General features: G+C 31.6%; 2 protein-coding genes across 2 annotated transcripts; one reads left to right on the forward strand and one right to left on the reverse strand.

Moving 5' to 3' along the window:
- Positions 1-4,305: 4,305 nt before the first annotated feature.
- LOC129234616 (uncharacterized) lies at positions 4,306-11,826 on the reverse strand. Its single transcript, XM_054868649.1, has 4 exons — positions 11,678-11,826; positions 11,489-11,589; positions 5,167-5,249; positions 4,306-4,463 (listed from the first exon to the last, which is right to left on the reverse strand). Exons 1-4 carry the CDS (start codon positions 11,732-11,734, stop codon positions 4,348-4,350), a joined length of 357 nt encoding a protein of 118 aa, XP_054724624.1. The 5' UTR covers positions 11,735-11,826; the 3' UTR covers positions 4,306-4,347.
- A 281-nt stretch (positions 11,827-12,107) lies between these two features.
- On the forward strand, positions 12,108-51,934 carry LOC129234617 (coilin-like). The gene is made up of 7 exons (XM_054868650.1): positions 12,108-12,383; positions 16,721-17,609; positions 19,203-19,376; positions 27,624-27,671; positions 39,914-39,989; positions 46,313-46,377; positions 51,797-51,934. The coding sequence occupies exons 1-7, from the start codon at positions 12,151-12,153 to the stop codon at positions 51,842-51,844; spliced, it is 1,533 nt and encodes a 510-aa protein (XP_054724625.1). The 5' UTR covers positions 12,108-12,150; the 3' UTR covers positions 51,845-51,934.
- Positions 51,935-72,089: the final 20,155 nt, after the last annotated feature.

The raw sequence follows: 72,089 nt of genomic DNA on the forward strand, positions 1-72,089 counted from the left end.
TTGCTCTTCCAAGCAAACAGAGATATAAAAATGAAAGATGTCTTAAAATATGAATTTTCTTCTGTGCCTCCATCTATGTTTAAAGACGATGGAAACATGAGAGAGGTTGTTGGTATGTCTACTTTAATGAACATTATGAGTGTGTTGCAATCTAATAGAAGAAGTAAGCCACCGACACTAATAATCGTTGACGGTTGTGCATTGGCCTGTAGGAGGGTCTCTGTATGATTAACTGAAAAATTTCCTTGAAAAACTCACTGACATGTTGAAAGATGCTCATGTCCACCTGGTTTATGACAGATACTATGACTACAGCATCAAGAGTGCAACAAGAGCCAATCGTGGGAAGAAAGTATCAAGGAAGTTTGTGCTAACTGAAACGATACCACTTCCCCCACAAAATATAACGCTGTCCAATTACGACTCCAAGCGCCACTTGATATACAGCTTTTATGTATCTTCATTTCTCCAAATGTTTGTAATTTGAGAACTGTTTAGTTGTTACTGGACAAAATACTAAGCCATTTCAAGTACATAGGGGCAACCTCAGTCAGAGAACTGATTTAAAAACAAAACACGAAGAAGCAGACATTATAATGATCCAGCACAGCTAGCATCTGAAACCAAAATGAAAGAAAATTAAACTGTTCATGTTATATGTGACGACACTGATGTATTCGTGTTACTGTTATACTTCTACCATCGACTAGGTATGAAAAATGAAGTGTGTATGATATCGTTAAAACCAGGAAGGGCATCAGTAGACATCAAAGAAACAGTTTCAAAATACAAAAGGATATAATTTTAAGTTTACCGGCTGCTCATGCCCTGTCTGGCTGTGATTCTATTGCTCCATTCTATGAGATAGGAAAGAAAATAGTTCTGAAGTGTCTTCAGGCTGGTAAACAGTTAGGAAAATTGGGCCATAAAGAGAGTTGTATGACAGAGGTAATTAAAGAATGCACAGCATTGTTTGCTTCTGTTATGGTATTGAAGGTGCTACTGATATAACAGAAGTAGGAATTTCTCTTTGGGCAAAAAAAAAATTGGTCAAGCACAGCTACGAGCTCCTTCAATTGCTTCATTACCACCCAATAGGGACTGCTTTGCCGAAAATGTAAAACGGGCTCACTTTCAAACTATTTTGTGGTTATCTGCAAACAGTCCATTATTTCTTCACCCAGATCCAACATCATTTGGTTGGCAAGAAGATGAAATCGACAAAGTTTTTCCCATTGCCATTCCACAAAATACTCCAATTGCTCCAGACTACATTATAACAATGACGAAGCATTCATGCCGATCTAAACATTTCTTCATAACTATGAGATGTAGCTGTAGGGTAAATAATATTTCATGTAGTATGATGTGTCAATGCTTACATGAAGGGGAAAGGTGCTGCAATCCAAATACCAATATAGCTCGCATTGTAAATGAAAGTGACTCTGAAGAAGAATTTTAGCTTGATTTGTACTTTACAACTATGCAACCTTGAGCTCCAAGTAACAATATCATATATATCTTTTTTATATCAACTTCAGTACTATCCTTTAAACTGCAACTTTAGAAACTAATCATCTAATGTTAACATTTTAAACATAGTTTCTTGATTTCTTATTCAACGCATTACAATATATTTTTGTCAACTTGACTCAATAAAGCTTTAAGTCAACACGCTTACATGCATTTTTCACGAAAAATGACGTTGTATTCTGATTCCTTGACCTAAAAAACATATAAAAAGATGTATCACATGATAAAATCGCTCCAAAACTAAATTTTCACCTTTTTGAGCGCCATTTTGGACGCCATCTTGAATTACTCAAATTGCTCAAATCTGACAGAGTAGCATCAACCGGATATAAAATCTATACAACATAAGCATTCAAAAACAATGAAAAAATTTTATTCATACCTCAAAACAAGGTTACCCTATTTTTGAGCATTTGGCGCCCAGACTATCTATGAGGGAAGTAAACACATCCAACAAGACAAGCTTATTATGCTAAACCCAATGATCCCAAATATTTGGTATACACTTGATATTTTTGAAATTTTCGTGGGTTGGCCATGCCTTTACCCTCTCGCATTGTTTCCATTTTTGTTAGACTTCACATGAATTACAATCAAGTTTTTTTTTTTTTTTTTTTTCAATTTAAGCAAGAAAAGAGGGTTTTAAAAACTATACTTGAAACTTCCTTAGTGTGGTGTTATGGCTCCCCGGCGTTGTTTTTATATTATTGTTAGGACTTCAAGGAATAAAAAGATTTTTTTATATTTAGCTCTAAAAAAGGTTTCTTACTACTTTTAAAATTTTCTCAGGGGCCCCCCTTCTCATTGTTTTCCTTATTGTTAGACTTTGTATATATTGTAAGTGAATTTTTTTTTTTTGCATTTTTTTTCTAAAAAAAGAGGATTTTAACTATTTTTGTAATTTTCTCGGAGGAGTCCATGGCCCCCCTCCCTGGATCCGTCCATGCTTCTGAGACATAATTCTTCACTTTCGATAAAGTATCAGCGCACATAGCTCAAAACTATCTGCAGAAATGAAAATCAACATGCAGTGGGTAGGTAAAATTTTTAGTAAGAAATAAGAAAATGCCTTTTGCTTTCAGTCATGTATTCCTGAAAGCAATAATGAACATTTTTCATTAATTTATCTTCAAATTTTGAAGATAATAATTGTTTAAGATGAATACTATTAACAATTTTCAGCCAAAATGCACATATCTACAGCATATGTATCCGCGCACGGCGTGCGTCTATATTATCTAGCTGTGATTGTAGAGGTGCCACAACGTTCATAATTGTGTAGAAGCGTTATTTGGCTATTTCAACATTTCCAACAGTTTTAAAGTTGAAAAAAGTGCGAAAGAAAATATGTACAGCGGGGGGGGGGGGAGGAAATTGTCTCGCATTGATGTACTTAGTAACTAAAATGCATTTTTTTTTTTGCTGCTACTATATTTTTGTCTTCTGAAGAACATTCCGACAACTAAACAATAATCTGTATTTTACATTCCAAAGTTTCCTTAAATGAAATTTTAAGAAAATTTGGTCCGATAAAATGTTTATGGAAGCAAATCACTAAAAGAAGGCATCCATTTGCAAAAATTTAACCAGTTGGCCAATAATGATGATGAAAACTTTCACTAGAGCTTGAAGTCGGGGGTACAGATAATTTTACCGAGCTAAAATTTCCCCAAACTGCATTTGCGTTATATTTAAGACGATACTGTGTGGTAACACTTTGAAATCTCGCATATTATTGAGCATATGTGTTCGGTTCGCCTAATCAATGTCAATTTTCTTACGTAAAACGATCTGTAAAAATTCAAAGGCTTAACAAGTTTTAAAAAATCACTTTTCAAAGTTTATAATTTCTATAAACTGAGTAAAATGTATCTGCATGCGGGGGCGGACTGAGTCCCCCCCCCCTCCGCAAAAAAGGGATAAATAAATAAAAAATGAAAAAAAAGGTGCAGAGGTTTGGTTTGAAGGCATAAAAAAGGGGGGGGGGAGAAAGAAACGAAAGTTCACACGTTCGGGGGCGCAAATAAAATAAATGGGAGAGAAAAAAAGTTTGAAGGCGCAAAATAAATAAATAAATAAATTTAAAAAAATAATAAAAGTAACGGAAGGCGCACAAGTTGGGGGGTGCAAAAGAAAAAAAAAGAAAAACCTCTAGGGCACTCAGTTTTGATGCACCCCCCCCACCCAAAAAAAAACCCGGAGGAATAATTGAGGTTTAAGAGCACAAAAAAAAAAAATAATAATAAAGAAACAAAGTCGTACAACTTTTTACTTAAAAAAAGGCGCGCACGTTCGAAGGCATGAATAAAATAAAATGAAAAAAAAAAAAAAAAGTTTGAAGTCGCAAAAGAAAACAAAACCCCGAAGGCGTACCGAAAGATTGGCCGACAGGCCAATCCGCCCCTACCCTGCATGACATCGAAATGTTAAATTTAAGAATTGCTCTTCTTAATGTTGCACCCCTGCTTTAAGTTAATCATTGGTTTACAAAAAAAAATGTATATATATTTTTACTTTAATAATAAACTCATTAGTACAGTTATTTCTTCAGACTTATGGGCCTTATAGCACTTTGCTCAATATGTCTCGGGTTTCTTCAGAGTACAAATGAATCATTCATTTTATGCTGAAAAGAAACCAGAAACATTTCTGATGGACCTGAACCTCCAAATCTAGAAAATAGTTAGATATGAGTATAAAATTTTTATTTTGAAACTGAACAAAACCACAAGTAAATGATGTTTCACAACACAAATTGGAAAGGCAGAAAAGTTTTATTATACAAAATATTACAGAATATTTATGTCATTTCACCTATCTACCCAGTCGTTTAACTTTGTCAAAAAACAGTTCATAATCAGGTTTACTGAGAAATCGCTTTGGTGTACCACAAAGTTTGCAAGTCACTAATATATGTTTAGTATGTTTACCTGAAAACAAAAGAATAAAAATAAATAACAATTTCTTACTTAACTTTTTTATATGTACTTAAATAAATATAATAGTGCAGCGCGGTGCAATTGCAACAAGAGTTGCATGCCCCGTGGAAAACTTGTTAACTATTTCTGATGTAAATGCTATTGTTTATGTAGTTCTTCTATTTCTGATTATGCCTAGGCAGTTTGTCTTGGATCACTTGTTGAAGGGACAGGGAGGGACACCCCCTGGAAACATTGGTGCTGTAAATCCAAGTAGCTGGTCATTATCACAAATATTTATTCTTTACCTCAAATACTTTGCGAAATATAAGTCAAAACATCCATCCTTTCCTGAACAGACAGTCCCATGTACATGAAATTCAATTACATTGAACCTTTACATCTATTTTTAACCATAACTATCCCAAGGTACCCCCAGATGGGATACTTTATCACAAGGTACAAATTTACTAAATACATTTTGAAATTTTTTCTATAGCAGGTATAAGACTAAAACCTATTTAATAATAATGCTCAAAAGAATACCAAGTAACATTTTGACAGTAATAATATTTAATTGCTATGGATAAATCAGAAAAAAAGGGGGGGGGGGGGTGTCTAAGGTGAGACACTTTCCCCTGCTACAAAGATAAAATTAATTCATAAACATTGATTTCAAAAACAAATAAATTAGGGAAAAAATTTTATACTATACTTTTGAGCCTAACATCTGATGTAACTCCAGGTCTTAAAACTAGATGGCACTTTTTGCAAATTAGTCTTTTAATGTAAGGTCCCCTATAAAGAAATATTTAAGTTTATTAAGTTTAATTCAACTATTTGTTTATTTTTGAAAGGCATTTTATCAGTAACAATTTTATGAGACAAATAAGTAAAACAATTTTGTTTAACAATTTAAAAACATTAAATTTTTTAAAATACTTGGAGCAATTTACTTATTTATATATTTATTTTTTGAAGTATTGAAAGAAGTATTTGAATTGGAGTTCTAAATCTAAGCTTTTGAAATTACAAGTTTTTTTTTTTTTTTAATTTTTGACACAGTATTTGAAAAAGCTTTTAAAATGTGAAAAAAATAAATAAAGAAAGAAACTTGTTTAACATGGGATTGCTTCAATTCAGAATAATCTTAAGCTATAAGAAATGTTTTAACCTTACAGGATGTGTCACAGTTCCCTCTGAGGTTTGGAACACTTATTAAAACCAACAAATTACCAATACAGCAACAAACGTTGACTGGAATAGGGAAAGAAACATCTCAAGTTTTACGTGAAATACATCGCCAGCTCAGTCATTTCCAGCCGTGGACTGCAGTTTTGTGCTTATTAGCACTCATCAGCCCGGCATAGGAAAGTGACTGAGCTGGATATGGAAAACCTCTTAAAGAAGCCAAGAGTGCGAAACAAACTGGTAGCTAATATAGAATTAATCTTTGAGTTGAACCAAACCATTGCTTCGGTCACTCGTCTGGTCTGCTAATTCTATATTAGCTACCAGTTTGTTTCGCACTCTTGGCTTCCTTAAGAGGTTTTCCATATCCAGCTCAGTCACTTTCCTATGCCGTGCTGATGAGTGCTAATAAGCACGAATCTGCAGTCCACAGCTGGAAATGACTGAGCTGGCGGTGTATTTCACGTATTTCTGCTTTAGCCCTGGCTAATGGGCGGTAATTTACTGAATATCTCAAGTTTTGTTTCTAATGTTTTATATATTGATCTTTTGTATTGCAACAGTTATGAAGGCTAAAGTCTAATTCTTGGTTCATTCGCTGTAACATGTCATGATCAATGGTTGTTTATTTTGTAATAAAATTACTTCCTCCCTCCTCTCATTATCTGTCATCTGTTCCTAATTTCCCCATTAGACGAGATTCTTTGTCGTTGGATTGGACAAGGTCGCCTTCTTCCGTGGTTACTGCGCTCACCTTCATGTGGTTTTCTTTTAATGGGGCTACAGATTGCCTGTTTGTTCTCCCTTTGCCACCTGGTTTAAAGTCTGTGTCAGAAGATGGCACTAGACCCTGACTCATTTCAGACATGTCCATTCTCATGAAGTTGCAATACGATATGCAGATAAAAATTGAAGAATGGAATTTGCATATATGGTATTTGGTTCTAGAGCTTGATTATTTCACCTTGAAATTTAAGAAATTAGCCAAAGAGGTAAACCATTTCAATTAGAGATACGCTGAATATTTGGTTGTTTTGTCTACTGTATATTCAGCACACAAATCAAATATTCAGTTCGGCTGAGTACTTCAATATTCAGTCACTGAATAGTTAACAAATTTAAATGTTCAATAATTGGCAAACAAATTTTTTTTTTATACATTGAATGAAAGTTACAATATAGTACCACAGTACAAAATTAATTCAAATTGTTACTTATCAATTTCATTACATTGAAAGTAATTTTAATGTAAGTAAAAACACTCAAATGTTAAGTTTGAATTTTGTTGCTTTTCAGTACTTAAATCTTATGACTTGTTACATTAGCCTTCATTCAAATAATGACAGTAGCCAAAAATAAATCTCACGGGTGTTAAGTGAAATAAAAACATGAAGGCATTCAATCTATTACTACTTAAGATTAACTGCAATTTTTTTTATATAAAATATAGTTAAAAAATGAGGGAGGGGGACCTGGATATTTAACTTTGCAGTACTTTATAATCTCTTAAGTTTTAACATCGTATGAAATAATAATATTGTTTTGAAAACATCTATTTAAAATTAATCAATGTAACCAACATTTAACATTCCATCCTTTACACTTAAAGAGAAAAAAAATAAAAATATTTGGCAAAATGTTTAAATTTCATTCCTCAATTTTAATGATGATTTAATTATCTACTAATAACCAGCGAGCTTAACATAGCAGAAAATCACTTGAATAATTTCTAACATTTTAAGCATCTTTGATTTGTATTTGTATGTAAGGTAAATGCAAAATTTTTATGACATAGCATATTACCATGATTATTAGTTATCAAATCAGAAATCAGGAAAGAAATTAATTATCTATTCATGCAGAATTGCAGATAAACAAAAACCAAATTAACCATTCATTACATTAATTTGTCCCTGCTTTTGAAATAATTTCTTTTAAATTAAGAATCATACTTAATGTAGATAAAATTAAGATGCAATATAGAAATGCATTTACATTTCCCAAAACAGATTGATATTTTCTATTTTAAAATGGCATAAAATGTATTATAGTTCAAAAAATTGGGAACTGATGTGATATCAGGGGCGTAGCTAAGGGGGGGGTTTTGGGGACAAAACTCCCCCCGAAAAGTTAGTCTCAAAAAAAAAAGAGAAAAAGAAGAGAGAAGAGAAAGAAAAAAAAAAGAAAAGGGAAAAATTCCAAGCGATTATATATATATATATATATATACATATATTATATATATATATATATATATATATATATATATATATGTTTTATATATATATATATATAAGAAGTAACCCCCCCCCCCCCCGAAAGTCGGGTCTAGCTACGCCACTGTGTGATATACCCCACCCTTGGCGACTTTTTCCTGTTGGCGCCAAGAAAGCGTCGCCAAGAAAACGATGTATGACGACATATGTCATACATCGTTCTTAGCGATGCTTTTTTAGCGCCAACAGGAAAAAATCAGATAAAAAAACATGATCAAAGCACTTCAGAACACAATATATATAAAAACAACATAAAAGCACAACAAAAAACATCATGAATATATGCTTCAAAAATGTACAGGGCCGAGGTTTTTTGTAAACATATTAAAATACAATGAAATAAATTATTGTATTAATTACAAGTTGAAATTAATGCATTAATTGTTTTTTCATCATTTCTCCGGGATACGAGCCCTCGGTCTCATAGTACTTTCGTAATGAGACCTCGGCTCGCCGGCCCTGCCTCGGTCTCATTACGAAAGTACTATGAGACCTCTGGCTCGCCAGGACCTTGCTCCGCTCGGTCCGTTATCCCTCCGATTGTTAATATACATTACAGTCGGAGTATGGTCACAATTATGTATATTTATGTATATTATGCATATTCATGTGTATGTACACCCAAGGGTGGTTCCTTCCGTTCAGTGTACAATAATGACACAGTTTTAATTGTGAAATATGCACCATTATTGTGCAGATTTATTAATAAAATTCAACATTTTTAAGAGTACAACCGAAAGAACTTTCAATTGTTAACATAAAATTCAGTACCTAAAGGAGGCACGTTAATGTCTAAATAATTCGTGGCATCGATAAGAATTAACTTTTAGAACAAAATAACCGAACTATTTTTGTAAAATTAATTAACATACAGTAAAAATAAAGTTAAAAGCTACAAGAACCCCTCAAGGATTTGTAAAAAACAAAGAATTTCCGAAGTGAGAATTTTTATGTGAATTCTAAAATAAAGAACTTACCTTTTTATGGTATAAATCCTCACACTCAGTCCAAAACAAAACATCATCTGACAATGGCGCGTTACAGATACACACCACGTTGGAGTTAACTTTTAATTAACCTTCAAGTTTGAAGAAACTGGCATTTTTTAATGTTTTTACTTCAAAACACAACTACTGAATCTAAACTAACACAAAATAAGCATTCCTGTAAGGTATATTGCACAAAACAACACGTATCTCTCCTGCGTACCCAAGTAAACAAGTTCGAACAAGTTTGCCTTCGCGTTGCCAACCGCAGGTTAGTTTCACCAGGGATGCCATGCTTAAAAATTTATCGCCTCATTGGCGAGAAAAGTATTTCAATTTTGTGCAAAAAATCGGATGTCGCCAAATGGGGGGGGGGGGGTATATCACATCTGTACCAAAAATTGAAACAATTATTCGGTTCGGATTTTAACAGAATATTCGATATTTGGCATAATATGGTATTTGGTGCATCTCTCATTTCAATTTTGTGCGGTCATGGCAGATGCCTCATAGAACAGGTCATATTCAAAGTAAGTGGATAGGTCTCGGTTTTACCTTTCAGTCATTGATCACAGACAGCAATGCCTCTTATAGTTAACATGAAGCCCTTGCAAATAAGCTTTTGAGTCATTTAACTAATTGGGAACAAGGGATACACTTAACTTTTTACTGAGAAATTTTATTTTATAACTTCTACAAAAGCAAGATTTTTTATTTAAATAGATTTCGATGTTTTGACAACTAATGCAACTTTTTTGGTTGCAGTTGATTTACTCCTTGAGAACAAATGTTTAGAAATTGAAGAATTTAAAATTAGAAAATTCTACTTGTGGTTTATAAAGCTTTTTTTTTTTGAAAGACTGGAGCATTAATAAATAAAAAGTTTGCAGACAAATTTCACCAATTCATTTCAGTAAGTGGCATGTGTATCTGCAGGGGCGCACTCAGGATTGTTTCCTGGGAGGGGCTAGGAATTTTACAAGAAACCACGATAAGAAAAGTTAAAGCAAAATTAATTAAGTTTCCCTTCCCCGAAACAAAAGTTATCAGTCTACAATACATTACAAGAAGGGTTTGAAAATATCATATGATATTTTTGAAAATATCACGATATTTTGATATATATCAGATATTTCGATAGATATCTGATATATTCAATTAGCACAAACTAAAGTCTTCACAATAGTAAATGCATCCTCAAATCACTCTTTATTTTCTTATATTATAATTACAATATCTAGACTTTTCTTTCATTATTTATATCTAATATTTTATTTTACATTTCTATCAATTTTAATGGAGTTAATTTAACATTAGCTGTTTCACTCATTTTTCTCCTGTTAGCTACTTTTACTGTTATATGATTAAGAAATAAAAAATATACATTGGTTGGTGAACAGTCATAAGACATTTTCTTTTTCTCTGACAAATGTTTAATAAAAGGAATATTATATTAGTTTGTTTTTTAATGATGTAATAATACATCACAAAAATATAGTACATAACTTTTTGGTTATTTTTAACTATAAATGAACAATATTACTATAATTAATGTAATTTTTACATTGGAAATACCATAATTCAAAAATAAATATTGAAAATATCAAAATATCATAATATTTTCAAAATAAATATTGGATATATATTGACAGATATGTATTGGCGAACACTGATTACAAGTCCAAAAAAACGAATTTTAAAGAGCTCTATTGACATCAGAGAATAGACGGAGGTGAGCATTTCGGGAGCACTGTCTTGAAAATGATTTTCAAGCCTTAAAAACCAAATTTTAGGGATATTAATGGAAGATGGGGGGGGGGAGGGGGAGGCTTTCCCCTAGAGAAATTTCTCATTTGCTTTCAAAATCATAGACAATTTTTCATTAACTTCTAACACCAAAAACGGTTGGGATCTCCCCTGAAAATTCCTGAAGTTGAGGTTTTAACATACAGTTTTAGGCTATCTTTAGTAATGCTAGGTGAATGGAGAGATTTGGAACCCTCTCCGGAAATGTTTTAGAAATAAATTCGGAAAAACGCAATTGTAGGCTGTCATTAGTAATATTAGTAAAGAGAAAAAGTTCAGATTACCGTTGAAAAATATTCAAAATCTTTAATAACGCACGATTTAAAACAATTTTTCATGACGTTAGTAACTCAACAGTTCTTACTTGTTAATAAGTCCCCAAAACTCATTTTGGGCAATTTTTGGGCCAGTTAGAGGAGAAGAAGAGGGTAGGTGGAAATTTTTTGATTTTAAAGAAATTGAAAAAAATTAAAGTTATCTTTGATGAAATTAGGATGGCGGTTGGGGGATCAAATGTTTGCTCCTGGTAAATTTCCAAAATTCAAGGCCAAAAAACGTAATTACAGGCTTTCTTTGGTCAAGGGGGTATAAATATCTTTCATTTATTTTGTTTTTAATATCTAACCCAAAGCCAACACATTCGTGTTTCAGACTTCAATATAAATGCAATTTAAAGTTATCTATTGAAATACTTTAAACTTACTTTTTACACCCGGAAAGTCGCTACGGTGACTACTTTTTTAAAAGAATTTTTTCTCTTGCATTAAATTATACTTACAGTTTGGATTGAGTACGCTGGGACAACATTTTTATCATATGACCATATGAACAAATCAAACCAACATTGGATGGGCAGGCAATCAGCAAAGTATAAGCTGCCTAAAATACAGAAATTGAGCGAAATTACAGCTAACAATAGAGCTCACTAAGTAAGACAAGAAATAGACAGCATAACAAAAACCAATACCTCAAACATAAAACATATTCGTTCGTAATTATCTTGTCCTTTCACCTTCTTCCCCATGTCAGAAGTATTTATGAAACACAAAGGCTTGAAACAAATTTCATTTAAGTTTCAGAAACCTCTGAACGACTTCGCCGGCTAATGTTGTGTACACAAAAAGTTATAGTAGAAGTCTCTATTTTATTAATTTGCGAAGAGGAGGGCAAAATAATTTGGCGTACTAAAGTTTTAGCCATCGTTTACTTGAAATGAAGAAGAATATCTTTAAAAAAGCTCAACTTGTAACATCTTTGAAAATATTTATTTCAGTTTAATGAATAGGTTTTTTTACACAATTCCTAACACGAACTTCTGTTTGCTCATGTCGCTCGATCAAAAGAGAGGAGAGGCTTTCTTCGTGAGCTTCAGCACTTCAGCATGGCGGAGAAAGAGATAGAGCATTGAATTGAAATGCAACAATTTTTTTCCTGAGAAAGATGATGGATAAGCCTTTTAGAATTTTGTTGGATCTAACAGACTTACATGTCGAAGGGTTTAAATATGTTTGGATTAATGTGTCGCCTCGTGAACTGAAAACAATATCTGACTTGAAATCTGATTTATTAAAAAAATTGAATTTCGAAAGACATGATATTAAGCTGTTCGTCCGGGATGGTTTACTTCTGGATGAAGAAACAATTATTGTTCTTCGAGAGGATGACACTGTGAAGTTAGTCTAAACTGTTGTTATTACGAATTTTAATTTTTGTGTTATTCTATTCTGGTTGCATTTAGTAGGTATTCTTCATTTCTGCACTGAATTGAACCGTTTTTGCTCACAGTTGATTTTGAAACGGCCGAAAAAGGCGGTCTCTTTAATAAATCTTCAAATAGTTAACTTTTATTCTGGGGGACTTATTGTAACGTGGTACACTTGATGTATTTTCAAAATTTTTGGCCAAAAACAATCGGAACAAAATTTCATCTGCTTATCAGTCGTTGCCAAATACAATGTTGCTGAAATTTAAAATTAAATATTTAATTTAAAAGAGAAAAAGCTATCAAATCACTAAAATTTTCATGAAAGTGAAAAATAATCTGAAATAACTAAATAAATGAAGTTGTATGAAAACCGAATAAACTGTTACTACATTCACATAATTTCTAAATTTTCGATGGGGGGAGGAGGGCAAAGGAATCAAAATGCATAGTTGCATTATGTTTCCTTTCTTTTTTAAAGATCATTGTACAACATATTAAGATTTTTAAACCCAACAGACCAACTTCTACTTTTGCACTATTTATGACAGAACCAACATTTGATTCTTCAGAGTCAGTATAACTTGGGTCATCATCTTCTTAACTGTTGCTAATTTTAACATTTCGCATTCTAATGGAGCTACCGGATGATGAAAACTATTCATCTTCTTGTCTGAAGAAATACTGTCATAGTTTATTTTCTTTATGATGAAAAATAAACTGCAAATAATTATGAACTAAAAGAACTCCCTTTAGGAGAGGAATTCAATTTATTACGTCATTCACTAAAACAATAAAATTTGTTTCTGCATTAAAATGTACTTCAATATAACTGTACCAAGGTTTCTGCTATGGTGGTATTTTTCGCAAACTGCGAAAACGCTATCTCAATTGTGAAAATAAAGCAGTGCATTTTTGAATTTTTGTTCAAATAAAAAAATTAATTAAAAAAAAAGAAAAAAATGCATGATCCTAGAGAGGAAGCATTCATGGCAATAATCAACTTAATCTTTTCCAAATTTTAGCTACTAATTTTAGCTTTACTATTAAGTTTAGTAACACTTAGTCTTATCTAGCATTATGTCCCCCCAACAACTGCTTTATTAGGAGGAGGGGACTGTAATGTTCTAAAAGCCAATCATCTGTTTCCTTTTTTATTCTATGTTTAAGAAAAATAGCTGCTGTAAAAATAGTTGCTTTCTTCAAAGATGTCACAGATGAAATATGAATTTTATTTTCAACTGGAGATGAAACCCACTGAGGCATTTATAAATATATGAGAATGTAACATTTTAACATTTTGCTAAAATTTTTCCTACAATTTTAGCTTTTATGCTAAAGAACTTTTGAACACAGATTGAACCCTGAGCTGCACCATGTGATTTTCTTATAGGATTCATAGGACCTTTCCATTATTCATAGGATTTTTCCTCAATGTCAAAGTATTGAATTTTACTTATTAACCACAGGATGAACTTCCTAAGATTGCTTTTGTGTCTGTTAGGTTGTTTATTTTACCTAGCTTGAAATTTCCTTTTACGCTTTCAATGCTACGTAAAATAAACAACCATACAGGCAAAGAGGAAGCCTTCATTAATGCCTTAGCTCCTTTGCCTTTATTCCGTTGTTTCGAAGTAATTATCGTACTGTAATCACGATTTCAAGAAGAAATCTTTGGTTTTTGAATTAATACTATAAAAGCTTAAAAGTTATTACTTCTTTTCGTTTTTAATTTAATTGCTAAAATTGAACTTTCAATAAAAAAATCTTTGTTTTTTGCCGTTATACTATTTGTTGTGACCACAGATTATATAGGTTTTCTTTTCTTCCGACCTCAGTGATTCTTCAATTTTATAACCAAGTTGTATTCTTTTATGTATTTATAAAATTATGCTTTTTTTTTCTTTTTTTCTTGCATTTCACAGTTGTTTGTTACAAAAGTAATCTAAGATTTTTTTCGTTACGTACTGAAATCATTTGAATAGAGTTAACTTGTGTACTTGTGTAAATATTTTTTTTTTTATTTATTGTTAAAATGCTGTATTCATTCATTAAAACCTATGTTCTTGATTAGAGAAAAGCTCCCCATGAATGGATGTCAAATGGTTTCATCTGTTTTGCATAAATATGTCAATTAGTTATATAAGAATAACTACATTACTTCTATTTTTTCACTATTACTTGTTATTCTTGCAACAATTATTATACTGTGTGAAAACTTAGTTCAAAATAATTTCAATTACTTTTTAGTTCTATCATAAATACACATATGTTTTTAAGAGTAATTTTAATAGTTTCTTAAAATTCTTATGCTAAGTGGTTTCTGGAAATAAAGTTTTTTTTTTTTTTTTAATTTTTCTATAATCTTTCCATGTTGAAAAATTTAGTATACTGTTTTGTAGGTTCTCCCCCCCCCAAATTGACTTGATATGTTTTTTTTAACCATTTTATTAAAAAAAGTAGCATCTTTTTAAAATATATCTTTAGTTCAACAACTTTATACAACTTAAAACTTTTAAAATGCTGCATTTTATACAAACATACAATGGATTTCAAGTAGAGCAAAGAAAGAAAACCATTATCATTGGTAACGTAAATCAGGGAAATTTGGTGAACTTAATCAGGGAAAAGTCAGGGAACTTTTTTTCACAGTTCCTGTCGCCACCCTGAAGTTGTCCGCAAAAAAAAAAAAAAAAAAAAAAAAGGTTTTCGCAGAGAAAAAAAAAAGCAAAGCTGTCCGCAACTGTTTGACATTTATTTGCATGAACAGCTGAGGCAGGGAGAGAATAATGGCGCACGTGATTGCACATGATTGTTCCTGTTTGCTTGCCAGCCTCTGCTTGCCACACTTAACCAAAACAAAACATAAACTAAATCAAAACTATCTTTTTCAAATTGTTTACTGAAAAAGCAAATCTGAAATAAAAATAATGCATATCTCTATGTACAAAAAAAAAAAAAAGTCAGCACATTTCTGTGATGCAAGTAATAAGTAACTAACATAGTGAATAATTATGCTTGTTTGTTTGTTTTATCAATTTATCATATTGTTAGCAGTTAGTGTTGTATAAAGTTCTCTTAAAAAAAGTAATCTGATTGCATCCGATATGAGAATTGTACTTTTACTTTTTTTTTCAACCTAACTTCGCTTTATATGGAGGCAAATAAATGAAAAGTATTAAAACCATTTTAAGATTTTAAAATGAAATTCCATTTTTGTTTATGGGTCAAAAACTTAAATGCTGAATAGATGGTTTAATTTTAGTTTTGCTACAGCTGTGTCTTTAGATATTAATGATTGGTTTAACATAAGCTTCTAAAATGCAGTTCTAAAATAATTAAAAAAAAATTTTTATGAGCCGTTTTTATACTTTTGGAGCCTTCACTTTGAGAATTGCGATCTCTTTGCATCTGCTTTGAAAACCAAATTTTTTGAATTTTTAATGTTTGGTACGCTTTGCTAAGTGGTAAAAAAATTAATTCTCCTTTTATTTTTATTTAAATCACGAAATTTAGAAGTTTTAAAGTTACATTTTGATTTTTAAGAGTTTTAAAGAGTTAAATGCTCAACCACTGCTTTAATTTTATTTTTGTTTCAATTATTTAATGAAAATTAATATTATTAATAGAAAAAAGAAAAAACATCACAAAAAAAAAAAAACTCACTTGGAAATTTTGTTTTACAATCCCCCTCTTCCCCACTAAAAATTATTTGATTTTTTACAAAATGAATTGATTTTTCACAAATAAAATGGACGCTGTGAAAAATCCTGGACAGACTCCTGTTCAATAGCCAACACATGTTTGCAAATGTCAGGTGCCCACCAAGGACAGGGGGTTGGGGGTCATCAGATTGCACCATAGAAACTTTTAAGGGAAGGTAATTTGAGAAAAATTTTGGTCTCTCTGTGTGTGTGGGGGGGGGGTCTCATTCTTAAGAGGGTAGTGCTTCAAAGAATTTAGGAAGGTGCACCATTGTCATTTATTTAAAAGACTCGTTTATTTATTTTTTTTTTATTGAAACCATGCTCGAAATTTTACAGACAGACTATGAAGTTCTAAAAGCTTGTCGCAGACAGCTACAAAACTTTTTGCCACTGGGATTGAGACCACCAACTGCAGTAAGTGAGAGCAATAAAGCAATTTGTTGATTGCTTTGTAATAATAATTAGTTGACTAATACTAGGCATCATAAAATAAATGTTATTTCATGACACTATAATTCGGATTTTAATTTTTAGATGCAAAACTTTCCCTTTGTATATGTATATACATGTTTAATGATTTAATTTATTATTATTTTTGCAGAGTTCAGTATGAAGAACAGTCTGTCTTTTCTCATACCAGTGGAAATTGTTCCCTGGAGAGCAAATCACAAAAAACATTCCAAAAGCGAAGTTGTATCGAATGTTGTGAGGATAGTACTCCTCCTCCCAAATCTAAGAAGTATAAACGTAGTTATGCCTCTACTTTAGTTGAAAATGAAGACCTTGAGTTAGAGAACAAAAGCAAAAAGAAAAAGAAGCATAAAAAATCATTTGGCAGTCCCTCAGATATCCCTGAAAGTGTTGTCACCGCAGTGAATATTTCTGATAAAAGCCCCACAGATACTGAGAATACAACCATAACTTTAAAGGATTCGAAAACCTATGTAGAAAATCCAGATGAAATTTGCACCAATGGCGTAAATGTGTCTATGGTAGAAAGCAAGAAGAATGAAGAATTTACCACAGCTAACGAAACTGTGCTAAGTGAAGGGAAGCTGGAAACTAGCTCTCAAAAAAAGAAGCGAAAAAGGCATAGGAAGCGAAAGAATACTACTAATTTGGTTGGCTCTTATGCTCCTAGTCATGATGTGACTGATTCTCCCTCCACTAATCCTACTGAATTACAATCTGTTGCTCCAAGTACTTCTTTTGTGAGAAAGCATATTTTCTTCACTTCACCAACCCCTTGTCAAAATTCAGTTAATGAAGTTGAGTCGAAGAGTAAGGTGAACTTGGAATCAAATAAAAATGTATCTTCAAATGTCTGCTCAAAAAGTCCCAGTTTAAATGAAGATAGTTCGCAAAATTTATTGGAAAATACAAGCTCTTACCCAAAGATTTCTACCCCTTCTGTTTCAAATGGATACAACAATAAAAACTGGACTGTGTCTATGTTAGAAGATGAAATTTTAAACTCACCATCCCAGAACGTAAGTTGTTTTTGAACTAGTAACCTTTTAAGTTATGAAGTCGACAACTACTTTTATTTTCCCGATACTTTATTAAAATTCACTGTGTTTGCATAGCTTTGATTTCTCTGTTTTAGTTGTGCTTTTTTAGAAAATTCAAATCAAAAAAACATTTATTTTCATTTACACGGTTTTAGCGGCCCTGGGCATGTAATATTTTATGGGCATTAAAGTTTTTTTTATATACATGGTGGTTCTCAAGGGAAATCTAACGAAATGACTCAACTATTTACTGAGTTTAAGACAAGCATTGTGATTTTTCCCCTAATAAGTGTAATCGGAAAATTTTTATCTTCAGATTCGCAAAATTCCAGTTCATGGGTATTCCCTTTTTTTTTTAGTTGCTTGAAAAAAATAGGAAATAATAAATAATTGATCAATACTTTTGCATATGAGGGAAATTTTTATGCTTGTATTTGCACTTTATCCTTAGAATTTTTGTCTTTTAATAGTGATGTATTTGAATATACAGAACCATTATGTTTCGCAATATGAAGTATGAACTTTCTACAAAATTTAGAAAATAATGATTTGTACATGTTGCGGGCATGATTGTATGGTCACACCCGCATGACATACTTATCATTGTTTTACAATTACAAGGATTTTTTTAAAAAGTTTCATTCCATGAATTTAGAATTTCTCTCCCCAAAATTTAAATTTAAGGTGCTCCTGGTACACACCTCTGGTTTGACAAGACAAAAAAATCAAGTTTTCAAGAAATCTGAAAACAGTGGAGTTCCTGATGTTACGAAACTGTACAATAGTAAGAGGGTACTAGAAATTTGTAAAAAATGAGAGATCCTTTGATACACAGAAACATGTTTTTATGCGGTCTTTTTTTGTGCGATTTTTTGTTTTTTGAAATTTTTTTGTGGGGGGTATTAAAATTTCAATCAGATTGGAATTCAATATACGAAATTATTTTTAAAACAAGTGTGAGGTAGTATCTTCAAGTGACACTTAGGCACCCTGATGGGAAGTCACTGTGCCCTCCGAAAAACTTCCTTATTTGGGAAATTTTGTCCGAGTACTCGGCAAACATTATCATCACTTAGTTTGTTTTGATTTCATTTAAAGATTACAATTTTGTAAGTTTTTGGGTTATTTTCTATGTGAGACTTTTTATGCAATCTATCCACGGCATAAAAAAAGTTTTTTACTGTGTTGCAAAAGAACTTTTTAATGTTACTCGTGAAGTTTCTAACAATTTTTTTTATGCACTCCCTATCCACCACATAGAAACAGGTTTGGGTGTGTATTGCATTATGCTAATGAACTGTTAACCTAAGCTTGCATAATTCTTGAACTAAAAATTAGGTACAAGTACAAAGCACAGAAATAAAGTTAATAATGCAAAAATTAATCGCTGAAAAATCAAACTTTATTGAAGATACCACTTTATGTAAATCATTGGATTTTTTTGACGTTTGAAAAATTTAACTCGTTTTATTTGTCTATTTTTTGTGCTTTTAGTTATTTCTGTCTGCTGTATTTGATAGCTTGTTGTGCATATTACTTATATGTTTGTTTTCAATTTTTTTTTTTTTTCAGAACATTAAAAACACAAAGGAGAAAAAAAGTACAGTGGTCAAAAATCTCTCTTGTGATTTAATAATTGCTGATAAATGTGATAAAGTTTCTGAAACGCCTTCTTCTCAAGATAAGTACAAAAATTTGCCACTAATAAAAGTAATGCCTGCAATTGGTGCTCATATAGCATTTAAGGTATAAAAAATTCAACTTTATTTTTTGCATTTCATTAATATTTTTCACCACCTAGGTAATAGAATTTTAATGCAATAAATAAAAATATTTTCTCTTCTGAAATTCAAAAATGTTTAAATTGAGATTTAAAGAAAAATTTGATACAAAAATTTTCTATTCATATATTTTTCTCAAGCTAAAAGAAACAAAAATATTCTTGATTTTTACAAGTAGGGAAAAAATTTTCTACAGTTTAATTGCTACAGTCTTAACTTATAAGATTTATCTAAGTTGCAATTTATGTATGAGTTATGTTGAGCATAAAATATAAATTATCTCAAAATGACATTCTCATGTTTTGGAGGTCAACCTGGCTTTAGAAACCTTGATTTCAACATGTCTTCAAATCCTAATACAGTAGTTTATTCTAAGGACTGTTATGACCTTCTCTCACTCCCAAGTGCATGCCTAATAGGGTGAATCGAAAAAAACGAAATTTTGAATTTTTATTTGGAATACCTGCCAAAAGCTGTGCATGTGTAAGTACAACTCACATGTAAAATATTATCAAGTTTGAACAACTCTTTAAGGGTCCTACCAAGGCTTAAATTTCTCCAAAAATAGAAAAAAAGGTCAATTTTCCAAAATTTTTATGAAAATACTAGTATTTAAAATTTTTGTTCTACTATGGTTAAAATGCTTCCTTTGAACACTCTTTACATGTATCTTCATAATTATTTACAGTCTTTGCAGCATTAAGTTTGTACATAAGCTGTAAAGTTCCGCGAAATAAACCAAAAACAGACTTTTTTAAAGCTTTTTTACACATTGCAATATTTCTTCTATTAAAGTACAGTTTTCTTTTTTGCAACGCCTGTATAGAATGCAGTTTTAAACGGAAGTGAATTTAAACTTTATTACATTAACAGCCCAGCACCCACTAAAAGAGGTGGCTGCATTTCGAGTTTCATTCTACCTTTTCCATCTGCCGAGCCACATGTATAAAGTATAAATGTATCATTCATTTTACATTAGAAGTAAACTATCAAAATGGTTTAATTGTATTAAATAAAAAAACATAGAGAGAAGTGCATTGGTTACAAAAAATGTATATTTACTCACACACAGTCGCTCTGACATATAAGCATCTATATTTCACAAAATGAGGGACTTGAAAAGTATTAGTTAAAGCCACAGAAAATAATCAGTTCGTCACATCCCTATCTTGACACCTCTTTGAAATTTTTTTCTGATTCAAACGATGACATGCTACTTCAAGATTTGATTTTTGCTTGTGTGAAGCCATCTCTTGCCGATTGACTAATCACAAACAAAGAAGCTTCTGTCACCATATTAACACAGCATTCCACCACCTGAGTGTGACAGGGGAATTAAACGAACGCAAAATCGGCGTTGGTGTTTTCAATCTATTGTTGAACACTTTCATTAGATATGCCAGCTAAAATAGGAGAGGGTGGCAGTTAATGCACAGTCTTGCCGGTTGATAACGCAGAATGGTCTGATGCATTAAAGTTAATATTTGGATCATGTAATTCTCTTATTTCTTTATGAACAGAAGTCACTTGTCTGGCCTTCAAAATTCTTCACAAAGCAGGTTCTCTGATGTGCTTTCGTTCATCAGTGATCATTGTTAAGAGAATATTTTCAGGTGGCAAAAATAGGCATTTCGTTGAATGACAGGATCAATAATTTTTTTCAGATTTTCACTTAGGTAACGAGATGCTGTAATAACACTGATAAGGAACAACGAAGTTTTGTTTCAATTCCAGAAGAAGAAAAATTTGCAACGGCTATACTGCCGTCAACAGAGCCATCAACATCTTTTGGTGTTGATGTCACTTCAAAAGTGGTACAAATGAGGGTTTCTCTGCCAACTCTATCAAGAGTGTGATCTGTATGGCATTTCTGACAGATGTGCGATGTGCTGCAGCAATTGCTTCAGCAACATTACAGGATTTTTTTGCTGTGTCAAATAATTCTTGCTCTAAAGTCGTTGATGATAGGAATCAAGTTTGAAGACAGCGACAGACGTGTCATACGAGTCACAGATGAAATACGTGCTTCTCTTCAAAACCTGCAAACTAGAAGTGAAAGGGTTTGAAAAGTACATTTTTCGATAGCTGAAAAGACAAAACTATGACAAAAGAAATGGTTGGAGACCGGTACTATAGAAGAACCATAAGCAAAGAATTCATGGTTGAAAAACCCAATTCTCTTTATTTTGGTCATGTGACGCCAACTGTTGGAACAGGAAAACATGTCGCGACAGCAATGTGATTTTTGCACTGAACATTTGTTTAAGCCTGAAGGAACTTTTAGCTTTTGGCTGTGATGGCATGGCCGCGAATACCAGAAAAAAGAACAGTGCAGTTGCGGCCATAGAGAATAATATTGGTTATCCTGTCCCATGGTTAATCTGCGAACTGCACAGAGGCGTAGGAACTTCGTAGAAGTAGGGGGAGCTGGAACACAGAATAAGATTGGCTTCGAAGCTTCCATCTCTTATTGAATATTGTATATATACAACTGTTTTATGGAGAGAATGAGGTGATTAAACTTCTGGTTTTGAAAAGGAGTCGGTTAGTACTCGAAGATGAGCACGTAGAAATAAAGGTGTTTCGGGGTCTCACCCGGAAAATTTTCAAAATTCTTGTTCTAAAATCGAACTTATATGTTATCTTCGATAATGTTAAGGGGAGAAAAGGTTCGGATACCCTCCCTGAAAAATTTTCAAAATTAATGTCTTAAATCGCGATTATATACCATATTTGTTGCCTTTAGTGAAAATATGACTCGAAGGATGGTCCTCGATCGATTTTTCGAACGATTTACATCTCCGTCCCAATATTTCGAATTGGAAGTCCTAAAAACGTAATTGTAGGCAACCTTCACTGATGGCAGGGGAAAAGGCTGTACTAGGGCTCTACTCTGAAAATTTTTCAAAATTGAAGTCCTAATAGAGAGCGTTTTTCAATGATGTAATCAGAAAAGGTTCAGAGGTTTCTTCTTAATTTTTTCGAAATTGTAGTTGCTGAAAAACGCAACTGTGGATCATATTGTTGGCGTTAGGGGTCCAGCAATTTTTTTGAAATTGAAGTCCCAAAAACGGACTATTACATAATCTCGCATGTTGTTGGAGGGCAAGCCATTCAAAGGACTCTCTTCCGGAAATTTTCAGGGAATTGAGCCTTGAAAACAAAATTTTAGGCGCTCTGTAATAATTTTGGAGAAAAGGGGAGACTTCGACAGCGTAGCATTTAGAAGACTTTCTTATTTTCTGAGAACTAGAAAAAGGGGAATAGATGAAACAGGAGGGCGGAAAAACAGAATGTTGGATATGTGTTAAAATGAATTGTTCACTATATATTATATTGTTCAGATAAATTTTTAGTTTAAAGTCTTTGATAGAAACTATAAAATATTGTTGGCTTTTTGTATGTAGGTGTGTGTATGTCAATATGTATGTGTGTGTGTATGTGTTTGTGTATGTGTGTAGGTGTATGTATGTGTGTGTGTGTGTGTGTGTTTGTTTGTACGTGCGTGTATGTATGCGTGTAAGTGTAGGATATTGACGCTACCTGGAGATGGTTTTCGCTAGAGGAGCAGCATCGTGAGGCCGGTCGACGGTGGTGCTGCAGAGAGTGCTGGCGGAAAAATAAAATGATAGCACATCAAAACAGTCAAATGAAAGCAATAAGCAATCGTGATTGCTCAAAAAACAAGAATAACTGTAACTTCGAAAGGTATAATCTGAGGGGTCAGATAACTTAAAATGAGATACAGTGGCTCCCAAAAGTGTTCGTATACCTTGAAATTTTGTAGTAAAATCAAAATAACGCGAAACTGAATTCGAATATGAAGTCCATTTTTTTTCACACCATTCCTATGCCATTCTGAATGAAATCCAGTAGTTTTTTCAAAATATTGCGAGATTTTATTTTTGAAATTGGTCAAAAGACGAAGGGTCAGAGGAAAAAATACGCCACAAAAGTCATTGCACACTGAAATATATTCGAATAAATTCATGATTAAAATTATCATAAGTTGTTTTTTTATTATTTTTGCATTGTGATGACACACTGTAAAGTCATTGGGCTTTAATTTTTTGTTTATTTATGCCCTAATATTCTGCTTATTATTTTAAAATGGCAGCTATGCGCATAAACCAAAAACACAATTCGAAATTTGATGTTTTTTCTCTCTCAGTAGCCGTAAATTGGTTTGAAATGTCTCTAAATTAGTTATTTTTTATTATTCTATAGTGAAGTGCTTGATAAAATGCTTTAAAGACAAGAATCGGATCGAAAACAAAGTATAAGAATATGTCAAATGCAAAGTTAACAAAGCGTGATCGGAGATTTACAGTTAAAAAAATTATGAAAAATACATCTTTGAGTGATGAAAAATTTTCTGCAGAATTGAATGAAACATTTTCGTTTAATTTTCCCCTAAAATTATTCGCCAGGTTCTCTGATTACCTGGTTTAAATGGGACCTCTTCCTGCAGAAATTTTCTTGTTCGTGCAAAAAACAGAAAGCTTACGTTTTCCGCCGTGAAATCAATGATAAATAAGCTCAAAACATTTTAGAACAACGTTTTACTTAAAAATAAAAATAAATTCAACATTTTGGGTTAAATTGTTGCATAATTGTAAATAGGAAAAAAATGAGAAATTAAATCTAAAGAACTTAGTTGGGATAGTTAATCAGGAAGGTGAAGGTGTTCTTGTGTGAGGGTGCAGGACTTGGAAGTTTGAAATTTTTCGATGGATCATGCTGTTCAGTGAAATATTTTTAAAAACAATTCTAAATTATTAGCCCAAAATTTGGCAATCGGTAACAACTTCGTTTTTTTAAATCAAGATAACGATAAGAAGCACACGTTTGCATTTGGTGCCTCAAATATTGTCATTAAGCTTAGAAATATCTCCTCAATCGCTAGATTTAAACTTAATAGAACATATTTGGAGATATCTGGTGGATATATTACGAAAATACACTATTGAAACGGAAAACGAATTAGAAACAGTAAGACTCGAAGTGCGGCTGAGCACTTACTCAGAAATTGTTCAAAAAAAAAGAAAGAAAAAAAAAACAATGAAATCTATTCCCAGACGTTTAAAAGCTGTTGCTGGTACTGCATGATATTCTATTAAATAATAACTTAGTAAAAAGTTAGATTATTTACTAGTTTTCTGACATTTTTTCGAAGTGTATGAAGACTTTTGTGAGATCAAGTTTATGGCACTTTTTGATTATTGATTTCTTAAAAATCAAGTTTTATTATGTTATTAACAATTTTCATGTAGTTTTGTTAAAAAATAAATCATAGATCTTATAATTAAATACCCGTTCCAAAATATTTATTTTAACGAATCGATAATGGCGTGTTGCATTGAAAATCGTAAGTGTACGAATACTTTTGGGAGACACTGTAAGTTTTTGGAAAGTTGAAATTATTTGAACAAGTACAAACAACCTTAGTAACCTTTTTTCAGTCATGTCTGGAGCACCTTCCATGTTATTCATATTTAAATGCCAAACTGGCTCATTATTATCTCTTTTTGTGATCATTGGACTAATGGAGAATCCAAGGGGGGGGGGGCTATGAGGCTGCAGCCACCCCCATACCAGAAATAAATTCTTTCACCCTCTGTCTATGCATTTCCCCTACCTGTTCCAAATATTTATACATTTACTCACTGAAAGAAGGAAAGGAGAAAAAAGTGTAGATATAATAGCTACTTGTTTTTCTTTCTTTCTCTCTCTTTAATTTTCGTGTTTAATATCAATTCTTAAAATTTTGTCTTCTTTCTCGCTGTTTTTCACTATTTGTTTGACATCTTTCAGCTTTTCTTTCTTCTATTTCATTTAAATCACCTTGTCAGCGTAATTGTTTTGCATCCTTGACAAGAATTGAAAATTTTGCCTTCAAATTGCATAACAAATATGTCTAAACGAATGAAAAAACTTTGAATATACATTTAAAATTTAGAGTTTTAACCCTGAATACCAAATTTTAGATAATTTGAATTTAACTCAGAAAGATTCATTAGTCATTAACACCCCTAGATAGCAGATAATGATACAGAACACTTTCGTTTACATCGATAAACTTTGGTAATGACAAGGAGACCTCAGCAAGAATTTTAACTACCTCAGTCGCCCACAGAACAAAATTCTGGATTCACCACCGCATTGGACAAAAAAAAAACCGCAGGCAAAACTAATAAGAATATGAACTGAACTGCAATGCCGCTCTCGAAAGCCGAAACACGAGCTCAAGGTGGGAGCAAATCCATATTGGTACTGATACTGATTTTCGCAGGCCGCGGGGTAGAGCCCACTTTTCTGCATTTCTGGAATCAAGAGATGTTTTAACAATAAAAAAAGGGTGAAGGTGAATTCAAGTGCACTGACCACTCCGTCTGCCCCCTGCTTTTGTTGCTTATTGGGTGGAAATTCCTAGAAAAGGCAGATCACATTTTTGAAATCAGGTTTGAGGAAATCAATGTACAGCAATAAGCTGCAGTGCTAGAATTTTCCGGGGGAGCTGAGCGGCTTGATATATTCCAGGGGGAGCTCAAGCTCCCCCAACTCCCCCGGTTCCGACGCCTATGGAACTGCATGCAAGCAGCCTTTGCGTCACCTGTTCACATTACTTGGTGGTAAAACTACTGGTCCATGTGAATTTTCAGGACCAATAGGTAAATTGCTAGACAGGTGGGACAATTTACCACTGGCCCAGTTTGAAGCAATTACGCTCCTTGTCATAGGTGCTGGGCTGTTAACATAATAAAGTATAATTTCATTTCTATTTAAAACTGCATTCTGCACAGGCATTGCAAAAAAAAAAAAAAACTGGACTGTAAAAGAAAAAATATTGCAATGTGCAAAAAAGCTTGAAAAAAGAGTTTTTGTTCATTTCATGAAATTTTACTAACTTAAGTGCGAACTTAATACTGCAAAGAATGTAAATAATCTTGAAGATACACGGAAAGAGTGTTAAAAGGAAACATTTCAATGGTATTAGAGCAACAATTTTGAACCTTATTATTTTCATAAAACTAGGGGAAATTTGTTCTTTTTTCTTATTTTTGGAGAAATTCAAGCCTTGGTAGGATCCTCAAGGAATTATTCAAACTTGATAATATTTTACATGTGTATTGTACTTACATATGCACAGCTTTTGGTGGGTATTCCAAATTAAGATTCGAAATTTTTTTCGATCCACCCGAATGCCTAATAGGGTCATCCGAAAAACACTTTTTTTAAGTAATGAATTGGGTAAAAATAGAATTAATTTGGGTAATAAAGAAAGGTGCCATTGGTCAAGCAAAGTACACACAAAAAATTTTGAATTTTTTCTGGCAATTTCTTGATTTGCCACAATTCTGTTAAAATTTGGATCAAATGCTGTTTTTCGATGTTTTACCAAAATTAGTAAAAGAAAAAAAAATATTTTTCTATTTTCGATGACAAATAGTGCAAAAATTTGCTATTGGCATAAATTCCCAAAAAAATTTGAAGGGTGCGGTATAATTCTTTCCATTGCCAAAAACCCATACAAGTTTTAGCAATCTCTGCTTTTTGAAATGTTTTTATTATATGCTGTCAAAATGTTAAAATGCTGTTTTTGGCGTAGTATCTGAAATAATTATGTTGTTTTTTCACATTTTTAGATGCTTAATGTGTAATAAATTAACTGCTTTTTGCTTATAAATTTTTAAACTTGAAATATACTATTACAAAACTGCACAGCTTCATTCAAAATTACGGTTCAACGGAACAGAACTCAAAGAACAAAAGAAAGGATGGGTGCATAGAAAATTTCTGTTAATACTCCGAACAGAATGTTTTATCTATACTGTTTTAGGGAATAAGTTTTGCTACAATGAAAGCATTTATTCATCTTTGAGAATTTGCAGCCTCCCTGCTATTTTAGTAGTGTTTCTATTCACTTCACAGCTGACATAGGACTTCTAAAGCTGACAAGGAAGGATCCAGAAATTTTTCAAGGGAAGGGCAATTGATTTTTATTACTTACTTTTAACCTTGTATGTTGATTTTAAAATATTAATAACAAGGGTTATGGACTTTCATTCCGAATAGAGTCATAAACCCTAACTTCCTTTCTCCCAACATTAATGAAACTCATCTAAATTTGCGTTTTTTGAACTTCGTTTTCAAACAATTGCCAGTGGAGTGTATGCATATATAAAATTTAATAACTACTTTAATGTTTCAGATGCTGGAACTAGATAAAAATTATAGTCCTACAGTGTCTGATTTTAAAGTAAGTTTTATTTTCAATGCACGAATATATTAAACAAGCATGTATTAAATATTCTGATTTTTTCTTTTTCTTTTTTGAGTCTAATTTAAAATTTTGATGTAAAACTGCTAATTTGATATTATCTATCAACGTTATCAAAAATAAGAAGTAAAGTTTCATTTCTGAGTATTGTTCTAATTACAGTGAAACTTCAATAAGTCAAAGTTGCAGGGAATGTGAAAAAAATTCAAGTTATCGAAAATTCGTCTTATCGAATATGAAAACAAAACTGCAGAATAATATAAAATATCACCACTGACACCAGGGTTGTTTGGTTTAAACCATGGTTTAAACCAATTGGTTTTTTTTTTAAACCATGCAGTTTTTTTTTAAAATGGTTTAAAAAAAAAAAAGCCAAAAAAAAAAAATCCATTTTACAGGTTTACATTGATTTCCCCACACATATTGAATAAGAAATAAATTAGGATTGGAAAAAGCTTCAAAGCTAGTCTTTTTGTTCAAGGCTTTCAACTAAATGAATTTTTTCTAAAGACTGTTGAAGAAAACAATGGTTCTTTTGGTTTAAAGCAAAATATTTTTAATCTGTTACAAACAAAAACTGTAAAATTACATTTATAAATAAATATACAGGGTGTCCGAAAAGTCCTTGACACATTTAACCTAAAATACCATTGTTATGTGTCGAGGACTTTTCGGACACCCTGTATATGTAATGTATTCAACTCTTTTCAGAAATATGTGTATAAATCTTTTTACAATTACATAAAATCAACTTTACACCACAATAACATATGCATAAATACATAGCAACTTTTACGTTATAAATTAATATTATTTTTATGTTATTTAGAACTTTGAACAAAAAGCAAGTTTTGAAGCTTTTCCAGAGCCTAATCAATTTTTGAGTTATGAATGATATCTAAATGACGAAAATATATGCACTGCACTTTTCTGAAGCTGGTTTTAGTAATGTTGAAGACTTTTAAAGACGGTTGCATTGCATTTTTCAAATTCTTTTTCCTGGCTTTTCCACCACTCAGTCACTGTTGCAGAAGATATAACGTTTTTGGCAAAAAAAAATTCTTGAAATACAATGTGCTACACATTTATTTGTTCTAAAGAGTTTGCATTTAATATTTTTTAAACTTCAATGCTGGATGCAGCATGTTTGCCAGTAAATAAGCTGTAATATAAGCCATGTTACACCAATTTTTGTATTTTTGATTTGGTTCTTTGTTTTAGCGATAGTCGATATCTTTTCCAAGTCTTTCCAAAGTAAGAATGGAGTCGAATATAGAGCAGCACTTTTTTTTTTAAACTTTGTCAGTACAACAGCAATCGATTTGTTGGTTTTATAAAGCTTTTTTCTTGGATCTTCATTATATTTTAACTTAACCCGCATCACAACCACTTCTTGAAGTATTTCGTATCATAAAGGGTCTATATATACATGCATACTAATATGTTAATCAAGTCAAACATTTCAATCAACATTTCCCCGCAGAAAGCTATTTTAATTATTTAATTTAGTTACAAGATTTTGTTCTTATCTCTTTAATTAATCAAGAAATTAGGTATAATGTGACTATTGAATAACTCTTAATTACATGGAACCTTAATTACCTTCTGAAAATTAATTGTTTTTCTCGCAAATAGTATTTAAACCAATAAAACCCGGTTTAAACCAAAAAAACATTTTTTTGGGGGTTTTTTGAAAAAAAAACGGTTTTTTTTTTTGGTTTTTCTACCAACCCTGACTGACACTCGTTTAATTTATAATATGTCCAAAATAGTCAGGGTTCGCGTTTACGCGCTATAGCAGGTTTTTTACTCAAATTCGCGGAAAGGGGACGCAACTTCCGCGAAAATTCGGGTCCTGGGGACCCAGAAAACCCAAAAGATTAAAAAAAAAAAAATTTGGAAAATGCTGAAGATCCATTTAGTAATTGCTTTTAAGCTTCAATAACCAGAAGAATCAACAGAAAGGAATTAAAATGACCCTATCCCTTTATCAGCTATTTAAACACACCCCTATTGTTGACCAGTCAATGGAGTTTTATTAGTGATAAGACTGGAACTGGACAGTAACCTCCTGGGCTGAGCTCAGGGAGCAAAATATTGCAGGTTCATAAATAGTCCATTGTACTGTAAACTTTATTCTAAGAACAAGCTCTCCCTCAACTTTTATCTTTCCTGAAAACAGCAATCAAGACTAAGAGTAAGAGTGGTTTCAATGTAATCTTCAGGATTAATACCAGACAACTGTACAGTAAAAGCATATCTATTTTGCACTCATGTAGCCAGAATTATTTTTGAAAATCATGCATTTCTAATAACAGGATAGGAGAAAAAAAATGGCGAAAATTTTCCCGATCGCGCTGAACACAAAGTTCTGAACTTCACACATTTTTCTTCTTAAATTGCTTATGAATACTTGATCTCTGATCTCATCTCTTTCTGATGGGTTTTTTTTTATTTGGAATTGCAAAAGTCAGGTATTAAAAATGGCGCGATCTTAAAAATAGCACGGAAGCCAAAACAAATATTTTGAAAGGGTCAAAATTAAGTCAAATGTACTGATTTAAGATTGCAAATGAGCAGTTTTCACACTCATGGGAGAGAATGGTTCGGTTTTTGCGATCGCGATTTTTGCGTTGGGTTCATTCGCTTGCGATTTTTTTCTTCTATTTCTGTGTAATTCCCAATGATAATTGATGATAGTTCATGCTGGATAGGGGGGAGGGGACTTTTTGGTATTTTCATCTAGAAAAAATTCCAGGAAAATAAAGGTAAAGGGAGTGCTTTCTGCTTGATCAGAGACACTTGTTTAGTTCTTTATGGTAAAATCCAACTTTTTTTTTTTAAGTAAATTTTGAGTGTGATTATCTCATTGTAACTGACCAAATAGTTTCTCACATAACTAAGTCTTGCAAGTGTATTATTTGAAAATAATTTTACAATGATAATCAGAAAAAATAAAACCAATTTAGTTTATTTCATAACTTTTTAAAATCACTATGTGGCTAGTTTTTTCCCCAAGTATTAACCTTTTTATATTATTCATTTATATGGTAAGATTTTCTGTTTAAAATTTAAGAGACTCATTTTTTTCACCAAAGGACCCAAATCTGTTTCATTAATGGGTCCCTGGGACTCAGGTTACGGATAGTTGAGCGCGAACACTGATAGTGATTGAATAATGTATCAAAGATAATATATCATCACTTCAATGCAACTTCTTACTAGGATATCTTACTGTTATTCCTGGGATTAGATGTTTAACTGTTGTTATGCGGCGACAGTATATACTTGACATAATTAATGTGTAACATGAATTTAAGAAATTGAATAGGTTCGAAATGTAACTTTATGTTGGATGTAACAATTTTTACTTTCCAGGGTAAAAACATGTTTAAAAAAATATGTTATCAAAATCTGTTATGCTTTAAGCAGAAATTTTTTCTTTCATTAAATTGTTCTTGGATACTTTTAAAGCATCAGAGAGGGATGAAAAGAATCAAAGATAGAGAACTGCCAATCGAAACATTTTTTCGATTTTTTAAAATTGTTGAACACTTAGAGGCACATTAGACTTCAATGAAATTTTCCTCTTTGCTATGCTACAATCAAACTTTTAAATAATAACTTTTTCTTGGTAGCTTAAAATTTTAAATATTCTCTTAGTCTATTTTAAAGTTCAATCCGAAACTTAAAGAATCAATGAAACAGTGCAACAAACATCAACTTTCTATAACAATGAAATAAAAAAGCCAGTCTTTAAAAAACCAGCAGCTTCATAGAATATCTCCAAAAATAGTTCATAATCCTCCCTCCCCTGTTTCCACTAAAATTGGAATTATTCCACAATCCAGGGGCGGCAAATAGGGGGAGCGAGAGGGGGCGGTTGCACCCCCAAATGTTTTACGCAGAATGATAAGAAATGGGCAAATTTAATTTATGTAAATAGCAAATGAGAATTACAACCAAAAATAACAATAATCAATAAATAAACGCCAGCTGTGGATTCTCCATAACAGATGATGAAACTTGAAACATTTCCAGACACAAACAAGTATTATTCTCTATTTGAATGATAACTTAGAAAATCGTGAATCATTTGCAGCAATAACAAAAAAAAAAAAAAAAAAAAGTGATGGAGGATCTAAGTTTGTTTAAATTAAAGAGATAATCTCTTCATGTAGGCTAAGTATTTCATACTTGTGTGCTCAGTGCTATGATAATGCATTCAATGTGAGTGGGCTGCACGATTTTACAAGAAATTCTTTGGTATTTTGTATTCGTTGTTACGCTCATATTTCAAATGTATGTCTAGTTAGTGAGTGAACACCAATTCCTCCAATTAGAAATACATTTCAGCAACTCAATACAATGCTTACTTTCATAGACAAAAGAGACGCTTTTTTTGAAAAAAGTCGCACATCAACAAATGCATTTTCTGGGTGCTCTTTAACCTCGTCACCTGTAAGTGACACAAGATGGTCTTCAAGAGTTAAAGCTGAAAAAGCCCTCCTTGTTAATTTTGAACAGTTGAAAGCGACTCTTTCAGTGGTAGTAAAGTTGATGCCCTATTGCATGCATGACTTTGTTTGAATTTTTATTCGCTTTGTTTGTACTGTGAAAAACTTTTGATAATGCTTTACTCTATCAAAGCATCTTCGATCCGCTAACCTGAATTTTCGGACTGTCCAAGCTTCAGCTAAATGTAATATTAAAACAATTCATGGTTTTTGCGCTGATGTATATTTTAACCAGGAGTGAAACTTAACCAGGAGTGAAAAAAAAAATCTTACTGCGGAACACTTTTAAAAAGGTACAAAAAAAAAAGAAAAAGAAAAAAAAAATCCAAAGGAATTTAGAACAAGTAGCAAAAATCTACATGATGATATAATGTCATAAAGTTGAATTAAAATTTTGTATAAGATAATAGATTCAGTTTTTAGCAAAATTAAAACACGATCTTATGATAAATTTTTAGTGATAGGTTACTGAAAAAGAGAAATCAAATTTCAATTATAAGTAGAATTCATAGCACGAAGCAGGAAAAGTCGTTTTGCGAATAGAAACTATACTATTCAATGCTTAAAAATGAAGAATAGAACAATTTTCAAAGTTGCCTGGGTTATTTTAAGAAGAAAAATCTAGGCGATGTGTTTTCTATCATAACTTTGTTGCTTCAACTGTTTTTCAGCTATTCGAATTAGCTCAGCTAGTTGTTAAGGATTTGTGTGTATTAGGAGGTTATAAAAATTATCTTTGGAGCATAATGGGACAAAAAAAGACCTTCACCTCCAATTGAACTGGCAAAAACGTACGACACTGCATATTGATGGAATAAAGTAACAGTATTGCCAGATTCTAAAAATCGTACATTAAAACTTCTTAAAGGTAAAAACTGTATATTATCCAAATATTTTGTGATATAATTTATTAAAAAAATAAGTTAAAACTGTAGTAATTAAGATTTGAATTCTCTTAATAACATTATATTTTATAAATATCAAATCAATTTTATTAATTCCATCCTGTTTTCCAAAATTTATTTTATCCCATACTGAGGTAACTCAGAATTAAAGAACTCGACCCCCCAAATGAAATGGTGAAATGCCGCCCCTGCCACAATCCCAAATATACGCACCCCTCCAGATCATTTATTAAGTCCCATTTTCAGGCTATCCTTAATCAAAGCCTTGGTTTCATTTATGAGCAGGTTTTTCTTTTCTATGGAAGGAAATGAATTAAACAATAATTTAAAATGAAAAAACAAAAACCTTGCCAATTTATGTGCATTAATCGACTTCAGAGATTTATTTGATCCACTTTGTGTAGACGCCTTTTGATGCAATGCAATGGCTCCAATTTCTTTCTTTTTTTTGTTCACAAGGGGGAAAAAATGACTTAAAGAGTTACCTTAACAAGGAAACTTTGACGACAGTCATGAAATAAAATTCGACTTATCAAATATCTGGACTCAACAAAATTCGTCTTATCAAAAATAAATAACATTAGTTCTCCATACAGTTAGACGGGAATTAATATTCACTTTGGCTTATCGAAGTTCAACTTACCAAATTTTACTGTATTTAATAATTGTATTTACTGTTCAACATAATTTAGTATATAATATTTTTATTCACTTTATTTATAGATCATTTTTGACCTAATATTTACATTTAAAAAGCCTTTTACCTTCCTTATCTTAAAGGGGAGGAGACTAAATTTTCAATGCAGACAGCCTGATCTATATTTCATAGATCAGTATTAAAAAGGGAATTTTTCATCAGTGTTATTTCATTAATTTTGCTATTGTTCTGATTACTCAATGTTCATATTTGCTGTTGCAACAAAAAGTAATATTTTTTGCTTTATGTGAATGCTAAAATATTTTGTTAAAGCAGTTATTTTTAGGGCATATGAATGCATAAAATATGTCATCCTTCGGGCCAAAATGTTTTTTACACATTGCACATATGTTTTTTCTATATATAGGAACAAAACATAGTATCTTTTGTATTACTTTATACTATGCAATGTTTCACAGATTTAAGAATAAGTCCTGTAGTTATGATTTACTTTTAAATACTCATAAGACCTTTATTATATTTGTTTATGTGTGAATTAGCACAATCACATACGAGGTTTGTCCGGAAAATACGTATAAATAAGCCGAAGTGACGTATCACAGCGTCGTGGAAGTGCCTCCTGGTGGCACTGCCGCTGTAGTCAATCCCCTCAACGTTCAGTTCGAGTCAGAGCGCTCTGCGTGTAAGTTGGAGTGTGCGGCTGCTTGTTGAAAGTTGCCTTTTTTCACCTGTTGTCAGCATGAAATTCTCTGGGGAACGAGGAACAGCGCATCAACATCAAGTTTCTAGCAAAGCTACGCAAGAATGGCCTTGAGTGTTTGAAACAAGTTTATAGACTTAATTCTCTGAAGGAACCAACCGTGAACAAGTGGTTAAAAAGGTTCCGAGAAGGTCGAGAAGCAGACTTAAATAAAATGAAAAGCTTTCTGCTATCACAAATCCTAACTGGAAAGTTTTCTGCAAATAATTATTTTGTCTATTTCATCCTTGAATAAAGAATTAAATTTATATTCAAATATAAAATACTTGAATATCATTCACATTTTTTTTTTTTTTTTGCCATAACATATAATTTATGCTTAATTTTCACCAACTGAAGAAAACTGCCTTAACCATTATTTTTTACCCAATATCAATCACATGATCATTATTATTATTTTCGTTTTATAATGAAAAAGTTCATGTAGATCTGAAACTTCTCAAGGTGTTGACTAAAATAAAACATAAGCTACCGCTTTTTACTTAAAACATTTCTGAAGATATTTGATTTTGTAAACAAATCAACAAAAACTACTCATTTGTTTAAAATTAAGTATTTCCGAAAAAAATTTGTTTCTAAAATCAATATGCATACCAGCTTAAGTTGTGCCAAATGACATTTTAAATGTGTGGTAAAAATTTTTTGCCAAATATTTTAAGATTAACAGACCTCTCATGAACATTAAAAATATTTTTTTCGCCCCCCAACAAAAATATTTTTTGCATTATGCAAAATGTGCATAATGCAAAAAAATATTTTTATTGTTTATTAATTTGTACATCTAAAGCATAATAAAGTTTAAAACATAATGTTTTTCACATTAAAAGCAATCAGTTCTAGTTAACTTTAGTATTTTCAGAACTCTGAACCTCTTAATTTTAACCGCCATCGTATGTAGAAGAACATTGTCGTTTTGTTCCTGACTTACTGTGGCTCTCGAATTAAAACTACATGTTAGCATTTTGTACACAAACTAAAGTTTACATTCTTTTCATTTTTCATTAAGTTTTAATTATTTTTATTTTTTATAGTGAAGTTTCATTTTACCCTTTAGCTAAGTTTTTAAATTCAGAATAAGTTTCAAAAGCATCTCCTAATTTTGGTATATAGGCATCACATACTAGAAATCCTGGCTACTAATGCGTTTGAACTATTCTATCCATTATAGGACCACATGTGGTCTTCTAGAACTACAAATTGCCATTTTTGCTCAATTAAAAGAATTTTGCCATTTTGTAAGCCCTCATGACAACAAATCTATGTAAAAATTTGGCCCGTAGTAGCTGCCACGAGATACATAATGACTTACATCTTCTACAAATATCAGAATTATAAAGAAACTAATAGTGAAGTGACTCTTATAGAGCACTTAAAAAAAATAAATTCAAAACATTTAACAAACAAAAAAATTAAATACATTTTGGTATCTAAATGTAGATTTAGATGGATTTGTTTTTCTCAGATCTCGTGCCTCCAAAGAAAAAAGCAGCCATGGTTAAAGCTTGACGGTGACCATAATCTGGAAAGGATTTTAGAAAACTAGAATTCAAAGATATTAAATCTTTTCAGAGTGGACCATTGTTGGATTTTTTTTCAGACTCAGTTTATTGTAATGAAATTTTATACTATTTGTTTACAAGCTGATGATCATACCTGAGCTAAAAGAAATGATTACACCCAAGTTAAGGAAGTAGTGTCAGCATTAAAGGTAGCAAATGATTGTGCTGAGTGAGCAGTTAAATTAGCAAGAGATTTTAATTTGCAACTAATTAATGATGAAGAACAGCATCAACTTATTTTTCAAATGGCGGAAATCAAACTGAAAATTGGTAGAATTTCCGTTAAAAATATTTTGAAAAGTAATTTCAGCAAAAAGAACATTTACAATTTTAATTATTGCTGATTATTAAAAGAAAAGTATAAGAAAAAATGTTTTTGTGTTGTGTAAATCTTATAAAACTTAGAGGAACAAAAATATTTCTCAATAAATTACGTTTTTAAAGTTTTTAAGTGTGTTGAGCTGTCCGTTAATACTCTTCAAATGGTTTAAAATTTGGCAAGACAGTTTTTTACATCAAATGTCAAAACTACCCATGGTATGCCCATGGTCATAAGTTGAAATTAAAAAAAAAAATTCCCAAACTTTGGGACAGTCTAGTGCGGATTTTCTGTGCTTTTTTTTCTCAACGCCAATGCAGTGAAATTCAATTTGCAGCAGGATTCACCAATAGAGACCATTCTGTAGTCTGTAAAGTTGTTTATTTTACATAGCTTGAATTTTCTTCTTACGCGATTCAGGTTGTGTAAAATAAACAACTATACAGTTATAGTAGAAGTAGTCTCCATTTATAACCGTTAGGGGCCATTCATAAATAATGTAAGGACAATTTTGGTAATTTTTGACCTCCCCTCCCCCCATGGGTACGTAAGATTTTTTTACCCCCCCCCCCCCCCCATTCTTACATAAGATTCCATTTGGTTTTTAAAAATAATAGAATAACATCTTACATCACTGGAATCGTTATTAAATTCACTATTATTAAATTAAACCTTTTTTTGATGTAAAGAAATATGTACTAAAAGGTTGGAATCTGGACTAAATGTTTTTTCCATTTTTTTTTTTTTTTTTTTGTACATGATGCAATACTCGTTAAAAATTAAACATGCCATACATAGTGCGATTCTTTTATTTAATTTTACACTATTCATTCTTTGTAAAAGAAATAAAAAAACAGCTCATCATATATTTTTACCTTCCAGACACAAATGAAATATAATCCCTGTGTTAAACCACTTGACCACACGATTTCTAATGTAAAATATCGACTTGGAAAATATTATGTAAGAATAGGTTTGACTCCCCCCCCCCCCCCGAAGTAAGGGTATGTAGAGATTTTTCCAACCCCCCTCACCATGTATACCTTACGTAATTAACGAATGGCCTCTTAGCTCCTTTGTCTTGAGTCTTTGTCTTTAAGTAATTTGCGTTCTATAATCACGATTCCAAGGAGAAATCATTTTTTCGATCTATTTTGCATAAGAAAAAAGCAAAGAGGAAAATATTTGAAAGAAACAAATAAAATGTGGGGCGGGGGGGGGGGGTCTTTTAATTTCCTTTCTTTTTTAAAATTAACGTTAGTAGTTTTAAAAAAAAATTTCTGCGAACATGGTTTGCACATTCGCCTATATTATGCAAGACTGCCGAGAAGACATGAAAGGAGACCCTTGCCAGGACACATCTCGACGTCGAGTTCTGATGAAAATGTTGAACAAATTCAGGCTTGGGTTCTTAAAGACCGTTGGTTGACAGTCTGAATGATAGCTGACGAGCTGTCAATCCCCAAAACAATCATTCACCAAATTCTGACACAGAAACTTGAAATGAAGAAATACGCTCGCACACACGTCGCTCGTTGTGAGTGGGTTTTTGGACCGAAGCTCAATTACCGTGACAGACCACCTGCCTTATTCACCTGATTTAGCTCCTTGTGATTTCTTCCTGTTCCCAAAAAGCAAAATAGTGCTTCGGGGGCAGCACTTGGGAGATGTGGAAGCGATCAAAGCAGAAGCAACATGGCAACTGAACAGCATCACAACTGAATACTTTCAGAACTGTTATCAGCAGTGGAAACGGCATTGGCAGAAGTGCATCTTGTCCCAGGGAGAGTACTTTGAGGAGACCATATTGTAATTTGTATACATAAATGGTTATTTCTGTATGTAAGGATGTCCGGGGTAAACATCTAAACTACTGGACCAATTTTAACCATTTTTTTTTACCACAGATAGGTACATTTTCAGGAGGCAACATAGGCTATAATTTTTTTCTATAAAACTTAGTTCAAAAAAGTTATGATGGAAAACAGTAAATTTCATGCTATTTCCCTGTTTAATAATTAAATATAAAACCCATTGTTACAAAAATTCATTGCCTTTCAATAGCAATATTAATAGCAATCATAATGAAAATTTTGAATCAAGACTTCTCTGGAGTAAACATGGAATTTATTACTTTCTTAGGATTTTTGTTGTAATCTATGTAAAATCAATAATGGTGCTAAGTAAAAAGGCAATTAATTTTGGCAATACGGTTAGAAAATAGAAAGTGTTTTATAGTCTAAAATTTCAGTCCTGAAAAATTCGGGTCATGAAAAAGTGATTTGTACGGTGGTAATGTGTGACTTTTATTCAATTAGGTGCACTGATTTCAAATATGACATTAATTTTTCCTCACTCACATAAGAGATTTTAACCAATTGGGCTTTAACATATTGGCAGAAAAGCCTATTTTTTCCTATTCTGAGAAAAAGAGTCTTTTCAAAATATGTGTAAGTTTATTACTTACAAACGAGTTTTAATAATTAATCATAATGATTCAATTATAATGTAAGGCAATCTTTCCAACTGGCTCTGTTTTTGCAGCCAAAGACTATGTAATAATGTTTCTCGACTTTCATTTCACCATATAACCAAAATATCGCAATTAAAAGAATCTTTAAAACTTTTGTTAAAATGTCAAATAATCTGCTAACTAAATTAGGCAAATCTATAAAAAACACATAAACTTCCATCAGTTTGTCTTTGTGTGCAATTTCAAACACGGCCAAGTTTTACTACTTATTTCAAAAGAAAATATTTAGCATCATTTTATGGTCACCAAAAATATCTGAGTATCTGGCAACAATATCTCTTTGATGAAAATTAGTAACAGAAAGTTTTACAAAGTAGGGATTATTCAAGGTATCCCAGAAGGATTACTGCAAATTTGGTAACATTTTAAATCACACCAAGAACTCACAATAATTAAAATTTCCCAAAATAACTAGAGCAAGTATAATGGGATTGCAGGCGTCTACATTTTTTGAAACCGTTTGTATTTCAATAGCTATATAGAAAAAGTTTTAGACTATGTTCAAAAAAAAAGAAAAGAAAGAAAGAAATATTAACTGATAAATATTTTTGAACTAGTAAAATTTCATATTTCGGAAATTCTTCAAATTTTTATGTGTTTAAATGTCGTGCTTTCGTTTCTAACTGAATACTATTTCGTTCTTTATACCTATTGCTGTTTTACTTTTATGTGTAAAAAAGAAGCTCCATTTTTAATCACATCAAAGTGGTGAGTTTTGAGTTCTTTCAATTGAAACAGAAAACGAATGAAAGCAGCGATTGTTTCTCACAATTATTACTAACCCAGGCAACGCCGGGTATTTTTGCTAGTTCCTGAATGATTGTAAAAGAAAGTTATTATTCAACTTTTATACGTATTTTCTGGACAAACCTCGTTTGTGTTTCTAACTGTCTTAATTATCCAGTTCTTTAACATTCCTTTATTTATGTTGTTATTCTTTTCATTAATAAATATTTTTTGAAAATTTAAGGAAGGAATTGTGAAAAACATAGATCCAAACACGGAAGATATAGAAATTGAGTTATTGGAAAAAGAAATCAAACCTGGTACTTGATTTTAAGATTTTAACTTTTTTTTTTTTTTTGTGATTACTTTGCTCTCTATGTGTATTGGCTATTTTATGTGCTTTGCTTCTTTATATAGTTAAAAGGTAACGGGCAAAGTAAGCGGTCACCACCGGCCGCAGGCTGGTTAACTGAAAAAAAAATGATGATAAAAAAAAATGCCACCTCAAAATAAAAATGTATATTAGATGTTATATTACACGTATTAACCTCAATAAAATTGAAAAATACATTGTTTTTTTCCTTTAAATTTTGAAAAAATGGCCAAATTTTCAAATAAGATGCTACTAATGTAATTCATACTTCTGACCACTAGCAATTAAAGAATTTTTCCAGTTTTACCCTTTAGTAACAACCCAGGCCTAACAATTGTATTGATCGTTATTTTTTTCCATTTCCTTAATAAATACATTAAAAAAGAAATAGTTCAGCTGCAATTTTTCCCTTTTGTCTTCTTGATTCATTTGCCACCCTTTTCTTTCCTTTTAACTTTTATAAGAGACAATTAATATCTGCAATGTTCATAAATAAAATAGCTTCCAATAAAACTTAAGCTGTTGTGCAGTCTGTAAGTTTTATTTACAAAACCCAAGTGTTTTGTCATCATTGAATGTCATTTCATTGATAGTTTCTGTTATGAATCATCCAAGCTTTCAAAATAGAAATAAAATTAATCCTCATGCAATGAGTTTTTCGCACTGCAGGTAGTTAATAAGAACTAGTATTGTTAGGAGTCGAATTTGACCAATTGTATCTAGTGTCGACCTATAAGGCTTTGCCTTTCAATTCAGCCCGTTAAAATTCTTCTTGCACACTTAGCACGAAAATATTCTTGATTTACTATGCAAAAAGTTTTAGCTTTTTACTTCATAAAAAATAATAACAGCTGTAAATGTTGACTTAAAGCATTTTACCTGGGGAAGGGGGGGGGGGTCATGGCGCAGACTGCAGCATTGAAATTTTTTTGGGAGAGAGGAAGAGTGTTTTGAGGGGTATTTTTTACTTTTTGGGGGAGGACTCTTGTATTTGGAGGTAGGTTCACGATATTTAGGGGGATGGGGACCCTTGATTTTACAGATAAATTTTTGTATCCATTGCCAGTATATAGTTTGTTTCTAAAGGCTGCTTATTTGTTCCTCACATTTGCAGACCTAGTGCATTCCCCAGGAGCTGGCCTGCATTCTTTTATGTTGCATCACCATCAGCAGACAGCCATTAATACTTGAAAACTCGCAACCTTGGGTGTATAACAAGCACCCAACCTCTACGCCACTCTGTGAGTCAATCTAAAGAGCCATCTGTTCTCACGGCTGTTAGAAGACTGGCTTTTTGACTTTTTAAAATTCTTCAATTTTTTTTCATGCCTTGTTATTGCGTTTTTTTATCAATCTTGTTGTGAATTTGTATAAAACAGAACTAAATTCTGCATTCATTAAATTTCTGTTGGCATAGATTAACACCTTAATATATATATATATATATATATATATATATATATATATATATATATATATAGATAGATATATATATATATATAAATATATATATATATATAAATATATAAATATATATATTTATATATATATATTTATATATATATATAGATAGATAGATAGATATATATATATATATATATATATATATATATATATATATATATATATATATATATATATATATATATATATATAACATAAGTTAAAAGTAAACCATGCGGTAAAAACTACCTATTTATCATTTAAAACTGAAAATTTCATTAAAATATTTTGCTTAAATGAAGCTTACAGTAAAAAGGTACATTTCAGGGAGTTTCTATAGATTTTATTATGCAACGGAAATAATTAAGTTATTAACATATGAGTGTGGGAGTGAAAAATATAAAGATTTCTCTTTCTGTTCTGCATCATGTTTAACAAGTAATTTTTAGTCTTGTTTCATGGACTTTGTAAAAACAGTAGTAATTGCATTAATGATATAAATATCATTTTCATTTTGATTTAATTAAAATAATAATACCAAAAATATTTTCCTTAAACGGGCCAGTTTTTTCTTATAGAAGGTGGATTTTTTTAATTGGTTTATATCGATAAAAGCCTCCTGAATTTTTTTGGCCTGGCTAAAATTTGATAAATTTGGTTGTTCTAGCTGTCTTTGAAGCTTTAAATCAATTTAAGGGGGGAAAAATAAACTTTTCAATTGCTGTCAAAATTTAGAGCATGAGTTTTTTTTTTTTTTTTGGTCCCCAAATTACAAAATTTACAAAAAGGTCACTTAAAAATTTAATAAAAAAGGAACAAAATCGAACTTCCAAAAACACAAGCTGATGTGTGCATCACAGACTTCCTTTTACCCCATTTTAATGTCATTTCCCCATTATTAGCAATTTTAATCTGATTCAATTGTTTACTCTCTGAATATCACCAACAAAGGCCAAATTGAAACCAAATTTTAAAAAAAAAAAATCGCCAAATTTGTTGCCCAGTTGGCGACAAAACTTGGCGAACAAAAGACTGGCGATATATCGTCAAGTGTCCGACAAATTATAACACCACTTCAATTTCATCGAAACTAAAAATGATTTCCCCCAAAAAAGGGGCAAAAACCCTCCTTAGGAACATCCAAATGCAACCAAAAGGGAAGGTGCACAACTAGGCCTCACTAGGAGTCTACGTACCAAATTTCAACTTTATAGGACATACCGTTTTTGAACAATGCAAGATACATACGCACATACATACTTACATACAGACGTCACGAGAAAATTCGTTGTAATTAATTTGGGGGTCAACAAAATAGATATTTCGGGTGTCTGTAGGTTCCTAGGCAATATATCCACGTGTGGTCGGGTTGAAAAAAAAACTCAACATTCATTCGGGGGTGAGCAAAATGGAAATTAATGCTGATTTTTGAGTGAAATTTTTTTTGCGAATACAATACTTCCTTTTTTGTAAAAGGAAGTAAAAAAAAGGGGGGGGGGGCTGTGTTGTGCATACACCTATGGACCAAATAAATTTTATGCCAAATTTCCTTAAACTAATGATAGAAACAAATCTGAGCCATTATTTATGGACAGAAAATGTAGAGCATCAAACAAAATATGGAATCAGCAGTTAAAAATGCACCATAAATCTATCATCAAAGAAAACTTTTTTTTTTTTTCAGTGGTAAATGCAAAAGGAGAACAGAAATTTGAAAGATTCCTCTTTCCTCTGCAGAAATGTAAATAATCTTTAACACAGAAAAAAAAAATGCTAATAGATCAGGTTTAGATAATATCAGACTTAAGCCATTCAAATTTCTAGCTAATCTAGAAGCCATAGGTGTTCACTCAGGGTTGCTATTTTGTGCACTTTTTTGTAAAAAGTCCGAGACACCGGAAGAAATTGGACAAAATGGACGGAATGAAAAATCAACTGATTATCCATACATAAATTTATTGTTATGGTGTACAAAATTAGTATATAATTTTAATATATTATCTATTATGAGTTAATGGTTTAATTAAAATACAGGGGCCAATCCAGGATTTTTTTCTCGCTACCTATTTTTGTGAAAGTATTCCATCATTCTATTTTTGTGAAAGTTTTTTTATCAGCATTGTTTTTGTGAAATTTTAGAGACATCCTAATTTTTATAAAAGAAGTAGTGTAACAAGTGAAATTTTAGTTCGAAAAGTGTAAATGTCATCTAGTATTATTTTTAACAGGTTTCGTTTTTTTTGGGGGGGGGGGGGAGGGTAGCTAAAAACCTAAGAAGTACGAAAAATACCATCGTAATTTCAGCTTAATGGTCTATGTACTGTGTATAATATAGGAAATTATGAGAAAAACGGTTCCTCAAAACAGATGTTTAAAGATTGTGATAATATTGCATAAATACACTTTGGTGAGAAACAACTAAAAATTAGTTAAAATACTACAAGAAGGTTTCTATTTAAGTGATTGTTCATATAAACCTGCTTATAATTTTATTTTATGAATATATTTTGTTTTAAACAGAGAAACAAATTTTATATTTTAAAATGCAAATTTTTGTGAAATTTTCGATGTTTTTGTGAAGCTACTGATTTTATTACTTGATTTTTGTGAAAGTACCGATTTCAAAACAAAATTTTTGTGAAGGTACCGAAAAACGGTAGCAAAATCAGCCTGTATTGGGCCCTGAAATATAATGATTGTTAACTTTAGAATTTAATAAATCCGTAAAAATTTTAATTACACATTGGTGCAACTAATTTTAGATCATAATTTACTTAAAAGTAATGAAATTTAGAATGTGAATGAGCTATTGGACATGATTACACACTAGTAAAAATTACAATTGTAGAAGTTAAAGTTAATGGAAAAGTCAAATGAAATGCTTGGAGACACATATACAAAACAAAGATTTATAGACAAAAAACATTTTACTGTTACATTTTTTGAGTTTTTATTGATGTTGTCCCATATTAAAATATTAATGTTATCTGCATGTTTTTATGGACATGTTAATGTCATACAAATTACGAAAAATTACTACTTTATTTGGGTTGTATATACTCAGAACAGTGTATGGGAAGAGGCTATAATAAGCAGGCTGTTAGAGTTTTAAAAGGCTATTAATATAAATTTGGGACTAATAAATTGACTAGAAGCAGCGCAGCTGGGTTCAGAGCCTGTTGCTGATCATCACATTTGTACTTGTATTACAAGATTAGATTTCACTTCATGTCAACATTTCTTTATTAATATCAAGTAGTTTTTTTTTTAATATGATTTTTAATGTTTTGAGACTCCAACTTTTAAAAGCTTTTTATACTTTTAATTTTATAAATGCATTTGTTATGGGCAATAAACTTCCATATCACAGATAAACATCTTAAAATGTACATCTGATGTGTTTGTTTTGATTTTAATTTCTATACACACTTACATAAACTTCAACTGATCTTACTTTTTTCATTTTCACTTTTAAAATATTTCATAATCAATTTTTATGTACGTATTTATGCATGCTATATTTTTATATTAAAATATTACTTGAATAGGAAGGAATCTATATAATTATTTATTATTTTCAAACTTCAAATTTTCAAATAAAAACTTTCAGTTCACTGAAAAAGTGGACGAAATGGACAAAATCACATTTTGTCCGGGACAGTTTTTTTCAGGTTTTTCCCGGAGTGGACGAAATAGGACAACTCTGTGTTCACTGGGGGTTGGTTAAATAGACTAGGACCAGCCTAGCTGTGCCCAGAGCTTGTTGATTTACTTTTTTTTTTGTGAAATTAATGCATGCAAATATCTATAATCAGTGATGCTCCTATCTTTTTTTCTGCGGGTATACTCCCAGTAATCCATTACGTACAGTATTTGTATGGGATCAGATACATAATATGTCATAACATGAAAATATTTGAATCTTGAGGGTATATGCTATGTAAGATAAATAAATACCTTTGTTCTGAACAGTAAAGTAACAATGTCAAATAAGCACTAATTCGCAGATTACTGCAGACATATGTTTCAGCGTTTCAGGAAACGCCTTTTTCAATGCAAAACGTAGTGAGCTTATGGATGAAAAGACATCCGACCTTATTACTTTACGTTACTTTATATGCTATATGTTTACAAAATGTTTGATAGCATACCGCGTAGATGGATTATATCCTATGGGTACACCACTGTCTATTATACATTATAAGTTTTGTAGATGAACTAAATTTGCATTTATAGTTGAAGGTATTCACTGTTAAAACTATAGTTAAGGCAAACCTAATCTGGCAGCATTGTGAGGTTTACGCAGACCCTAACCACAGCATTACAATGCTGCCAAGTTAGGTTTGCCCCCGACTATAGTTCATTCATGAATTTTAATTGGAATAAAAAAAACTAAACATCAAATTAGTTTATTTTGAGATTTCATCAAATGATTGTAAGTTAAAAAACAAAAAAACAAAAGCATATTTAGTACTGAATCTCTCATACAGTAAAATACTTATGATAATTTAGGCCTAAAAAAGTATCTTTTACTTTTCTATTACTTCATTAAAATAATTTTTAGACTACATTCTTTAATCTGCAAAAAGTGGTTCAAGCATTTTGTATAATGTGAGTAGACTGTTTAACTGCCCTGAATATAAATTTTCTACGATAAGTTTTAGCTTCTAAGAATGAAAAGTATTTGGCCTTAAATTTCGTACTTGACATTGCTTTTTAAAATCTCTTGTATAAAATTTTTTGTCAAATATCATGTTTAATCAATGCATAAAAGGTTTGACAATTTTCATTTTATGTTCATAATAGATAGTGTTAGTATTATTTCAGGAAGAGTTGGGAAATTTGAAAATTTAAAAGAAGATGAAATGCCTGATCCTGTAATAATTCAAACTGTAAGCTTTTTTATTTTTTATCTATGTCAAATAGTACTGTCAGTTTGTGATAACTCAAATCTAAAGGGACCAATGAAAAACTTGGACTTACTGGAAGTTCGACTTACAGCTAGTTTGGGTTTTCGACATTTTAATATTAAAAACCCTCGAATATTTTAATATGTACATATAACAGACAAAATTACAGAACTTAATAGTTTTTAAGCACAATATGCACAGTTTAATCAAAATTACTGAGAGGAAAAAAATCAAAAACATGATTTTGATTTTGATACTGCTGGAACCACTTGAATACAGATGATTCTACTTCAGGAAAAGTGCATATCTTCATTTGTTTCAAATTCAGATTCACGGATTCTACCCCTTTAGAAGTTTCTCTTTGAGTAATTCCATGTCAAATCATCACACGGTTTAGGACGGACCGTCACAGAACTGGATAAACCTTGGTACATGAACCTAGTCATGAATGAATGTGCTGAAAAAAATTTTCTTTCACCTCATTCAAAAGTTATTAATTATCAATTAATCAAATTTTCATTAAAAAATGCTACACTTCGAAATGGCTAATCCTCATTTTCTAAGAAACTATAAAAGATACAAGCTTCAAATTGGTCTTGTTTTAAAGCTCTTTTAATCTGCTTTAATTTGATGTGCAATTTGATGAAATCAAAAAAGATTTATTTTAAAATTTTATTTAATTTTAAAATTTAAATTTCCCAAAAATTGACCATTTTAAAATTCTGATAAAAATCAGACATCTCACCAAATTTCATAATAGGGTCTTTATGGGAACATATGATACAGAGAGGACAAGTTTCACATATATATCTAAATTTCCGCATTTGGGGCAAATGGCTTTCTTATAGATTGATCAAAACTATAAATAAACTGCTAATAGCAATGTAAAATCTTCTAGTAAATTGTGCTTATATAAAATTTGATTTTTTTATAATAATTGTAAAATAAATAAGTACAGTAGACCCTCGTTTTACGCGGGGGGCTACGTTCCATGAAAATGCAGCGTAAATTGAAATCTAATACCAGTGTTAAAATAGGAGTTTGGTTCTGTAGATAACAAAATACTTCATTATAGTAATGACGAATTGTATAATAAGTTCAATGTGTACTTATATCGACTTTTATGCACAACATGCACAAAGAAAACATAAATTAATTTCCTGGTCTGTTTATAAAGAGGAGCTAGCTATGATAGTCTTTTGGCAGTCATTAAGAATTTTTCTCCGTAATTCTTAGCAGAGTTTTAACGCATCCATGATAGCTTGCGTCACTTCCATGATAGAATCTTCATTCACTAACAAATCAGAAAGATCATTTCTATTGCCTAGGAATGGCTCAAAATTTTCAATGTGAACGTTTGATACCAACATCGCCAACGTTGGTATCCTCGTTTGTCACTCCTAAAAGCTCTTCTTCCAGTGAGTTCTGAACTGTATGAGTTTAATAACTTTACTTCTGGAAAGAGCTCTGGAACTAATTGCATGAAATGTCTCTAGTGGCCCAAGCTCGATTATTAGCATGCCAAAATGCAGTTGATTACGTGCAAATCTGCAGCCTTCAGGAGTTTGGATTTTGAAAGAGGGGAAAATTTTATGTGTTTGCATTGCCGCATCCGCGTAAAACCGAAACTCATCCGCGTAAAATAAAATAAAGGTGTCAAATCTTAAACCGCGTATAATCAAAACCGCGTAAAATAAACCCGCATAAAACGAGGGTTCACTGTAAATAAATAAATATTTTAAAAAAAACATTAAATTTCATTTTTTAGAAAAAGAGAACATTAGCATTGTCCTATGATTATCTGAGTTTTTTAGTCTCTAAGTTGCAAAATCTTTACAAATTTGTTCTTTTCTTCAGCTGTAGAGTATATGTCGAGCCTGTTAGCGTAGTAGGATTTACTTAGCATTTGCAAATAACGTCCGAGCAGTGTATCCAAAGAATGTCTGTCATGAATATGATAGTGAAGGAAAGGGCCTGGTTGGTGGAGTACTTTCACTTCATTATCTTCATTTTTGGCCAAAATAACTTACCCACCATATTTTATCATATATGGAAATGACATATCCATTTAGATCTTTCATCGTGAAAAAAACCCTTCCTCCATATGAGATGACAGAATATTTGGTTGATGATGGAGAAAATAAAAATGCTGCAGCACTCACCCTTGCTTCACAGCTGGAGGGAATAAAAGCATGCATCTTTTTAGTTGCTGGTATTGGCACTGCTTGCTGGAAACAATGAGAGAGCTGTTCTGCATTTTCAATATATTCATCTTGGTTGGCAAAACTGAAGTCCACGATCATTGAAGGGTCAGATTTTGCCCTTTGGTACAGTTGCATAGGTGTCGTAATTTGGTTTGGTATGGCATTTGAAGAGTTGCCCTTGTTGCTTCTCTTTTGACTGTACCACCCGCGCCATCACATGATCCTATACCGCGAGCAGTGTAAGAAAAATGCCACTCATCCTTAATACTGAAATCTCTTTCATGACAGCACAGATTTAAAAAGTTCTTTTTAATTTTTTTTACTGTGCAGCTGATTTACTGGAGCTATAAAAAAATTGCCCACTACTGACTCATGCTTGTGGCCACTACTGAAAATCTCAGATTTTGGAGTGGCCACTAATGGATCAAATTTGAAGTTCGGGAAAAAATGGATAAAAAATTGAAATTCTAGCATTTTTAGAAAATGGGACGATTACAGAATAGTTGGGCTATAATATGCTCATTGAGTTTTAAAATTAGAATTAATATTGTAGACCCACATTATAAAAAAGACACAAAATATGCTTAACTGTGGCCACTACTAGTGCATTTACATTACTTGTTATTGTCACCACGAGCACTTCGCAGCACTACTCACCTCTTCCTGCAGAGCACCCAGTTCGGAAATCCCTGATCTAACGTATTATAATGTTACCAGTTCCATGCAGCTTCAAACTTTCTTTAAATGACGACACGTTTCTTGAGAAAACACAGGAGATTTATTTACAATTTTGTATAAGAAGTATCGTTAACAACTGCTAAATTAACCATAGCAATTAGGCAAACATCAATTAACACGTAAACTCAACGGTAAAACACTCATTTACATCAAAATACGCAATAACACAGCGAAGCGCAACGAGAAACGAAACTTCACAGTTAGAAAGCAAACCAACTAACTCCCCCCATTCACAAAATGCCTGGCGTTTTATACCAAGCAAAGAAATATCTAGAAAATCCTACAAAGTTCTACAAATCTCTCATATCTTCTTTTTGTTCCGTTCACAAATCTTATCATTCAGAAATGGGGAGACCCTATACTTCAGTCGAATGTAAGGAGTTGTATTTTCATTACAAGAAACTATTTACAGGTTAAGTTACTACAATAATTTTTAGATGAAGAATAATGGAATAAACAACAAATTTAGCCAGATTACAATAAATTAATCATAAAAATAATTACTTTTTTGCAGAATTTGTAACAGTAATTATTATTATCACTATCATTATTATTTTTATTATTTTGTAGTTAAAAGTTCAGAAATTATTTGTGAGCAAATTAAAGCCAAATAATAACTGTCTTTAATTTTTTTATCCAGATTTTAGAGGTGGCCCGGGCACCTTCCTTATATATGCCCTTGCTACCCATCAGTTAGTTACTTTAATTAATTATTGAATCTTTTTACTTGTCTTTTTTATATTTCCAAATTCACGAGCCTGCCAATAAGAACATTTTATCTATGATTGTTTAAACATATTTAAAATGCAATTAAATCTTTAGCTAATTTGGCTGCAAATTATTTCATTATCCCATCTGTTATAAATGTATTTAATTATACACTGGTGGACTATTGCTAAGGACGAATGGCAATAGTGGCGTTAGGATCCACAAGATGGAAGGCAAAGAAATATGGAAATTAGCATAGGTGCGGGATAAGGTATGACGCATTGTGCTTATGGAAATTTTAGATTTACGACGATACTCGTCACATGATAGTGCTGATTAGAGATGTAAAGGATTTGATGTGTAACGACCATTGTGTTGTTCAAAGGCAGAATTTGACCGGAAAGAATCACTTGAAGAACTTGAATTTTTTTGTATGCATTCCTGACGTCCCTTAAATGATTTTACGAGTGGTCGCCTTGCTGGCAAGTTTGAATAAGGGCAAAAAGTATCAGTTGTTACCAGGGAGCTCGACGTTAGCCACAGGGTTCTTTCGAAGGTTTGGAAATCATTTCAAACAAATGGAATGTATATCAAATGTCACAGGGGTGGTTGTGTATTAGGTACAACATCAGCAGAAGATTGGTACATAGTGCTAGCAACAAAAGTGAACCAGCGCACACAGTTACTGAGGTAGCAAAGGCATTTTCTGCTGCTACTAGCAAGCAAATATCCTGAAAAACTAGCTAGATGTTTGCAAGCAGTAGGACTACACGCCAAACAGCTTGATTTGTATACCCCATTTGTTTACAAGTCAGCGTTTTGCCCGTTTGTAACGATGTCGTCAGCATCACAATTGGAGAGAAGTCGACTGGGCTTGTGTACTATTCTCAGATGACAGCAGGTTCAGTCTGTCATTTAATTGTGGATGACAACTGATCTGGCGTAAGAGTAGTACTAAATACAGGCTGGAAAACATTTAAAAAAAAAGACAAATATCCTACTAGTGGTGTCATAATGTGAACTGGGATCATGACCAATGGCCGTACGCCGCTCATGTGCTGCCAAAAAGACTATGGCTGCCTAGCGATACATTGATGTTGTTCTGCTACCTCATGTTTACATGTTCCGTGGTGCTGTGGGCGATAAATTCGTTCTGATGGATGACAACGCAACTTGTTATCGAACAGCCCATTGAATGACCAACACATGATCTACCATTGAAAATGTTTGGAATGCTTTGTGGAGCAGTCTTGCTGGTCGACAACACCCTCTAATAAAAAAGGACACCCTCATCCATGGATGATAAAGAAATAAGATAAATTACCCCAACAGCGGCTCGATATTGTTGTGCAAAGCAGCAAACGACATGTAGATGTTTGCATTGCTCTCCCTGGCGGCCATATCCCATATTGACATCTTGCACCGGAATGCCTGTGGATGGTAATTACATTTTATCACATTTATATATTCAGCACAAAATGATCCTTTTGTCCGTTGTACACTTTTCAATGCCTTCTGGATTTCAGAGCACAAAAAACTGTCATTGTAATGTTCTAGTGCTCTGACATTAGTTTATTTCACTTGGCATCAAATCACACTTACTTTTTTTGCCCGCTACATAGCCCATTCTGATCCGTCCTTAGCAACTGTCCACCAGTGTAATAATGTCATATATGTTTATGATATATATTGAAAAAAAAAAATCTGAAGATTTTTAAAACATATCTTTTATTGCATTTTTTTTAATTTAGGTCACAATACAGTTTAGTGGCTTGATAGATCTTAGATTAGTCAGCTGATTTTGCAGTGCACATATGAAACTATTTGTCTTCTTCAGTTGTTTTGTTTTCTTCAGAATTAAATGAAAGCTTTTACATAAAATGTTTTAATAAAATAAGTTGCTAATTTCTTATTTACACATTGTTCATACTCAATTTCAGAAAAAAAAAATGATGGAGTTTTGAAGAAGTAAAATGAGATTTTGAAGGAGTGCTAATGCGCTTTCCAAAAATGATGTGATGATATCACATTTTTTTCACCACATTTGACCTCTTCCCCCTTTGTCACAAGAGGGCTGTTTCCATGGACACTTTCAACCCCGGGAAAAAAACCTGCTTTTCACCGCACTCCAGATATTTGCGGGGTATATGTGGACTACTCCTGCTTGCTTCTGGGAGTAAAGCGGAATTTTACCCAGAATGCATTACGCGAAACAAGTTTGTCTACTAGTCTCTAAGGATGCTCGGTAAAAACCGCTTTTTGTGGTACAATGGTAAACCTCTTTTTACATGGAAATGGGGATTTTTTCAATCTTTTTTTGCGGAGCGAGAGCGGGGATTTACTGGGTTGAAAAGTGCGTTGTGAACGGGGCTACAGTGTCACACTTCTCCTTGCTCCTCTTGTTACATGTCATAATTTTTATAAACGTATTGTTATAGTAACTGTGTGATGTCCTTTTTTGTCACCCTCTCTCTTCCCCTTGTCAATTCAACGAACCTGTCTCCCCCTCAAGGCATAACATCACTTGTGGATGACCCTTTTAATTAATATCCCCTTAATATCATAACTGCAGTTTACTTAACAATTGTTTTTTTTAACACAATCATTTAATTTAGTACATCTACTTATGTATTTTTAAATATTTAAATCGTAATTCTACAAACTGATTTTTGCTGCTGAGAGTGTGGCGGAGGGAAAAGAACTGATCATAAAACTTGAAAAAATAGCCAAGCACCATTTAAGCATGTTTTACTTAACTTATGAAATGCCTTAGGCATCTAATAATATTTTCACCTCCAACTTTTATGACTTTGATCAATTTGTAAATCACACCTTTATGAAAACTAGTATGTTGTGACTATCACGAAACTTTCTTCTATATCTTTCTTATAATTCTGATCCCTCCCCATGCTTGACGAGGAAGCAATATTCTCAACAAAAACAAAATTACACATGCGAAAACTTGACGACCATCCCAATATCTGAATTATCGCAAAATAAAAGCAAAGAGCAAAAGTTGAAAGTAATTTTAAAATGCTTGAATTAATTAGATGGCAGCAGTTAAAAATTTTAAATCATTTTGAGATAATATTTCCGATTATTTCCATACATTTAAAATCACGAGAAATAAGCAGACGACAGTTTATTACGATTTATCTTTCTTATTGTTGCATTAATAAAGCAGCCACAAAAAAACTAGTCACACACATGCACACACAGACAGACGGACATTTTCCAAAAATGGTCGAAATGGACTCAGCACACCTCAAAACGTTCAAATCCATCAAAATTCTAAAATTTGCACGAATTCAATACTTTTTTCTACATATTAGATGTAGAAGAAAGTAAAAAATATATATGAAGCTACTACATTAAAATTGCCCTTGTGATGAAGTTAAGTTGTCGATCGTTGAAGTATTTTAAGTTACTGCCATAGAGGAAGACTATGTAGTCTTCAACTAAAAAAGAAGGAGTTTTGAAGGAGGTAAAATAAAAATGAAGGAGTTTGAAGGGCTCTTCAAAAAAATTTCTAAATGAAGGAGTATTGGAGGAGTTTTGAAAGACCGTACAAACCCTGTTACATATCTTTTTAACTGTAGAGCTTAGATTTGGACAAAACTGCATTTGCCAAATGATAGTTCCAGCTGCATCTTGCTAACAGTATTTAAATTAATAATTTTAAATATTTTCTTTATACTTTTACAGCCAAACTTTTTTTTTCAAAAACATTTCTATGTTAAAAATTTTGAATTTCCCTGCAGTTATGGCAAAAATGTTTTTTCCCCATCTTTATCTCAAATAAATTTTCCCCCAATTCTAGCTACACTGTCATTCTTCATTTTGATCTTTAGCACTGTTTATCAACAGCAGAAGTTGGGGATGAAAAAGCATTCTTTCTGATATAAGCATAATACTCGAATTCTTCTGGATTCAAGCCTATGGAAAACTACAAGGAGCAAGTTTTCTAAATCACACCTCTTCCTAGTCTTTTATGATTTTAATGTTGAAAAATTTCCTTAAGGAAGATTCCGTACCTCGCCTCTCTCTAACACCAATAAAGAAGGTTGAAATTTTATCATAACTCCAATTTCGAAAAGTTAGGAAGGAATGTTCCAAATGGCATTCTTTTCCCTAAAGTCATCAAAGATGGTCAAAATCGCAATTTAACTACTGCAATAAACTTTCCGGGGGAAAACCCGGAATCCCCATCACCGAAACGTTTCCATGAGAAGGCCCTAACGCCTTCCATTTCCTGTACATCACCAAAGACCGGCTAAAATTGTATTTTTTGGAACTTCTACTTCAAAATTCCAAGGGGGAGTTCCGGACCACATCCTTTCCCCTAACATCACAAATTTTAGAACTTAAAACCACAAAATTTTTCCGTAGAGAGCCCCACCCATCTTTTCCTAATAACATAAAAAATTTAGGAACATTCCTAGTAAATAATTGGCAGCTTATGTGCCTGCCAGTAACTTATATGGAGAAAAAACAGAAGGGTTTCCCCACTAAATGTCAGAAACCTTCCTTAACCTGGAATCTTCCTAAAAAATCAGGAAACTTTCCAAGAAAGATTTTTATAGTAACAGCTTGAGACCTTCTTGATTTGCCAAGAAGGCTTCTAGAGCACTTTATAAAATATGACCAAAGCTAAGGCAGAATTGCAAGAAAGTACTAAACAGCTTATTTGCTTGTAACTCTTGCAAAGGTAGTATTTAGAGACTGCATTTTCCCCTTATTTAGGGCTCAATCAATCTACTGCATTGCGAACCACGTCATAAATAAGATGAACTTATCTCCTCACAGGTAGCAAAAAATATTTTTTACAATAATGCAAAACCTGCAGTAATGCAATTTGTAGCAATTCAGGAAACTTTTTCTCGAAACATGGCTTTGAATAATCCATGGTGTTTCAGTTTTTTTGCCATGTGTCATCGAACATGGTATTGAATTGCATTTTTGAAACTTCATTTTCGAAAAATTCCTAGGATAGATTACTTAAACACCAGCGTGTCCTCGAACGTTACTAAAGACGGTGTACCAATGCTTGATCCAGGAAATGCCTCTGAACCTCCTCTCCCAAAAACAATACAAAAGTTCCTTAAAAATCCGTTTTTAGAGTTGTAAGCGAGAGTATAGTTCATATTGCTAACTCTCTTTCTGCAGATATATACAACACGCAGTCCTGATATGTGTGTTCATATTCTAGTAATGACCTCCTTCTTAATCAGAAGCTGGATCTGCTCTGTTTCCTTTTCTGCATATATAAATACTTCCGAAAACTTTTGATGGCCTTGAACCATGAAGATCATGGGTGCCACTCTAAAAATTGGCCAGGACTGAAAAGTGCGTGGCTCCATTTCGCCACCAAAATGTTAGCGCTTAGTTTGTTTGATGTTTTAGACATGTATAATGCTAATTTTTGATGCTGTAACTACATAGTAAAACCAAATTTTAAGATTAAGTAAAAATTCAAACCTAAATAAAAAATAACCTATCATTTTCCAAGATTTTTAGGAGGTAAAAGTTGAAAAAAAAAAAACCTAATAATAAAATACAAATAAAAAAACTTACTATTTGTTACTGCAGAAAAAAAGCTTCAGATTGTATAGTTCATGTTACATAAATAGTTCATATTTCATACAAAAAAAGTAATTTAAAAAAAAATCAGGTAGGAGATTCTTGGCTATAAGATGCATTGTGATAAAAACTTTAACAAAACTTTCCAGATTAAGATAAGAATGGTTGAAATCAACAGATTGAGTATCTTAGTTATTTTTCGCGGAAAAAAAGCTTATCTTTTTAACTTTAGCAGATGGGCCGGTTTTTTGTCCTCAGAAGAATAAGACCTTTTTTGAGAATGAGAGATTCAAAATTAAAGCTTTGTTTCATCTATAAAAATCATTTTGAACATGGAAAAAAAACCGATGGCCGAAACTTTTGAAAGACGGAATTCCGTCCCTTGGACGGAAGTGTGGCAGCCATGAAGAAGATGCATGAAATTCTTCCTCATTCAAATATTTTTGAGTATCCTGTCATGCAAGTAGCAAGTCAAATGCCCTACCTTATATCAGTGTCTAGATATGGCCCTGTAACAGTAGTTTTAACATTGTGTTAATCATATATGTACATGGCTTTGAGATTTTTGCAGATAAAGATATTTTTAAAATTTTAATTTTGATAATGGTTTCCTAGATGTGATATTTACTTCTTGATGTTGTAGGATATAAAAATGTACCTTAGATTTGGTGTGCACCCCGGGACAAAAACAATAGTTTTACCACTTAATAAGATCAGGGGTTATTCGCTTCAGGGAGAAAAAAAAACAATCACTTTTCAAGGGGAAAAAAATTTTTTCACGCCAGTATCGTAAATTCTTACTAAAAATATTGTATGCAGGTTTCATTTAATGCAAAAACATAAAAAACTATAGGAAAAACAAATTCCCTTTTCTGCAATAAGAGACACTTTCATAAAAGATCAACTCTGTTTCAAGTTTTTTTTGAAAAAGTCTGAAAAGCTCGGGCATAAAGAAGAGCAGATCCCATGAGGTATAATTTTCCTATAACAACTGCTAAAACAGGGTGTCAGTGCCCCCCTCCCCACGACTTTGAAAAAACAATGCTTTGACATAAAAGTGGAAGTGCTTTTTGTTATTTTTCAACAAGATTTTGCATGAAGAGTAAGCCGTTTGTATCTCCCTCCCCCTCCTTTAAAAATATCCCAAACGATGGAACAGGAGATAGATCTAGAAAGTATTTTATTCAAACTACTAATGATATAGGTAGATATAGATTGATTGATTGATACCTCCACGAAATTTATTTAAGCAGCCGTCGAAGGCAGCAAGTAACATTGGCATAAAAAGGCGAATGATAATATCTATATAGAGAGAAAAATATTGATTAATACTGTCGCTAATTTGTCTCAGCAGCCGCCGAAGGCGGCAACCCTGGCACAAAAAGGCAGACCAGCTAGACGCCGCAGGCGGCTACTATCTAATATATATAAGAAAGTATTGGATTCATGCAAATTTTCGATGGATTCGAACATTTTGAGGTGTGCCGACTCCATTTCGATCATTTTTGGAAACTGTGTCTGCGTGTCACCAGTTTTTTTGTGGGCCGCTCTACTGTAAAAACTACCGCATGAAATCGAACGAAATTTGGTACACATATATGCCCCTATGTGAACTTGTGTTCATTGCTTTTTAGCGCAAATTCCTCCAAGAGGGTGGAGCGATGGGACGTTTCTTGAGTAATGTGTGCCTGCTATTCCCCAGGAAGTAACGGGCAGAATCAAACAAAATTTGGTCCATATGTTGCCTTTAAGATGTCCAGGTGCTGATTCAATTTTCGTGTCAATGGTTCAAAAAGGGGCTGAGCTATAGAACGTTTTTTTGTCGTCACTTGTGACTGCTATATCTTAAGAAATAATGAACGGAATCAAACAAAAAATTATCGACAAGTAGCCCTCAGAGGGTACAAGAGATGAAAAGGGGGTGGTGCAATCCAACAATCTTTCTTTTTCATTGCGAATGCTATATCTCAAAAAGTAATGCTACGTTATAGATGAAATTTGGAACAAATGTAAACCTATTTGTAAACAAGCGTTGGTTCAATTTTGGGGCCAATCGCTCCAAGAGGTTTTTTTTTTGCGAATAAAAATAGCTTTCTTCATACAACAATAATAAAGATAAATCGTAACAGACTGTTGTCTGCGTAGTTCTTGTTATTTTAATTGTAGCAGAAATATTATCTCAATGATTTAAAATTTTTAACTGTTGCCATCTTATGCTTGTTAACAAATGAAATATTTGTAATTAACTCAAGCAAGGCTTTTAAAATAACTTTCAATTTTCGCTCTTTGCTTTTGCGATAATTCGGACATTGGGATGATCGTCAAGTTTTTGCGTGTGTAATTTTGTTGGGAATATTGCTTCCTTGTCAAGCTTGGGGATTGATCAGAATTCATAAAAAAGGTATAGAAGAAAGTTTCGTGATAGCCACAATGCACTAGTTTTTCTTTTTAGTTTTTAAAACTTGCTGCTTTTATGGCATTTCTGTGGAGCCTAAACTGACTGAGATTTTCCAAAAACATTTAAAACCCTTTCTATAATGAATAGAAAGAGCAAATATACAAAATTTTATAAAAATCCGAACCTAGATGTCAAACCACATTTTTTTGGTTTGGTTTTGCTTGGCATGAAGGAGCAATTAAAATAAAGTTAATAAATGAATTACTAAAATAATAAATAAAATGAGTCGATAAGCATATGATAAAACTTTCTAAATAACTGAAATATTTTCAGGATGCAAAAGGACCGAAATTTTAAACAAGACACGCAATTTTCGGCGATGGATGTGTCTCAATGATGGAATGTTTCCAAAACATATGTTTATGGGGGAAATTGAAGCGGATGAAGATCGATTGAGAAAAATAAGGAAACGGGGGAAAACTCTAGAAAAATCAGAATAGTTTCAGATTTAGGATATGAAATTTCTCTCTAAATCCCTGTACTGAATCTGCCAATTTTCTACAAATATCTTTTAACCCAAGATAGAATTTTGCACAAATTCTGCATATTACTTTAAGTTCAAAGTAAATCTGAAGTTCCTGCATATGACTTATCGAATTCAACATTTTCACGAGCTTTCCGCCGAATTATCGTAATTTGCAATAATTTTAGATTTTCTTCAAATTTAAAGAAATCTGCAGAACTGGTTCAAAACTATCTTGAGTTGGAAGATATTTGCTGAAAATCTGTAGTTTCTGCAGAAATATCGATGAAATCTGTATAACTTCTGCAGAAAATTTGTCTGAGTTTTCCTCTCACACTTGAACAGAATTGTTCTGCAGATCAAGCATCGGTTCTGCTACGTATGTCGCAAATTTTGTAGCATTCTGCTTTGGGGGTGACTAGTACTCATTTTCTACATCCAAATTTTTGAATAAGTAAAAAATGTTAGAAACTTATTCCAACATTTGATAATTTAATCCATGTAACAGGTGAATACAGATTTTTTCTACACTTTTTCATTTTTCTTTCACCTAACCTTTGATACTGCTACCCAACGTTAATTTTAATTTTTCTGTAATTATAATGTGCTACACCAAACTGGCTAACTTTTGGAAATGGGTTTTCAAATGCATTGACACATTAAGCTTAACAAAATTTGAAAATTTTCGTTGTTATAAACATGACTTTCCGAGGTAAAAATTCTTACAATTTAACCAGGTGATTATTTGTAGGTTAATTTGCTTGGATTTTAGAAAACTTCTTGTCAAGTCACGGATTTTTTCACAAGTGTTACGTTAAACTATTCTGTAATTTCTTTGCTAAAAATTAATAATCGAACAAATCTTGATAAGACTATCTTAATTGCTTGGTTTCAAGTCAAAATGCTTAAAACCTTTTATATTTAAGACATTTTAAGTGTTTGTAAAAATGTTTTTCTCATGAGTGTTACTTTGTTTAGTAAATAAAGGGAAATAATTTGATATGTTTACGATAAAAACATATCAAATTAAACATGAAATGTTTTTATTGCAATTGTCATGAATAGTTAAAAATTTTCAGCATTGAAACCAATTTTTAAAGATTCAAGAAAAAGGTTATTAATACAAATGCATAAAGGCAGGCCCGGACTGGCCAGGTCGGCTAGTCGGCGGTCACCGAGGGCCCCCAAGCTGGAAAGGGCCCCCAAATGAAGCAAAAAAAAAAAAAAAGTAGCAAAAAATGATTTTACAATCTTTGATTTCCTTGTAACTATTTCAATCTGTTTCCTTATACGTTTTGCCAGGATCAGGGCATGATTACTGAATGGACCAACTAGACTGTTGTCTAGGACCCTTGCTTTTTAGGGGCCCCCCAATGGATAAAGTTGTTTTAGCTAATGACTAAAAGTAAGATTTGACTGCATAGCGGCTCGAAAAAATCTTTGCTTAGAACCTTCCTATATCTTTAATCAGTCCCTGTCCGGGATGGTTTTGATCACTCTTTCTAGTTTTATACAAACAGGGCTCCCAAATGGTCCGCTTTTCCCGCCAAAGTCCGTTTTTTAAGGTGAAGTCCGCTTTAGACCGCTTTTTAACATTTTGGTCCGATTAGTCCGCTTTTATATAGTGTTTACTTCAAAATCAGATTTTAAAAGTTTTCCATTACGTTAAAAGATACCTACAACCGCTGCAGCATGGAAATCCATAAAAAAGAGGTTTGGGGGAGGAGTTATGACGTCGAATCGCGGAGCAGGGTGCTACCGATATTTCTCAGAATTTCAGCCTCGCCTTTCCAATAACGAATGAACTTTCTGATCTCGATAACTCGAATATTCCTTTATCTCAAAGTTTTCATTGGATCCCAAGCTCTTGAGACTGTTGTGGAAACTTCCCATTCCTCGGAACGTTTTAGCCGGTCTCTTGGGACTTAGAGTTGTCGCGCGTTGACTGTATAACGCTGCTATGAACCACCCCTTTTGCAAATGAATTTGGTAGTAATTTCGTCGCGCATGCGCCATTTTTTTTACAGGCGCATATGTTCGTAAATTTTACGCCCTTGAAAAAACTTGAAAAGTTCCTGAAAAAAAAAAAAAAGAGTTTATTTTCCAAGTGCTTGAAAGCCTTAAAAAAGTATGAAAATTTGATTGCTTGAATTCTTTCAAAAATCATTACAAGCAATCTAAAGCATATTTTTGATTGCTTGTAATTCTTTTAAAAATATTTCATGAGTGCGATTTTCTGAACATAGGTTCGATATACAGTATCGCGAAAAATTGCTTTCGTGTTTGAGGTTTCAATCCTTTTGCATCTTGTATATTTTGATGTTTTTTACAATCGGAAGTTATTTTGTGCTACCTTAGATTAGCTTATTTTTCGTTTAATTTCAATAATAAACGAAGGAATTAGTTTGGAAACCATGACATCATTGAACTTAATCGGACTTCGCGGAAAATTGCTTCCCGCGTTTGAAATTTCAATCCTTTTGCATCTTGTAAATCTTTTGATGTTTTTGACAGTAGTAAGTTATTTTGACATATACTATTTTAGATTAGCTTATTTTTCGTTTAATTTCAATAATTAACGAAGGAATCAGTTTGGAAACTATGGCAACATTGAACTTACTCGGACTTTGCGGAAAACCGCTTCTCGCGTTTGAAATTTCAATCCTTTTGCATCTTGTAAATCTTTTGATGTTTTTTACAGTAGGAAGTTATTTTGACATATACTACTTTAGATTAGCTTATTTTTCGTTTAACTTCACTAATTAACGAAGTAATTATTTTGGAAACCATGGCAACATTGAACTTACTCGGACTTCGCGGAAAATAAGTTTTAGTGTTCGAAATTTCAATCTTTTTGCATCATGAAAATATTAAAATATTTTGCCCAATCGAATGTTATTTTCCCAAATGCTACCTCAGATTAGCATGTTTTATGTTTAATTTAGTAGGAAATAAATAAGTTTATTTTATGGGAAATATGCCAAAATTGAACTTGGTTTGTGAAAATTTGCTTATTTGAGCTTTCAACCGTTTTGCATCTAATAAATATTTTTATATTTTTGGCAATTTAAAGTTACTTTGACATGTTACATTAGATTAACTCGTTTTAATTTTTTATTTAAATAACTATAAAATTAATAATTTTTTTTAAAGTTCAAATTTCTAGTTTTGAAAACTTAATATTAATTATCATTAGCTTATTCTCGGTTATTGCTGATTTTACGAGGGGGGGGGATATTAAATGTAAACAATTGAGTGCATAACATTTTAACTTAGTGTTTGCATTTAAAACAAAGTTGAATTATAAAATTTTATAAAGTTGAATTTACGTACATCATTTCATTGTCATGATGCCTGCTAAAGAGGGGAATTAGTCCCCCCCCCATAAAAGTTCAAAGCACTCATGGCCTTGCAATCATGGAAGGTTTTTTTTTTTTTAATCTAAGTTTTATGATTTTTGAAAATATACTTTCAATATGAAAATTGCAAAACTAAACCTCCTGTGATCTGCTTCTCTTTGTGATTAAGCATTTCAGACATTTTTAAGAAAACTTTCAATACAGTAAATCTTTTATCAAAGTGTCTCTTGTAGAAAAAGTAGTTTGTTTTCCTATACTTTTTATATTACTTTCTGTTATTTATATGTTAGCATTAAATGAAATGTGCATGTAATATTTATAGTACAAATTTAGGGTAGTGCCTTGAAAAATATTTTTTTACTCTTGAAAAGTGCTTAATTTTTTTCCTTCCTAAATGGTATGAACCCTGTGCAGGGGCGCCGACTTGCAAAAAGTATTGAGGGGGCTAGACAGTAGTAGACGGAGCGCTTCAGGTGACACGCTCTTTCTACTACTGGGGAAAGATGGCGGAGAAACTTTTTTCGCGGTGGCAACATCTTGGTTGGTGGCAGAAGTTCCTCGGGGAAGATTATGAGTTTCGGATTTGGACTTGGTATTTTTTTCGCACATTTTGGACTTTACCGTTTTTTTTTCGATTTAGATTATTTTTGCACATTTTGGACTTCGATTATTTGCTGCCTTTTTAGAATTTGATCATTTTCACACATTTCGGACTTTGACATTTTTTCACGAATTTTGGACTTTATGATTTTTTCTGATTTAGATTATTTTTGCACATATTGGACTTCGATTATTTGCTGCCTTTTTGGACTTTGATCATTTATTTTCACACATTTCGGACTTTGACATTTTTTCACGAATTTTGACTTTATGATTTGTTTTTGATTTAGATTATTTTTGCACATATTGGACTTCGATTATTTGCTGCCTTTTTGGACTTTGATCATTTATTTTCACACATTTCGGACTTTGACATTTTTTCACGAATTTTGGACTTTATGATTTTTTTTTTTTTTTTTTGATTTAGATTATTTTTGCACATATTGGACTTTGATCATTTTCTCACATTTCGGACATTGACATTTTTTCACGAATTTTGGACTTTATGATTCTTTCTGATTTAGTATATTTTTGTACATATTGAACTTCGATTATTTGCTGCCTTTTTGGACTTTGATCATTTATTTTCACACATTTCGGACTTTGGCATTTTTTCACGAGTTTTGGACTTTATGATTCTTTCTGATTTAGTATATTTTTGTACATATTGAACTTCGATTATTTGCTGCCTTTTTGGACTTTGATCATTTATTTTCACACATTTCGGACTTTGGCATTTTTTCACGAGTTTTGGACTTTATGATTCTTTCTGATTTAGTATATTTTTGTACATATTGAACTTCGATTATTTGCTGCCTTTTTGGACTTTGATCATTTATTTTCACACATTTCGGACTTTGGCATTTTTTCACGAGTTTTGGACTTTATGATTCTTTCTGATTTAGTATATTTTTGTACATATTGAACTTCGATTATTTGCTGCCTTTTTGGACTTTGATCATTTATTTTCACACATTTCGGACATTGACATTTTTTCACGAATTTTGGACTTTATGATTTTTTTTATTTAGATTATTTTTGCATATTTTGGACTATGCTCATTTTCACACATTTCGGACATTGACATTTTTTCACGAATTTTCGAACTTTGATGTTTTCCCCCGATTTAGATTATTTTTGCACATTTTGGACTTCGATTATTACGCATTTTAGAACTTAGTATTTTTTTTTTCACAATCAGTGATAAGAATTGAACCTTACTCTCTTTCAATCATATTTTTTATTTTCCCACCTATTCCTCCCATGCTACGTCTTCAAATGCCACGATTTAATTAATTTTAAAGCTTACAATCAATTTATCCTTTAGTATTAATTAAGACTTATCATTTAAGAATTTTCAATATATATTAGAAACTATCACTATTATTTTACTTAGTAACAAAGCTTTTTTTTACTCCAGTTAGGATTTGTCAAAACATAGTTTTTACCAGTTAGATTTAATTCGCCGATTTTGTCAATTCAAAGTAATTAATTCTGTTTAGTATTTTTCATCTATATTTTACTTATTCATTTTTTTCAATCAATATTTTACTTATAAATTTTATCACGCCCTTTTTTTCGCGCATTTATTAAACTTGTTAACTAATTCACATTAATGTATATGAAATAGTTTTTTTTATTTGCGCAAGAGACTTTACCATTTTACTTTACCATCTACAAACACCAGTAACCGAATTTCATCGAATTAAAAAAAAAAAAAATCATATTACAATTATTCTTCACAGTAATAACGTTTTACAATTAACTTAGAATTTATTAAAACATATACATTCTCCCTCTAGTTAGAATTTATTTAAATATAGAACATTCAAGAGTTAGATTTAATAAAAGTAATTCTCCGATTTAATAATTAACTTAGTCAATTCAACGCATTTAATTCGGATTATTTTTTTTCATATTCTGTGCAATAGCTCACTTAACTGAATCATTTTTTTTTCATACGTTTCACTATTTTCTCATACATTTCACTATTTTCGTACATTTATTAAACTTGTAAAATACTTTACACACACTACAATATTAGAAAATCTTATTGTTTTTTAATACGAGAAACATTTTTCCGCTTTTTACTTTACAATCTACTAACACAATTTACCGAATTTCGCTTAGAAAATCTCATTAGTAATATTGTCTAACTTGTATTTTTACTTTATTTATTTTACTTGTTTTTCTCACACTATCAAAGATTTTTCAATAATGTTAGGATTCATTAAAACAGCCAAAGTTACTTTCATCATTTTTAATGTATCGTTTTATTTAACTTAACCATTTTTCCACATACGTTTTTATTATTTTCATACAATTCTTAGACTTGTAAAATAAATTACGCTTTAATATATTCAAAAATACACCAGCAAACTGCGTTTTGAAGACAGGAGCCTTTACCATTTAAGTTTTCCATCTCCAAAGTCAAAACACAATTTGCCGAATTTCCCTTAAAAAATCTTATTATTAATGTTTTCGAACTTGTATTTTTCACAGAAGCAAAGTTTTTCACTCTAAGTTAGTATTTATTAAAATAGTAACTATTCAAGAGTTATGAGTTAATTAAAATGAATTAAACCTATAATTTTTTTTCACATTCACAATTATTTTATTTAACATAATCATTTGCTTACCCATTTTATTATTTTCACGCATTTAATAAACTTGTAAACTAATTCACATTAGTATATTCGACATAGTTAATTTTCTTAACGCAAGGACTTTACAATCTACAAACACAATTTCCGGAATTTTACTTAGAAAATCTTATTACTAACTTGTATTTTTCACAGTAGCAAAGTTTTCCCCCCCTAATTAGTATTTATTGAAATCGCAACTGTTCAAGAGTTAGGTTTAATTCGATTTAATTCATATTAATTAATGCATATTATTTTCTTCATATTCACAATTATGTATTTTATTTAACTTAATCATCTTAATCATTTTCTTGCCCATTTTATTATTTTCACGCATTTATTAAACTTGTAAACTAATTTACATTAAACATAATCGACCTAGGTATTTTTCTTAGCGCAGGAGACTTTACAATCTACAAACACAATTTACAGAATTTCACTTAGGAAATCTCATTACTAATGTTTTTAAACTTGTATTTTTACTTTATTTATTTATTTTTTTCACGCCACCAAAGTTTTTTCAATAATGTTAGACTAGGGAAATTGCAGCTTTTCAAGAGTTTGATTCAATTCTTTTCAGCCAAATTTACTTTCTTCATTTCAATATAATTTTTTCATCATTTTCAATGTATCATTTTATTTAACCTCAACCATTTTTCCTCATACGTTTTATTGTTTTCATGCAATTCTTAGACATGTAAAATAAATTACGTTTTAGTGTATTCAAAAATACATCAGCATAGCTATTTTTTAAGACAGGAGACTTTACTATTTTACTTTACTATCTACGAAGCCAAACCACAATTTGAAGATTTTTAACTTAAAAAATCTTATTATTAATGTTTTAGAACTTGTATTTTTTTCACAGTAGCAAAGTTTTTTTTTCACTCTAGTTAGGATTTTAACAACTATTCAAAAGTTAGGTTTAATTCGATTTAATTAACTCAGATTATTTTTATATTCACAATTATTTTATTTAACTTAATCATATTCTCACCCATTTTATTATTTTCATACAATTACTGAACCCATAAAATTCATTACGCTTTAATATATTCAAAAATACTTCATCACAGTTCTTTTTTAACACATATATCATTTTTCAGAACACAATTTATCGAATTTCACTTTGAAAATCGTATTATTAATTCTTTCAATCTTCAATTTGTACTTTATTTATTCACTTATTTATTTTTCTTTCACACTAGCAAAGTTTTTTCAATCAAGTTCGGCTAGAGAAATTGCAGCTTTTCAAGAGTTTTACTCAATTCGATTTAATTCATTAAATTGACATAGATATTTTTTTCTTATTCGCAATTATATTTTTTAACTTAATCGTTTTTTTATTCATTTTAATACTTTCACGCATTTATTGAACTTACAATGTAACTTACGCACTGTTATATTCAAAATACTTCATTATTATTATTATTACCATTATTATTTTACCATCTACAGACACCATTAACAGAATTTTACTACGATATTCAAAAATCTTAGTAAACCTAATGTTTTCTGGACTCACATTTTTACTTTATGTATTTTACATACCACCAAGATTATTCTTTTCAATTATTCGAATCAATTTAACTCATGTAACTAACGCAGATTTTCAAAGCAACTACAGAGATAGTTTACGACTTTTAAATCAGAACGAATACTCAGAAACGATATTTTTACGAAACTTTAGTAAGTAAGCAATTTCAAATGCTTCCAAAGCGTTTTCAGAATATACTTAAACATAGAAAATCCTGGTGAAAGGATATTAAAGTTTGTTCAACACATTTTTCAACTTATTACAATTATTATTTCCATAATCACTTTCAAGAATTTTTCAGTTGAACATTGAAAACATAAGTTTAACATAAAGCACTTAAGCATATAAATTCAAAAAATTTGGAATAGAAACATAAATCTTCAAGACTTGAATATTTACGATTAAACAAAACTCAAACATAAATAAAATTTAGAAACAGAAACATACAATCTTTATAACTTGAACATTAAGAAAGAAGGAAAACATAATCCTAAAAATTTCCTTCACATACAATTAACTAATTAAAAGTAAAAATCTTTGAAACTTACCCCAAGTTTGCTGAAATGATGTTTTTTTTTTTATAAAAGTACTGAAAGAAGTTACAAACTGTGAGTCGTTATCAAATACACAACATCAAAATATTGTAACCTCAATTCAGCCCTTATTTCAATCAAACCAACAGTCATAACGGAAATAATTTTTCCCGTATGCGACACCGATTTACGCCAGAGTTGTATTAAAATATTTTAATTATTATTTTCTTTTCAAATTTTTAATGCAGAATGAACTCTCATACAACCGACAGACACGAAAAACCAAACTGATCTGATTTTTACGAAGCCTCGCAAACAAACTTCCCCTAGTCATGTGGTATCATAGTTAGTCATCGATGAGGAATGAATCAGTCTGATTTTCCTATCACGTGTGAGAAAGCAAGCCCTTTACGATATGCACAGCTCCATTACGCTATGCGAGATGTACATGCTAAACCACAATTATTGAAATAATTTTTTTTCCGAACTTAACTGTTTTCAAAAGTATATTTATCCCATTCGTTTAACATAACTCGCACATAGTCAGAGACTTGATTTTTTCAGTTCATAGTCATTCTGCAAGTGTATTTTTACATTATCACTGCTTATGCATTGCAATTATTTATTTTTCGCTACATAATTGTTTTCGTATTTCCAACTATTTCAACGATTTCCCGATCGAATAATAGGACTTTGATTACATTTAACAGTGTTTATTTTCCATACTTTGAAATTTTCAAAAGTATTTTCTTTTCGCTTCAACGAACGAAGTATTCAAATTATGAATTTTTCTTCTCACTTATCAGTTGTTCTATTATAATTTTTTCTAAATATATTTGTACTGGCTAGCAATCAAAATATTTTTACCCGAACTTAACAGTTTTCAATAGTTGGTTTATCCCATTCGTTTCTCACGCACAGACTTGATTTTTCCAATTCATAGTCATTCAATGAGAGTATTTTTAATATTTTCAATGCTTTTATGCATTACATTTAATTATTTTTCCAAAAACACAACGATTTTTGCATTTCCAATTATTTCAACGATTTTCCAAAAGGACTTTGATCGTATTTAGCAGTGTTTATTTTCAATACTTAGAAATTTTGAAGAGTATTTTCTCGTTTCAGCGTACGAAATATTCAAATTTAGCTTATGTATGATGACGAGAAACTTTATAGTAATTGCAACACAACAATAGTTTTAAGACTTAATATGCATTATGTAACCTTAGATACGAGTTTTGTCGCTCATTACTGCATTGATACAGCTATTAAGTAATTTCATTATCTCTGCTTATTACTTACAACTCAGATTAGTTTAGTTGTACACTATTAAGGTGTGCAATCTAAGACTAGCGAAATTAATTCATGTAACCAGATGTTTAGTTAAAAGTTATAAATCGAAGAGCATAATTACTGACAACATTACAATTTTTGAATCAAATATTCGGAAATTGTGAACATGGAAAAAGTTCAAATGCTATGTCCATATACTTATACCAAATCACCCGAAACGAAAGTTTTACAAATTTAAAGATTTTATTACAATTCTCAATATGTTCCACCATTTCAACAACAACAACAAAAATATATATCCAAATTAGGATTTTCGATATCATTTTTCAAGAAACCATTTTTTTTTAAACTAACACTTATTTCAATTTTCATTTCATATTTCAGAGTTTCGCATCACATTTAAGGAAAATCACACAAACACCAGTCAAATGCAAAGTAATGAATTCTTCAAGTTTTTATAACTTCTGTCCTTCTATAACAAATTTCAAATTGTTAACGTATGCATACTACAGTATCATAATATACTCAAAATCATAAAAAGGTTACAAACTTCGAGACTGAAAAACTGTAAGACAATATTTCCAAAGTACGTTCGAGAATTTACCCAATTGAACCAATGTATGAAAATAATAACACCTTTTAATTATTTGATAACATTGTTCAAAAATAGAGATGGTTAATTAAGAATTTACAAAAAATTAATAATTTACAGAAAACCTGAAAATTTAAAAAAAAAAAATAAATAAAATAATAATTATTATGAAAAGAAGAACTTTCACGAAAAAAGTATAGTACCCATAGGGCAAGGTCGTAAAGTCCTCTTGTATCACTCTTTTGTTGTACCTTATTTTGTACAAACTATTTTAAATTTTATTGATAATTTTTCTCCTCTTTGACTCCCTGCAAATTTTAGCCGGGTTATGAACGTTGATGGAGGGGGGTTCGTTCAAGTATAGTACGAGCTGCTTTATTGAGTCAAAGTTGAGGAGCTGGATGTTCCTTTGGTTTTGGGTAAACCCATCACGTATTTTACAGCAATTCTCCTCGTCTCTTGTTGTGTAAACAGTTTTTCGGGACACCTGGAATTCAACAAGAAAAAAAAAAAGAAATCAGCAAATCACCAAGGGGTCCAATTCGTCCTTAAAATATCCTAAAAAGTTACCATGAACGGGGGGGGGCGTTGGCACCAACTCAGTTTTTTGTGTCTGGTGCGTATTTTTTTCTTCTGGAATATAAGTCCTAAATATTTTTTCCCTTGGTGATTTGCTGATTTCTTTTTTTTTTTCTTGTTGAATTCCAGGTGTCCCGAAAAACTGTTTACACAACAAGAGACGAGGAGAATTGCTGTAAAATACGTGATGGGTTTACCCAAAACCAAAGGAACATCCAGCTCCTCAACTTTGACTCAATAAAGCAGCTCGTACTATACTTGAACGAACCCCCCTCCATCAACGTTCATAACCCGGCTAAAATTTGCAGGGAGTCAAAGAGGAGAAAAATTATCAATAAAATTTAAAATAGTTTGTACAAAATAAGGTACAACAAAAGAGTGATACAAGAGGACTTTACGACCTTGCCCTATGGGTACTATACTTTTTTCGTGAAAGTTCTTCTTTTCATAATAATTATTATTTTATTTATTTTTTTTTTTTAAATTTTCAGGTTTTCTGTAAATTATTAATTTTTTGTAAATTCTTAATTAACCATCTCTATTTTTGAACAATGTTATCAAATAATTAAAAGGTGTTATTATTTTCATACATTGGTTCAATTGGGTAAATTCTCGAACGTACTTTGGAAATATTGTCTTACAGTTTTTCAGTCTCGAAGTTTGTAACCTTTTTATGATTTTGAGTATATTATGATACTGTAGTATGCATACGTTAACAATTTGAAATTTGTTATAGAAGGACAGAAGTTATAAAAACTTGAAGAATTCATTACTTTGCATTTGACTGGTGTTTGTGTGATTTTCCTTAAATGTGATGCGAAACTCTGAAATATGAAATGAAAATTGAAATAAGTGTTAGTTTAAAAAAAAATGGTTTCTTGAAAAATGATATCGAAAATCCTAATTTGGATATATATTTTTGTTGTTGTTGTTGAAATGGTGGAACATATTGAGAATTGTAATAAAATCTTTAAATTTGTAAAACTTTCGTTTCGGGTGATTTGGTATAAGTATATGGACATAGCATTTGAACTTTTTCCATGTTCACAATTTCCGAATATTTGATTCAAAAATTGTAATGTTGTCAGTAATTATGCTCTTCGATTTATAACTTTTAACTAAACATCTGGTTACATGAATTAATTTCGCTAGTCTTAGATTGCACACCTTAATAGTGTACAACTAAACTAATCTGAGTTGTAAGTAATAAGCAGAGATAATGAAATTACTTAATAGCTGTATCAATGCAGTAATGAGCGACAAAACTCGTATCTAAGGTTACATAATGCATATTAAGTCTTAAAACTATTGTTGTGTTGCAATTACTATAAAGTTTCTCGTCATCATACATAAGCTAAATTTGAATATTTCGTACGCTGAAACGAGAAAATACTCTTCAAAATTTCTAAGTATTGAAAATAAACACTGCTAAATACGATCAAAGTCCTTTTGGAAAATCGTTGAAATAATTGGAAATGCAAAAATCGTTGTGTTTTTGGAAAAATAATTAAATGTAATGCATAAAAGCATTGAAAATATTAAAAATACTCTCATTGAATGACTATGAATTGGAAAAATCAAGTCTGTGCGTGAGAAACGAATGGGATAAACCAACTATTGAAAACTGTTAAGTTCGGGTAAAAATATTTTGATTGCTAGCCAGTACAAATATATTTAGAAAAAATTATAATAGAACAACTGATAAGTGAGAAGAAAAATTCATAATTTGAATACTTCGTTCGTTGAAGCGAAAAGAAAATACTTTTGAAAATTTCAAAGTATGGAAAATAAACACTGTTAAATGTAATCAAAGTCCTATTATTCGATCGGGAAATCGTTGAAATAGTTGGAAATACGAAAACAATTATGTAGCGAAAAATAAATAATTGCAATGCATAAGCAGTGATAATGTAAAAATACACTTGCAGAATGACTATGAACTGAAAAAATCAAGTCTCTGACTATGTGCGAGTTATGTTAAACGAATGGGATAAATATACTTTTGAAAACAGTTAAGTTCGGAAAAAAAATTATTTCAATAATTGTGGTTTAGCATGTACATCTCGCATAGCGTAATGGAGCTGTGCATATCGTAAAGGGCTTGCTTTCTCACACGTGATAGGAAAATCAGACTGATTCATTCCTCATCGATGACTAACTATGATACCACATGACTAGGGGAAGTTTGTTTGCGAGGCTTCGTAAAAATCAGATCAGTTTGGTTTTTCGTGTCTGTCGGTTGTATGAGAGTTCATTCTGCATTAAAAATTTGAAAAGAAAATAATAATTAAAATATTTTAATACAACTCTGGCGTAAATCGGTGTCGCATACGGGAAAAATTATTTCCGTTATGACTGTTGGTTTGATTGAAATAAGGGCTGAATTGAGGTTACAATATTTTGAT

This window comes from Uloborus diversus, chromosome 1 (assembly GCF_026930045.1).
Source record: "Uloborus diversus isolate 005 chromosome 1, Udiv.v.3.1, whole genome shotgun sequence".
NCBI lineage: Eukaryota > Metazoa > Arthropoda > Arachnida > Araneae > Uloboridae > Uloborus > Uloborus diversus.

Bases quoted from the DNA above. Each gene is read 5' to 3' on its own strand.
- LOC129234617 (XM_054868650.1), top strand. From the start codon at position 12,151: ATGATGGATAAGCCTTTTAGAATTTTGTTGGATCTAACAGACTTACAT. The intron at 39,990-46,312 runs GTACTTGATTTT...GTATTATTTCAG, and splicing joins GGAAAAAGAAATCAAACCTG to GAAGAGTTGGGAAATTTGAA. The intron at 46,378-51,796 runs GTAAGCTTTTTT...TTTTTAATTTAG, and splicing joins ATCCTGTAATAATTCAAACT to GTCACAATACAGTTTAGTGG.
- LOC129234616 (XM_054868649.1), bottom strand. From the start codon at position 11,734: ATGGGGAAGAAGGTGAAAGGACAAGATAATTACGAACGAATATGTTTT. The intron at 11,590-11,677 runs GTATTGGTTTTT...TCTGTATTTTAG, and splicing joins GAATATGTTTTATGTTTGAG to GCAGCTTATACTTTGCTGAT. The intron at 4,464-5,166 runs GTATAGTATAAA...TTTTGTTTTCAG, and splicing joins ATCAGATGTTAGGCTCAAAA to GTAAACATACTAAACATATA.